The 64,598-nt window shown below is 24.2% G+C and overlaps 13 protein-coding genes across 15 annotated transcripts; 3 read left to right on the forward strand and 10 right to left on the reverse strand.

Annotated features, from left to right (window-relative positions):
* The first annotated feature begins 1,715 nt into the window (after positions 1–1,715).
* LOC105367730 (chymotrypsin-1-like) lies at positions 1,716–7,882 on the forward strand. Its single transcript, XM_011506498.1, has 6 exons — positions 1,716–1,779; positions 3,973–4,298; positions 4,411–4,662; positions 4,797–4,817; positions 7,214–7,471; positions 7,685–7,882. Exons 1-6 carry the CDS (start codon positions 1,716–1,718, stop codon positions 7,826–7,828), a joined length of 1,065 nt encoding a protein of 354 aa, XP_011504800.1. The 3' UTR covers positions 7,829–7,882.
* On the forward strand, positions 6,389–7,029 carry LOC105367578 (trypsin, alkaline C-like). Its single transcript, XM_011506339.1, has 2 exons — positions 6,389–6,454; positions 6,674–7,029. Exons 1-2 carry the CDS (start codon positions 6,409–6,411, stop codon positions 7,012–7,014), a joined length of 387 nt encoding a protein of 128 aa, XP_011504641.1. The 5' UTR covers positions 6,389–6,408; the 3' UTR covers positions 7,015–7,029.
* A 15,803-nt stretch (positions 7,883–23,685) lies between the features above and the next one.
* LOC105367580 (chymotrypsin-2-like) lies at positions 23,686–26,400 on the forward strand. 2 transcript variants are annotated; one of them, XM_011506340.1, is made up of 4 exons: positions 23,686–23,757; positions 24,065–24,390; positions 25,647–25,895; positions 26,184–26,400. In XM_011506340.1, exons 1-4 carry the CDS (start codon positions 23,715–23,717, stop codon positions 26,328–26,330), a joined length of 765 nt encoding a protein of 254 aa, XP_011504642.1. In that variant the 5' UTR covers positions 23,686–23,714; the 3' UTR covers positions 26,331–26,400. The 2 variants fall into 2 exon arrangements, with proteins under 2 accessions (XP_011504642.1, XP_011504643.1); XM_011506341.1 differs by having other exon boundaries at positions 25,647–25,890; positions 26,184–26,195.
* Positions 26,401–26,897: 497 nt separating this feature from the next.
* On the reverse strand, positions 26,898–28,093 carry LOC105367731 (chymotrypsin-1-like). The gene is made up of 3 exons (XM_011506499.1): positions 27,719–28,093; positions 27,282–27,533; positions 26,898–27,147 (listed from the first exon to the last, which is right to left on the reverse strand). Exons 1-3 carry the CDS (start codon positions 28,091–28,093, stop codon positions 27,004–27,006), a joined length of 771 nt encoding a protein of 256 aa, XP_011504801.1. The 3' UTR covers positions 26,898–27,003.
* A 1,368-nt stretch (positions 28,094–29,461) lies between these two features.
* On the reverse strand, positions 29,462–32,081 carry LOC105367581 (chymotrypsin-1-like). 2 transcript variants are annotated; one of them, XM_011506343.1, is made up of 4 exons: positions 31,814–32,081; positions 30,312–30,634; positions 29,842–30,093; positions 29,462–29,671 (listed from the first exon to the last, which is right to left on the reverse strand). In XM_011506343.1, exons 1-4 carry the CDS (start codon positions 31,827–31,829, stop codon positions 29,528–29,530), a joined length of 735 nt encoding a protein of 244 aa, XP_011504645.1. In that variant the 5' UTR covers positions 31,830–32,081; the 3' UTR covers positions 29,462–29,527. The 2 variants fall into 2 exon arrangements, with proteins under 2 accessions (XP_011504645.1, XP_011504644.1); XM_011506342.1 differs by lacking the exon at positions 31,814–32,081 and adding an exon at positions 31,106–31,213.
* A 297-nt stretch (positions 32,082–32,378) lies between these two features.
* On the reverse strand, positions 32,379–34,371 carry LOC105367732 (chymotrypsin-2-like). The gene is made up of 4 exons (XM_011506500.1): positions 34,326–34,371; positions 33,511–33,836; positions 33,052–33,303; positions 32,379–32,676 (listed from the first exon to the last, which is right to left on the reverse strand). Exons 1-4 carry the CDS (start codon positions 34,369–34,371, stop codon positions 32,533–32,535), a joined length of 768 nt encoding a protein of 255 aa, XP_011504802.1. The 3' UTR covers positions 32,379–32,532.
* Positions 34,372–36,850: 2,479 nt separating this feature from the next.
* Positions 36,851–38,923, reverse strand: LOC105367733 (chymotrypsin-1-like). The gene is made up of 4 exons (XM_011506502.1): positions 38,869–38,923; positions 37,661–38,013; positions 37,205–37,456; positions 36,851–37,007 (listed from the first exon to the last, which is right to left on the reverse strand). The coding sequence occupies exons 1-4, from the start codon at positions 38,921–38,923 to the stop codon at positions 36,864–36,866; spliced, it is 804 nt and encodes a 267-aa protein (XP_011504804.1). The 3' UTR covers positions 36,851–36,863.
* A 4,651-nt stretch (positions 38,924–43,574) lies between these two features.
* Positions 43,575–44,736, reverse strand: LOC105367734 (chymotrypsin-1-like; the record flags this gene model as incomplete). The annotated part of the gene is made up of 3 exons (XM_011506503.1): positions 43,575–43,746; positions 44,001–44,252; positions 44,407–44,736. Coding segments are annotated over 3 exons (726 nt in total), but the record flags the coding sequence as incomplete, so codon positions are not given.
* Positions 44,737–47,636: 2,900 nt separating this feature from the next.
* On the reverse strand, positions 47,637–51,098 carry LOC105367735 (chymotrypsin-1-like). Its single transcript, XM_011506504.1, has 4 exons — positions 51,053–51,098; positions 49,815–50,014; positions 47,912–48,163; positions 47,637–47,777 (listed from the first exon to the last, which is right to left on the reverse strand). Exons 1-4 carry the CDS (start codon positions 51,096–51,098, stop codon positions 47,637–47,639), a joined length of 639 nt encoding a protein of 212 aa, XP_011504806.1.
* Positions 51,099–51,699: 601 nt separating this feature from the next.
* On the reverse strand, positions 51,700–52,818 carry LOC105367736 (trypsin delta/gamma-like). The gene is made up of 4 exons (XM_011506505.1): positions 52,773–52,818; positions 52,218–52,543; positions 51,782–52,033; positions 51,700–51,720 (listed from the first exon to the last, which is right to left on the reverse strand). The coding sequence occupies exons 1-4, from the start codon at positions 52,816–52,818 to the stop codon at positions 51,700–51,702; spliced, it is 645 nt and encodes a 214-aa protein (XP_011504807.1).
* Positions 52,819–54,527: 1,709 nt separating this feature from the next.
* On the reverse strand, positions 54,528–55,959 carry LOC105367737 (chymotrypsin-2-like). Its single transcript, XM_011506506.1, has 4 exons — positions 55,914–55,959; positions 55,249–55,574; positions 54,817–55,068; positions 54,528–54,702 (listed from the first exon to the last, which is right to left on the reverse strand). Exons 1-4 carry the CDS (start codon positions 55,957–55,959, stop codon positions 54,559–54,561), a joined length of 768 nt encoding a protein of 255 aa, XP_011504808.1. The 3' UTR covers positions 54,528–54,558.
* A 1,804-nt stretch (positions 55,960–57,763) lies between these two features.
* On the reverse strand, positions 57,764–59,482 carry LOC105367582 (chymotrypsin-1-like). Its single transcript, XM_011506345.1, has 4 exons — positions 59,408–59,482; positions 58,722–59,047; positions 58,258–58,509; positions 57,764–57,914 (listed from the first exon to the last, which is right to left on the reverse strand). The coding sequence occupies exons 1-4, from the start codon at positions 59,451–59,453 to the stop codon at positions 57,771–57,773; spliced, it is 768 nt and encodes a 255-aa protein (XP_011504647.1). The 5' UTR covers positions 59,454–59,482; the 3' UTR covers positions 57,764–57,770.
* A 1,914-nt stretch (positions 59,483–61,396) lies between these two features.
* On the reverse strand, positions 61,397–63,306 carry LOC105367738 (chymotrypsin-1-like). Its single transcript, XM_011506507.1, has 4 exons — positions 63,260–63,306; positions 62,453–62,778; positions 61,952–62,203; positions 61,397–61,612 (listed from the first exon to the last, which is right to left on the reverse strand). Exons 1-4 carry the CDS (start codon positions 63,303–63,305, stop codon positions 61,469–61,471), a joined length of 768 nt encoding a protein of 255 aa, XP_011504809.1. The 5' UTR covers position 63,306; the 3' UTR covers positions 61,397–61,468.
* Between the last annotated feature and the right edge of the window lie 1,292 nt (positions 63,307–64,598).

The raw sequence follows: 64,598 nt of genomic DNA on the forward strand, positions 1-64,598 counted from the left end.
TAAACAATGATATTTACATTTTTTTGTATTCAATTTGTTCCTTTGTATATATTACTGAACTTATCAAACCTTTGAGAGTGATAACGGTCGATTGGTAATTAACAAAAAGATTGCTGATATATTTCTATTCAGTATTCCAGGTGCTAAAGGCATACTTGATTTTTATATGAATATTTACTTTTGCGACAATGTTATTAGGAACGTGCGAACTTTAAAAGTTTAGAATTTTGTAATTGTGTAATGTATAATATAATGTTTTCATGTAAATTAATTTATTAATGGTTTGAAATTTTTACGTGGTTTAACCTATAAGTGCCATAATTTCATATTATTAAACTTTCAAAAAATTTTATTATTTCTTAGATAATTAGGGTTCGTATGAAGCTTGTAAATGTGTTTTATTTCATGATAAAAGACTTTTAGGAATTTTATAGTATGTCATTAAAATATTTTCTAATGTTTCAAAGAAATTTTGTTCAGATATTATCTTATCGTTACAAAAATATTTGATTATCGGTTTATTGCCAATATAATTTTATAATATAATATTCAATGAATATGATTTATTTGAATATATTCCAGCAAAAGCTCCGTATTAGTATAATTTAATGTAATACATATATAAAGACCGGTAAAATATATATTCTTACCTATTTATTTAGAATATTCAATATGAGATATCTAATTGCAATTTGTATATTTGCACTCCAAACTATCGGTAAGTTTATTTTTTTCATTCTTTAATTGATTATGTTAATATGATTTAGCCGTTATTTTGTTGCATAAAATTATCGATAATATAAATTGTAACAAATTACCGAATCTTTATTCTGTTTTAACATTGTAATCGATTAATGGATAAATAAACAGTTTCGAGTTATAAATAATATTTTATAAGAGTTTCAGAAAAAAATCCGTATTAGAGAAAATTTTTTAATAAACTCAGATGCTATTATTTTATGGCTTTTATATTTCAACATAATATTATTTATTATATATTTAAAACTTTGAAATCGTTTGAAATATTAATAATTGAAAATCAAACATGAGCTACGAAATAATGTTCATCTAATTTATTGTCCTACGACCTTTTCATAATTAATGATTCGTATATCTTACTAATTATAAATTAATATAGGCGTCTTCGCAAAAAATGTGCGAGTTATGGGCCGCGAATTTTGCAGATGTGCGATCATATCCATTTATAGCCAATTTTAAACACAATCAATTTCCGAATATTATTGGAAGTGGTGCAATAATAAGTAATAATCACATTCTTACCACAGCTCAGGTTTTTTTTATGATTTCTCAATTCATAGTAATCCTGTTAGAGACTACGCAGGAAAAATGTCCTTTGAAACGAATGTAGGATCTGCGCATGTGCCTGAACAGATATATGTTCATTCAGGATAGGCAGCTATATCCAATTTTGACAAATTGTATCTTCATGATATTACAGTTGTAAAGGTAAATTACTTGGAACTAATAGAGTAAAATAATATATTGATAAAATTTTGTGGCAAATTTTCTCGATACGAATATTGAATCCAACCTTATTAAAGCAATGGACTATATTTTTGATATATTCCATATTTTTCAATTTGCGGCAGTCCTATCTTTCAGCTCAATCAAGCAATTGAATTTTATACATTCCAAAATGTCATAAAGATTCGAAACAGAGATGTTATTGACAATGAGATTGGATTTATTTTGGGATGGGGGTCAACAACTTATCCGACGCTCTCATACCCAACTACAATGCAAAAAGCCGCGATGCGTGTAATTCCACAAAACTATTATCCTAAAATGTTTAGATTTATTGTGCACGATACTGAATTTTGCGCATTGAATAAAAAAGGAGTTGGACCCTGTCTGGCAAGTATTTGTATTTAAATTATTATACTCAACTCGGTGGTGTTACTGATAATTTTTAATTATCCTTTTTTCACTTGATGTGTATTAGTCTGAATAATAAGTTCTTTAAATATTTGATTGAATTTCAAATAATTTCACAGAGAATTACTATATCTCCTAATATGGCTTGTCACAATTAGTATATACCGAATATTTCACTCGATATATTTGTTGACACAATATGAAAAAACTTGATTTCTTCAATATTTAGTTAAAGCGATTATGGTGAAAATCGCAGTTGTAAAATTTTTAAATATGTTTAAGACTATTGCTTATAATTTTCTAGGGCAATGGTGGCGATATATTTGTTGTGGGTGGAATACTCCCATCTTTATCATCACTTGTGTGTTCATGCGCTCATAGTACACATGATACATACACAAAAATTTACAATTATATCGATTTGTAATGCACCATTAAATAGATTCAAATCTGCCGAATACTCCACAGTATTTTACTATTATTCACTAGTATTTACTAGTCAATCTGACTCAAGATAACAATTATTACATCATTTATCGATATTTATATTAAGGAAATTATATCTCATTAGGAATAATGAAGGAGGATATTAGTTACTATTTTTAAATTGAAGTAAATTTCTTCGACTTTCGCCATGAATGATACATAAGTTTTTATCTAATGTTGCTTTCGAAAAATAATAAAGATAAAGATTTGTCTGTATGTTAAATATGTATGGAGAATGAGTCACTAACGTTTCATGGATAATTACGTAAAAAAAAACAACTGATCAAATGTCTCAGGCCAAGTCGAAAACTAGTTCCATTCGTTATTAAATTTCTGCTAAATTTAATTGTAAGTCAGGGACGCGTTCGTTCTTTGAGTCTCTTTGCATTGCTCCACGAGTTCCTTTTTCTATAGTGACTGATCCAGGGTTAGAGCAAGAAAAATTAACTTACAAATATTATAATTTTTATAAAGATAATTAATATATATATTTATATATATTATTTGTATATACATGTAATGATCAATGTTTTAAATAATACAAAGTCAATCACTGATATTGTAAAAACTTTCTTTTTCGTCAAATTCATGAATGTATTTCTCATGTACTAATTGATAAGAAATTTGTTAAAATTTAAACCGATGACGAATATTTAAAGTTTATTGAAATTTTGATTTCATATTAGAATTAAATAAATTTAGTTATTTGTATATAATTTGCATCTAATTTAATTCAATATATCTCTAATAAAAGACATAAACAAATACGTATTAATTTATTTCAAACGGAAAATGAGTTATTAGATAATTTCTTGACTTTTTATTTGTAATATACACGGTCGGTAAGTCAATATCATAATCGCAATATTATAATTAATAACTGTGTTATAGTTTATTATTATATCAAGAAATCGAATATAATATTTTAACCAGTTTTTCTTAATGCTAAATAATTATTATTTTCTATTCTCTATCTGAATGTTGGTTTTATATTAGAATAATTTGGAAAAAAATTTATATTCAACGAGCATGTTGAAAAAAAATTATATCAAATAACTATAATGCATATTAAAAATACATACATACATATATATATATATATATATATATATATATATATTTATTTAATGGCTACTAAATATTCAAGTAGTTATAAAGTATAAATATTAATAATAAAACGTATAAAGTATTTGTATCTAAATTATATTCGAATTTGCTTAAAGTATGGAAATGATGTCATTGATATTATTATTACTGCGTGAACAAGTTTAATAAAATCGGAAAAAACTTTTATCATGGCTATAAGTTGTAAAAAAAGAAAAAACAATAAAATAATAAAAAGTATGCAATTAGTTGTTTAATAAATTAAAAAAAAAATAATGTTCTCTGTAAAACTGATTGGTAGATATATAATCTCTTTTTAATTTAGCATTGTTTGGTAAAGATTTGTATTAAATATATGCATACACTTATATACACATTTGTATGTAACATAATTTATTCAAAAAATTGCAATAATAGTTTTCGTTTAATCGTCTAAATTCTGATGACGTGTTGTATCGATTTTAATGAATGTTTGCAAATTTTTAGGTTCTTTCACCAAAGATTTGCGGATCATCGGGGGTCAGAACGCTCGAATAAAAACATATCCATTTATGGCGTCATTTAGATATATCAGAAATAATGTAGTAGTGTGCGGGGGTTCAATAATCAGCAATCAGTATATTCTGACAGCCGCTCATTGTCTTTTCACTCAATCAGGAGATTACAGTAACATTAGAGTATACACGGGAATAACTTTTATGGATGCTGTTTCAAGAGGAGGACACGATATCGCTCGAGTTTTCTTTCATCCTGCATACACCGGGGAACATACAATTGAACAAATGATCCAACACGATATTGCAGTTGTCAAGGTAGCGGCAATTTCACGATTTTTTAAAAATTCTTTATGCTTATGATATCTTATGATATCCATGACTCAAAGAAATTTCTTAAATCATCTAATAAAAACGGTTTATTCTACAGATAAAACATGCGATTGTATTTAATCAGAATAAAAACATGATAGATCTTCCAGACAGAGACATAGATGACGAAGACAGTGGCTATGTGTTGGGCTGGGGTTCCATATCTCATCCAAACAATACATTTCCCATGCAATTGCAAAAAGCTTATATGTACATTTACCCGTTAAGGGACTGTTTTGAAATTTATAATTTGGAAACGGCTGTTGGACAATTTTGTGCGTATTATAAGGAAAATGTCGGACCGTGCATTGTAAGTTTTCCAACTCATATCATACTGTTTTTTTCTTTTATTCGCTGCTTATATTCGCTAAACAATGGTATTTACATTTTGTTGTATTTAATTTGTTCGTTTAGAAATATTATTGACCTTGTCAAACTTTTCAGGGTGATAGCGGTGGTCCATTGGTAATTAACAAAAAGCTTGCTGGTGTTGTTTCATTTAGTATGCCATGTGCTCAAGGCATACCTGATTTTTATACCAATGTTTACTATTATCTTGATTTTATTAGGCCAATTATTACATCTTAATATAAATAGATTCTGAATTTTTCGAATAAGTAAATAGATACTGGGCTTGTTAATATTTTTAACACTGAATATGAATTTTAAATCGTTATATAATATATTATACATCTATGAGGTCAAAGTTAATAGGAATTAACATTCCATTAACAACGAGTTATGGTGTAGAGTAAGAAAAATGTATCTTAAATACTGTACAACTTTTTGAATATATATGTCATAGAGATAATTGTAACATTTAAATAGATATATTTTCTAATTTAATATCTACAAACTAATAATGTCTTACTGTTCATTAGCTAATTAGATACTAAGGATTATTCAATTATCTTTACTCAATCTTATGATGAATGTAAATATTGTTTTAGCTATAATACGCACGCAAATTTGAAAAATCGTGGTAAGACATTTAAGTCGTAGCCTTCTCTAATCTCTATATTATACTTCTTATTTTGATAAATTTAATACCTGAGAATACCTGGAAATTTTAACAACGAAATAAATTTTTATGCGGTGAAAATATTTTTTCGGTGATAAAATTAATATAGTTTATCAACAGTATTTCCTAGAATGCTTGATATTACATTACACTTTTCTTATACTAAAAATTATAAAGATATTGTATCAAATAGAATAACGTAAATAAGCTTAAAAATGCTTTTGTAAGCCTAATAATAATAAAAAAATAAGTTTCAAATGTTGTAATAAGTAATATTAAAATATATATGTTTCATTATGCTGTACATAAAATCGAATTTCTTATTTAATAAAAAATACCTATTATATTTAATTATCATATAAATGTATATAATAGTATGAATAAAATTTTCAAGTTTCATTTCTAATAACATATGTAGTTAAGTCAAGAAATACTAAAAATTCATTGTTGTTGTACAAAAAAGATTTATGTGAATAATTACCTTTACATTTTATGTTTTAAATGTATTTTTAAATATCTTTGAAGCTGAATTAATTGCTTCAAATGTAGTCATTATTATTCCAATAATGTTAAGTAGTGTATTTTACATATTTCTATTATGTATTATTTTATATATTGTATAAAGTTAAATAAATTGGCCAAATGTATGTGGACGTGACTATAATTGCTTTGAAAACATTTGAAACTTGCCTATTAAAGTTTTGTTTTATTATCGATTTCAATTAGGTTCGCATTCAATTAAGTAAGAAATCTATAAGCCTCTAGTTGAGACTTTTTAAAATATTTCCAAAAAGCATTATTATAATTATCGTCGTTGAGTAGGTACAAATTAATATGTATCAATACAAATGGATATATTAACTTATCGTTACGAAAATATTTGATTTTCGATTAATTGCGACTATTTGTTAATATTATTTTTAAAGATACTCATTAATCTTTAGAAAAAAGTATTGGTATAAAAGGTTTAAATTCTTCTGATGTAATAAGTATATAAAGAACGTAGGTGTTACAAATTTATTTAGAATAGTCAAAATGAGGCTTCAAATTGGAATCTTTTTATTTGTATTATCCACTGCCGGTAAGCATATTTTTTTATTTGGATAGTTTTAAATGAATCGTTATGAGTATTGCTGAGCATTCAAATAATATAATCTTTTATCATTGTTTTAAAATTTCTTTATTAATAATACTTTAATATAAGGAATTAGTATTATCATTATATATAATATTGGCTCTTTCGTACCTTTTTTTTTTTTTTTAATATAAATATGTTATTAATATATATATAATGTTTTAGGGGTATTCGCGAAAATTCAACGGATCCTTAGGGGTCAAGGTACTGATGTCAGAACATATCCATTTATGGCATCGATAAGATATGCCAGTAGTAATATAATAGCCTGTGGTGGTTCAATAATCAGCAATCAACATATTCTGACAGCCGCTCATTGCCTTTTCTATGATTCAACGAATTACAATCGTTTTTTAATATATACTGGTATAACTGATACGAGTACCACTGACGGACAAGTACATAGAATTGATCAAGTTTTCTATCATCCTAGATTTACAGGGGTTAAAAGTCAGAAAGAGATGGATCGCCATGATCTCGCAATTGTTAAGGTGCAAAGCTTTTAATAAATGAAAAAATAGTATTAAAGATTTTTTTATTATAAATTTAATAATTTCAATTGACATTGTTCATTTATTATTTTTAAGATTATCATTCGAATCAGCGATAGGTATTACAAATTTGAGACAGTTTCGACATTAAATGAAGATCATTTTTAATTAATTTATTAGTCGCTTAACATTTTAAATAAAAAATTTTTCTTTGTTACAGGTGCAAGAATTAATTCAATTCAATGACTATCAAAAATCAATAGATCTTCCAGACAGAGATATTGCTGACGATGATTCTGGTGTTATTTTGGGATGGGGAGCCATAACTCATCCACAAAATACCTATCCTGAATATTTACAGAAGTCTTTTATGCGTATTTTTCCCATAAATTATTGTTATAGACTTTATGATTTTAAAATGCACGTTGGTCAAATTTGCGCGGTTAATCAGGAAGGAGTCGGTCCATGCATGGTAAATATATTAAATTATTACATAGTATTTTATTTGATTATAGAGGAATTTTAATTTTTATTCATGAATATATATTAATTTGCTGTTGCAAAATTATTTTAATCTTTAAGTAATATTCTTGTAGTAATATTCTTGCCTATTTAAATTATTTTTTGAAAAAATATTCTTAACGTATTATATTATATTATAGCTAATTTTATAAAATATTTACAGGGCGATAGCGGTGGCCCACTTGTAATTGATGGGAAAGTCGCCGGTGTGCTTTCAATTTCTCTTCCATGTGCTACAGGAATACCTGATATATATACCAAAGTTTATTATTATCTAAATTTTATTAGGCAAATTTTAAACCCTTAATCTACATTATCTTAATTATTTAAAACATTAATAAATGATTCATATATACATTAATTTTCCAATTTTATTATTATCTTCCCAATATCTTTAATGGTTTTGATATTTTACATATTATATAGTATATTATATATGAGGTAGTGCACCAACGTAATAGTGATGGCATAACGAATCACTGACCTTTTCAAAGTCTTTTCAACCTCTTTTAGTTGGCAAATTATTATATCACCGCCAAACTTTGACCAGTAAACATTTTTGTAATAACCATTAAAGTATTATTTATCAAAATTTGTGACAATGCTCTTAACAAAATAATAATCTTCATCCACCACTTCTGTAAGGAACTCCAACCTCTGTTCTCCGATTAACCGTAACACTGAAAGCGAAACTTCTTAATGTAATCACATTAATATATTATATTATAATTAATTTTCTCATAATATAAATATTATTAGTTCATATTTTTCGAATTGCTTTTAAAATATTTACTTTGAATTACATCTAAAATAATTTACAAATTTCACAAACTATTATTATCATACTTTTTTAGATTATATTTAATAATAGTATTTGAATAAATTTGGAAATATGAATCGTAATAGTAATTTAATTACATAATTACAGATAATGTATTTTTATGCTATAGTACATTCTATGAAATATTAGTATCCGATAACATTAATAACATTTTTTCAAAATACAAATTTGATGTCAAATTAAAAAAAAAAATAAATATGCTTAAATCAATTGTTTTAAACAAATAACTTCGCTATACTATACTTTTAAGTAGTATACTTGATTGATTATTTGTAACGGATTAGCTTTGTATATACATATATATATGTACACACACACACACACACATATATATATATATATATATATATATATATATATATATATGTATTTGATATTCAAATTAATAGTCTGTTGTAATTTATTATACTTATAAATTTTTTCTAAATTATTATCGCTTATTTTTACATGTAAACTCATTTTAACTTATTAATTGTAATAATGTTTTTGGATCTTTAATATACATATGTTTAAATACATGATACATATTTTTAAATAGTTGAGAAATTTAGAGGTAAAATATTATATTTTGTTTAGAATTAAACATTACTATCAATAATTTTTTTTAGTACATAATAATTAATTGTTCTAATTATCATATTATAGTACTATTAATGTTTTAAATATATTATTGTAATAGCGATTATTTGAAAATATGGTTAATTATGTTCAAACTAATAAAGATATTGCATATTTATAAAAAAATTCTACCTTTTTTTTTTTTAATATAGATTTCACATACTAGAAAGTTGAATAGTAAATCTTAAGAAATTTTCAATTACTCTTTAAAATATATTTTATAAAAGGTCATTCGCATTAAAAATTATTTCTTTTTAAATAAATAGAATTATAAATGATAATAACAAATTATAAATGCATGAAACATACGTAAGGTGAATTAAAATGTAGAAAATAAATATTTCTGTTCTTTTTTTCAATTTTTGTAAAGATATTACAGTTTCTAATACAGGAAAATAGGTATCAATCGAATTAGATCCAATGAAACTGCCATTTGATTAACGTCTTTACAGCATATAGTGCTTGCAAGTGTGTGTAGATTAACTGCTACGTAACAGATACCACTACCTTACCTTCTACGTTTACAGCTAATTAGTTCGAAGATCATTATATATGATGCATCGTTGATAGTTATGATTTTACATAACGGTTCAGTTACATATGTGGAACCAGAGAGGTATTCGTTAGTTGAAACTGTGAATGTATTATTACATCATTGTACAAGTAATGCCAGTATCAGTCTAAAAGTTATTATTCTAAAACCGTTTGTTTAATTTAAGTGCGAAGTGCTACTTTATAGTAGAGAGTAAATATTTTATTTTAAAAAATTTGTGAAATTGTATTGCTTATTATAATAGATCGATTTAGTCTTTTTAATTATTATAATGTATACTTAGAATATAGTTTGATAATATGATGTTCGTAATTCTAAAGTTTTAAAGTAATACAGTTTTCTATTTCTATTTGATATTTAGATATTGTTCAGAATAAAATGTATGTAAATTAATAATTACAAATAAAGATAAATGTATAAGATATTATTTAATATAAATTTTCATATATTGAAAATAATTTATTTTAATTATAATAATGCGATAAAATAGAGAATTATATATATAAAGCAATATATCGATGTATATAAACAAATATGTTTACATTTAAACATTGATATAATACTTTTACTTTATCAATGCACATAAAAACCCATTAAATTATTTACTGAATTGAAAGAACTCATAAAATTTGTTACTGCATCGTTATAGTACACACATTTGACATTTTGCACAAAAAAAATGTGAGGCAGAATTTTTAATTTAAATCTGAATAAAAGTATTATCTTATTGCGTAGACTACATCACAATTAGGACAATTAGTTATATAATGTTATTTGCGTAAAAATTAAAAATTTGTTATTTTTGTTTATTTAGTATTTAAAACAAAAATCTTAGACAACTTATATAAGCAAATATTTTAACGAAAATAAGATATAATTTAAATATAAAATTTATATATATTTGATTAAAATTAGTGTTTTATTACAATTTTATAAACAAAATCTAACGCTTTCGGTACTTTAAAATTTATTCATTTTACTTATTATTTTTTTTTTATATTATTTTTTTATGAAAAAGTGTTATTAATTTATCTTATACGTTGCATTAAAGCAATAATTATTAACGGATAATTTTTGAACAACCTATTGGCATATGTTTATATATTCTTTTCACATGGTACTTAGTTTAACGTAGTTATATTATTTTTTATATTTATTTTTCTCATTATCGATATAAACTTTTAATACCGAAATAACTTATATTTATAGACTTTTCTTAATACTTATTTTAAGTATTACCATGTACAAGTTTTTTATTATTCTATGTAATATTCTTATGTTAATTTAATTTTAATCATAATTAAATTTTATTATTTAATATATTCTATTTCTTTTACAGCTCTGTATTAACTTGTAAAACAAATGCTTAGTTTCTTAAAAATATAATAATCATTATATTTACATACCCATTGGCTAATAGCTATGGGTATTATAAATCCTATAATAATACTGTACGTTTGCGTACGTCTTAAGTTGAGAGTCCGAAGTTACGAGCTTCGATTGTATTCTCCATATTGATCATCGTTTGACCTAACTTCCACGAACATCAGTAAGCCTACGACAATCGTGGGCAATCGGATTTAAAAGCAATCGATGAGCAATTCATCAAATTTCTAGAGAACTTGCTTTTTTATTATTAGCACCATCACAGAATGAGGCATAGAGGTACAGAGCCCATCTATGGTCGGAGAACTCGAGCAATTTTTCTCTTATAAAATTGAGAATATGATTCTCAAACACTTTTACGTTGATGACAGTACTAATATGGTAGATTGATACTACCTGATAATTCCGATAGACACTTGGGAGAAGATTCGTGGTTAAAACGGTCTACTATTTCTAATCCCTTAGATCCCTAAGAATGACTTATTGATTAAACCATAATTCAATTACTAGAAAATTTTAAATCATGCTGTGTTGCCTTAAATCTATGAAAATATTAGGTACTGTTGGATCGTCATTATATATAAACGAATTACCAAACCACAATTTCCCTTCCATCTGGTCAGTCCATTCCCCCTACGAGCATTTTCTATATCTTCAACGATCGTTTACTCACGCTAACACTTTTTTGTGTAACCGTCTATCGATTGTCTATACTTTCATACAATTTCACGCACTGCCGTCGATGCTCTTATATTCCTTATCATTAACGTTTTGGCATCGATTATTTTTTCAGTATTCTGCTTTATCCGTTCCTTGACCTCCGTCGTTATTTTGTTGAAATAAAAACATAAGATATTTTTAAGTATAGTCCGTAAATGTGTCCTGGTGCAACGGTGTATCCAAAATATCGATCGAAATGTTAAAAAATTGGCTCGTCTTTAAAATTTGTGGCTACCAGCAACTGATCCGTAATTCAAAATACCTTTGAGTTTTCTCAGCTTCTTTCTATTGGCATAGATGAGCCAACCTCTTGCTGATGATTGATACTTAGATAAGAGCTTTTTATTAAAAAATTCTAGAATATATTTGCGAATTTTTATTAATTAACGTACATAAAAAACATTTATTGGATTACATTATTAATTCTACGTTTAAGTAGACTTAATACAATAAAAATGTGGCAAATATTATTTTAATAGATTGAGATGGATAATTATTTGTGCCATAGGTGGGATTACACAATATTATTTTCAAATTTTAGAAACATAGTATAATTAAAAATGATATTACATTACAAATATTTTAAAGTCATCCTACTTAAAGTTATACTATTAATATTGTAGAAATGTGTGTATATAAAGTAGCTAGTAATTCGTAGAAATTAAAAATTTTTTTATCTTAATTATTTGCATCGTTTTGTGATTTTTAGCTTTTAGACTATTCGTAAAAAGAAGTATAGTAAAATTACTCGATCAAAGATTTTAGAATTTATAATCAAGACTTATGCAATTATCTTATTATTTTCTACATCATATTTAAAGTAATAAATAAATTTTTATATGTTTTACTTTAAGTTATTAATTGTATTAATGTGAATTATTTTTATTAAATAAGGAATTTATTACGGAATATATTATATTAAGGAATATAATTAAGTAATATATTACATTAAGAATTATTTATATTCAAAGTAAATATATATTTCAGAAATTATATAATAATATAAAAATTAAAAGTAAACTTTGAAAATTGAATATTAGATTATAAATTCGTATTCACATAAAATTATAATATGAAATTTATTCTTTAGTAAATATAAATCGCAGTGCATAATATTATTACAACTTCTGTAAAAATGTAGGCCTGGCTATTGTTTAAAAGTAAAAAAATGAAAAAGTAGTAATCATTAAATATATTCAAGTGGGTTAAATAGTAAAATATTATTGTCCGTTTAAAAATAATAAATATTTGAAGTTAAATATATAACATATTAAATTATATTTGCAAATTCTTACAAATCGAATAAGTCCATATATCATTTGGATTATTGTAAAATATTTATGTATCTTAACAATAATTGCTTTTATTAAACGAAGATTTTAATAAGTTTGTCAAACATGTTTAATGATAATATGCATCTGTAAAATGAATATTTGTAATGATAAAATTAATTTATTTTTCGTTTAGTTTTGATATTCTAAATATAATAATATAAATTATTGAATCAATAATAAGGTATACTTATAGAAAATATTGATATTGTATAATATATTAATATATTGATTATATTGTATTATATTAATATAAGATATTGTAATACAATTATTTATATGATTATAATAATTACTATAATTATAATAATTAATAATATAGTTTATCTTACAAATGTAATATTTTATATTACAAAAAACAAAGTTTAATAATTAACATAACGCGATGATTTTTTTATAATAAAAGCAAATGAACATACCAGTGCATTTAAGAAGGAAATAGATATTTAAATTTACAATTGATTACATTGCTAAAATATAAGATAAATCAAATTTACCTCAAATATTATTTATTATCACTTTATTTCTCTAGTTTACAAATTACTATATATAGTAACACGATTTTGTTTACAAAATATAAAGTTGATGTATATATAGTTATTACCAATCATAATGTATATGGACTATAATAATTTATTTATATTATGAACACGAATTATATGAAAAACAGTGGCAGTATAATTTTTATATATATTTTATAATTGTTAGCTAAAATTGAAACACGCTTGTATCACATTTATCAATTTTTATTTTTATCATTTTTCTACTTCATAAAAGTTAATGCTTTTAAATTAATATATTTTTAATAAATTTTTTTAACAATGGAAGCACATATTATTCATACACTTGTATTTTATGTATACATTTGTATCTTTATATATTAATGTTTTATGTGATATGTTAATTATATCAAATTAATATTAATAAAATTAATTTAACTTTTTAAATGGTTTTTATAATTTTTATTATATTACAAATTATTATTATGCAATTAGCTTATGAAAAATTACAATATATAATATAACCTAAAATATATTATATTTTAATCTATTTTACGTTTTTTTTTTTTTTGATAATTTTTTAATACAAGTCAACTACTTTATTAATAACTTGTTAAATACATACTTATAAGATATAATATATAAATTATAAGAATATAATGCAAAGTTAAAAAATTTATAAAGTGATAGATTTAATGAAGCTGTCATATTTTTAATTCTAGCATTTCTCGCATTAAATGTAAATATAACCTAATATCCATTTAAATGTGTAGCTGTTTATCTTCAAATATTTACATTATATCCATAATCATAAAATCTAATAATTCATAAAATTTTCAACGAATAATAAAATCTTATCGTTGTTAATATTAAAGGGCCCAATGTCATGTAATATCAGTTAATTTACATACAAGTAAGAATGAGTATTAGTGCTATAACGTTTTTTTACTTAATATTTAATTATGGTAAGATAGATTATTAATTACGTGATTTTTCAAAAATTTATCTATTATAGTTCAAAGTGCATAGTTTATAGCAATAGATTTTTATTTATATTTTGAGAAAGTATGTTTAGATATTAAATTTAAAAATTGATTCAGTCAATTTTGTTGCTGTGAAAATTGTCACTGTCAATGTTTCTACTCGCTAATTTGTACAAAGAGCATAATTATAGGAATTATTGTAACAGTTATTTAGAAGTAATAAAATAGTCAATAAATTGATCATTTGACTACATTGATCATTTCACTTATACTTATAATTTATTATGAATTAATTTTTCGATAAAAGAAAAATAATTAATTCAAAAGACAAAATTGTTATCCCCTTTTATTTTCAGTATCTTCTCTTTTCCCCCTTTTTCTCTGTTCTTTATCTAGCTTATGTACATACACGAGATTTTATTATATCGAGAAAAAAAATTCGAAAATATTGGAGATAGGAATAATTAAAACTAATTTATGATTTATAAAGATAGAAATCAAAATTCAAACGTAAAAAATATCTACAATTATGAATTTAGAAACTTTAACTTAAATTCTATGCTTAGTATATTTAGTTCCTTTAGTCGAATAATTAGAAAAATTTTTTAGCTGTTTTTGGTAAGGAGCAAAGGATTATTGGTGGTGAAAATGCAGAAATATCAGAATTTCCTCACATGGTCTCACTACGACATTTAGTCTACAATATTCATATATGTGGCGGTTCAATTATTAGTGAAAGGCATGTCATTACTGCAGCACATTGCGTGCACAAGAGAGAAGACCATTATGATTATTTGAGAGTGCAAATGGGAAGTACTGGCTCAAGAGGTGACATGACAAAGATGTGGGAAATTGAACGTATTTTTATCCATCCACGGTATACTGGAAAAATGTATCGAGGAATTATGAATGTTCACGATATTGCGATTCTTAAGGTACAATATAAATTAATTTTTGTTAATTAATTTTTCGGCGACTAATCATGCACTTCCAATAATTTTACCATCATTACATATTGAATGGAAATATCGAAATTAAGTTTTCACTAAGAAAAATGAAGAAATTCATTTTTTTACTTATATAATGTTATATAATTATATAATTATATATATTAATCGTCTATGATCTTTTTGAATACCGATTTAATATTATAATTATAATAAAACTTAAACTCAATTTTTTGTTTACGAATTGTTGAAATATATATGTTTAATGTTTATAAGGATTTTGTTATTTATATGGATATATTGAAGGAAAAACGTTATGTTTTTTTTTATAAATTTTACTACATAGATATTTTGTTTACAGAAAATTAAATAAATTTTATTATAAATTTTATGTCAGGATTCCTTATTTTTATTTATAACTATCATAATACTAGAAATTATACCACATACAACGAATTTATAATATAATTCAGTATTTCCGATATATATCCTATAATTAGGAAGAAGTAGCATATTTAAATTAGGTATATGTAATCCTAAGTAATAATCAAAATAAGTTTGTCTTATAATGAAATTGTAAATTGAAATTTAAATTTAAAAATAATTAAATTAATATTTTATTAACAATTTAGAAATCTTAATGATTCTTAATCTAATTAATTATAATTATTACTATTATATATAGTAAAATAAAAATTTAAAAGAGCATATAATTCAATAGAGAATTACTTTTCTTCACAATTCATATCATACTTGATTATATTTTATTTTATTGATTATATTAGTAATTAGCAAAATTTATACAATATATATGGAACTTAATTAGATAGATTAACTAATAATTGTTATTTCTAATTTGGTTTGTAATAAAAAAATAAAATATTTAAAAATTTAAAGTTTTTTCAATTTATACGACCATTTATTAGCAAAGGCCTATTTTAAAGTTATAAACCAAAATATTAAATTGTATTTGTTTCTTTTTAATGAAGCCTATAAAAAAGAACAAAAAAAAATTACTATCAATACCTGTGCTCAGAGTTTTATTCTAAATTTCTAATAAAATACAATAATAGTAGAGATGGAATGTAGAAATTCACGCAAACTTATAAAAGGATACATATGAGAGTTATAAACATTTTTTTTTTTATTATTTATACATTTAAAGTATATATTAGTTTTTTTTATTATTCAATATGATGAAATCGAAGAATTTCTATACGTAAAGATCTTTTTTTTCTATCAATTGCCTTCTTATTAGGCTTTGAAATTAGGTATTACGTTTTAGGCAAAAATGTAGTCATTGTTTATCCGAATTCTCAACTGTCTGTTCACTAATTATGCCAATTAGCTCCTAATTGTTCTGTATTGACTGGTTTCTCTTTTTTGGCGATAATAAAGTCACTTACTAAACGTACGTGATAGTAAGTGATATATATATATATATATATATATCACTTACTTACTATACGTCTTTTCATTTTTATGTTGCATACATCTTTCCTTAATCCTCCAATAACCTATAGAAAAATTGGTATATTATATTTGTTGGATTACGTTAGAATAATTAACAGCTTGAAAACAATACGCTTTAGTTTAAAAGGCCGGTATAGTGCAAGAGGCGAGATGAAGATTTAGTAAATTCATAATTCTCTCATTCTGTGAAAGATGTAAACAGTAATGAGTATATATTGAAATAATCTAATAGTGAAATTAAGTTTGATGTCGATGAGCCTTTGTAAGAATTTGCCATTTTATGCTTTTCTATTATAGTTTTTGACCAATATTTCTATTCTTTAACAGTTCAAAATTATTTGTCGGACTTTGCTCCAAACGATTAATTTTGTGTAAAGTATTATATATACAATTAATAAAAAAACATCCAAAGTTTATTAGGCGAATGAGTCATTTAATTAATGGATGTATGAAATAATATCTAAAACAAAATTAAAAATGAATTACTCTTAGATACATTAAATATTGAATAAAGAAATTCTGAACTTGACATTCAGCAATTTTGTTTGAAAATACTGATAAATTTTATAAATTTAATCAATAATTATTATAACTCATTAAAAATATTCTTTATAATATATTGCTTTACATTTCTATTATATAAATAACATAAAATTAAAAAAGTGCCTTTCATAAAATGACTTTCATATAACACTTCAAAACCTTAGTTAATTCAATGCTATTTTCTTTAATACATATTTTCTAAAACAACAATAATTAAAAATAAAACTATCGTTTTTTAATTTGTAATAACAAATGTATTACTATATGAATAAATATTGAGATGTATAAGAATCCAGTTTATATAGGAATAATTTAAAGTGAAGTTAATTAAAATAATTTTGTATATTATAATGTTATCTTTCCTAGTTGTTTAAGAAGAATAAGTAGTTCAATTATTAAAGGGTATTGAAATAATGAAAGATATTTGTTTTATGGTGACTATCTATAAAGTAAAAATGTTAATAAAATTTGTAATGACTTTATTTATTATAAATTCATTTAAATATGTTTAAATTAAATTTAAAATATTTCTATATAATTTAATATTATCTGAAATGAAAATAGCATTTATATTTATTTAGATGACTGAGGAATATTAAAATTCTAAGAAAATTATTTTTGTATAATTACTGCTTAAAATATTTAAAATATTTCTAAAAAGTGTGAAAAAATCTTTAATACAAAATATTTCATTTTCTTTTTGTTTTAAATTAAAAATTATAAATTATTCTAATTTAATCTTAATAATTATATTTTATTTGATTGATATTTTTTTATTTATATAAATAACGTATAAGAAAAGATCAATTTGAGATTCATTTTGATATAAAATATGATATTGAATTCATTTGCAGTTTCGGATATGGGCAATCTTCTTTAAATTTCTTTAATATCTTTAATTATGTATAATGTACATACAATTTTGATTCAGTAAAAATTCAAACACTTTTATTGATTTAATGTATATCATTACATTTATATTTTTAGTTTATTATATAATAATGTAATGCTATAAGATATAGAATAACTTGGAAAAAATAATTTTTAAACTATTTTTTTTATCATTCTATTAAACCAAATTTTTATGTAGTAACAATCAAATTGTATAAGTATTATCATTTTTGTTCATTAATTATTTCAGTATTTAACTGTGTATGATATTATTTAATGTTATAAAATGCCAATGGTTTAAAATTGTTTGCATTCGTGAATTTCCTCAAAAATCCATCTCTAATATACTATATCTTTAGTATGTTATATCGTAGAGAAGATAAAAAAAGACTTTCATCGCTTATACAACAGCAAATGGATCTTCAAGTCGATCGCTGTGTCAATTTAATAAGAATGGTGTTGAGGTGCAATGAACGGACAGAGAAAAAGCATCCGTAAACATATACAAACGAATTTCTCATAAAAGTCTAAAGTACTATTTCTAAGTTTGTGGACATGTTTGACTGGAGGGCATATCTCTGCTACGTTGTAGGTGAAAGCATTGTGGTTCCGCAGACTTATGTTGACAGGCTAACATTTATTGCTGGTTAGAGGCAAAGTATTCCTAGAAACTCATATACGACTTTTTCTATCTTTGAACAATGTGACAACGAATTCCCTTAGCCTTAGTTGGAGACTGAAGTATCACTTTCATCACGTTCCTCATGCTGTGCTGATATCTTTTCCTTTCTTTAAAATCATCTTCAACTTTATCAAGTTTTAGTTGTTTAATAAATAAAGAAGAATTGAACCCAATAATCAATATAAAAAATATTTTTTTAATTCGTTGGAATACTGCATTCAGTAAGAAAGTACAAAAATTTAACTCTAATATACTTAATTCAAAAGAAGATTAAGTTAAAATTAACAAAAACTAGACGGAATTAACTTATTTCGATGACAAAAATTAAAAATATAATTAAATTTTCTACTTAACACTATAAACAATTAACTTAAACGCATTAAAGTATAAAATTATGTAATTAATTTTATATATTAATTAATAAATTTACACATTTTATAAAAATTATGATATATATATATATATATATATATATATATATATACACATATACTAATTCAATGTCGCTATGTATAATATTTCATGTTGGATAATAGAATTTTTTTAAGAAAAGAAAGCTACTTTTGCAAAATAATTGTATTTGATAAAGTAATAGATATATTTTATTAATATATTTATTATGTTTTAATTAAGATATGATGTACATTATGATGAAGATTAAATTACAATTATTGAATTACATGAATAGAAAATCTGATAGTTTATTTTTTAAAAGTATAAATCAATATAAATAAAGAAGGTGACGAATCAACATTACAAACAATGCAGTTATTATTACTAGAGTTGTAAATATGAATCGGGACTGCTTATCAACTTGAACATTAATAAAATTGTATCGGATTAAGTTTCGTATAAAAATATATTTTCAAATTGAAAATTTTATTTTCTAGCTTAAATATGGAATTACGTTCAATGAATTTCAACAGAAACTAGATCTTCCAATAAGAAACGTAAATCCAGGCGATAGTGGTACGATTAGTGGTTGGGGTGTTCTAAGTTATCCAGCGGATATGTTTTCAGAACGATTAAAACAAGCATCCATGACTATTATAAATCCAAATGAATGCAAAGATCGCATTTCAATGCATATTCATGATAGTCAATTCTGCGCATATAATTCAGAGGGGATTGGTCCCTGTTCTGTAAGTTTTATTTTTATATTTTTTGTACTGCATTTTATCTCCATTTTTTTTAAAGAAAGATGTATTACTCTCAAATCAGTACATAAATAATAAATTTTCGAGATAGTTTCAATCGAGATAGTTAGATTATTATTTTGCTTTCTACTTTGAACATTTTCAGGGTGATAGCGGTGGTCCCATGTCACGGAATGGACGAATTATTGGTATTATTTCACTCAGTATTCCATGTGCTCTAGGTTTACCCGACGTGTACACAAATGTTTTTTCTTATTTGGATTTCATAACAAATGTAATGCAGCTTTGATGCAATATTTTATCATTGTTCGTAATACAAAAATTAGGACTTCTTAAATTATAATTATAATAAATATTTAAATAAATATATTTAGATTTATTTGTGTAATTATATTTATAAATAAATATAATATATATATATATATATATATATGTGTGTGTGTGTGTGTGTGTGTGCGTGTGCCCAAATGATAATAAACAAATTTTTAATAAAAATTTAAATAAATTTTCTTTTAAAATTCGGTATATTAAATATATTAAAATTAGACTAAAATATGCTTTTTACATGTATGAATATCAATAAATATTTTTCACAGTTTTATATATCCCGTGCATTATTAATAACTATAACGTTTTGCTAAAACAATATAAATTATTTTTATTCTTTCTTTCCGCACAGTTTTATGATTTATCGTTCACAAAATTATAAATTTTTTTTTTTCAATTTATTAGCGAGAGCAGTTAGATTACATAAAATGTTACAGTTAATATAATATATTTACATTACAATATTTAAATATAACTGAATAAATTTTTAACAATTTATTTCACATGTTATGAAAGTATACATATCATTACGTAAAAAAAAAAAAATATTTAAAAAATTTAACATTTTCAATGCATAATCGTTTACAAGTACTTATTTTTTTTTCTTCTATGCGTGATTTCAGTAAAAATATTTAAGTATTAAGAATGAATGTATTAAGAAAATTTTATTATTCGATTGAAGAATGTATGGATTAAAATTAGCTATGTAAACTAAAATATTTTTCTTACTAAAGATTTAAATGAAGTGAACAAATTATTTCTCTATGAGCTCTATAAATATTTTGGAAATAAGTATAAAATGTGTGCGATACTAAAGCAAGTATTGTGATAAAATTATAAAGTAATCTATCGAGTTTGTAAGCATTACCGAATATAGGCCAGCATGGCTACATACATAATACATACATAATATATACATAACTTAAACAAGTAAAAATATTACTTACTTACAAATAGTATCTATTTTCATGTGTTTGTTGGCGATCTTAAAAATTATTTTGATATACAGCGGTTGAATATTAAATGAAAATTAAAATTCAAACTTACTCGAAAGCAGGACACCGTTTTTTTGCATTAGTTTTTCAAGTTATTTTACATGAATTATTAAATTACGAAAACTTTTTGCCTCAATATACTGTCAATAACTATTACGGAGAATAGGAATTCGTAATGAAGGATGGAATTGAAAGAAAATAATAATTATTAATAATTCCTTCACCATTGATATACATTAAACTTTTCCAAACAATTTTTCATATACATATTACATTTAAGAATAATAAACATTTTTTATATTTGCATCATTATAGTTATTATTATATTTTATATCATTATATTTTATTCCAGCTGTAAATCAATAATATTAATGACTTGAGTTTTTCATAATTCCAAGTATGCAATCATTCTTAACAAGTATTTAAATGCTATAAATTATTTCTAAATTCTATAGTTTATCAAATAGTTCGGATAAATGTTTCATGAGTATTATACAGAATCCAATAGCTTAAAAAAAAAAAATAGAATAAGCAAATAAGAAATCAGTGAGAATATGATTCAATAAAATTTCCTGTTCTTACACGAATAAGTGGGATCTTGAACACAGATCATACAAAGATATAAGAAAGAAGCGCTTAGTTGGCAACTGAATTCGAAAAAATTCAAGGGGGAACAAAACGTGTGAAACAAATTGAAGAAGCTCGCAAGGACTCCGAAAACGAACGCTTGACCAATTAATAATTATATTTAGTAGAAATTCAATAACGAAAGATACTAGTTCCATGGATTTGGTGGATCGCAGTAGATAGGCAAGGTTATCCCATCATTCGACTCATGGAAAGGATGTGATATCCGACGATGTGAATTCTTTCGCAATGTGCATTGCGTCTCTGTTTTAAATGCCTCCAACATTTGTTCAGTTGTTTAATACATAATTACCCATGAAAGGTTAGTGGCTAATTCTCCTTACACATTTAACACAACAGACAAATCTTTATCTTTATTATTTTTCTAAATAAATATTTCATAAATATTTATTTACTATTCAGGGCCAAAGTTGTAGAAACTCACTTTTACTTATTTCATTCCTCCCATAATACTTATGCCATTTTTATTCTCAAATACGGATATAACAAAATTAGAATAAAATTTGCATTTGTTATATTAGAAATAATGTTGCAATGATATTTATCAGTTTATCAATATCGAATTTATTATATATTAACTTACACTTAGAAAAGTATAAATATGTAATATTAAATATTAAATAAAATGAAGTAACCTCGAGTAACAACTATACTTTCTGCAAGTTAAGTTAAATTAATATTGAATTATAACGATCGTATAAATAAATTAGATAAGATTTTATCTTTGAACTTACATATTTTTAAATATTGGAAGAAATATAGATAAAAAGTGAAAAGGAATAATAAAGAATTCGGATGGTTAATACAGATTTTTTAATTATATAGCAGTTTATTATAGCAGTTTATCTATAACTTTAAAATAATATTCTGATAATTCTAAATGTGTGTATACAATTATTAAATAATTTTTTTTTTTTTTTACTAATTTCTGATATTGAATAATATTTTAAGATATTAATAATAATTTCATTACAATTTTCTATAATAACCTTTGCTATTAAAATATACATAAATAAAATGTTATTAAATGAATATTAATCTGTTTTATAATTTAAAGTACAATATATTAACTTATTATGCAACTTATTAAATATTGATTTGCCATGTTTTAAATATTAGTTAATTCAATTTTCGCGAACGCTATTCGCGATTGAATACGAATATATAAATATTATAATACAATATATCTATCGATTACATTTATACCAATTTAAATCAAATTTGATAAATGTATTTATTTTATATATAAATTATTTTTGAATTTTTAATAAAAAGCCTAATATATTTTAGAAATATACATATTTAAAAAGTATATTTCAAATATCGTTTTTCATTTTGAAATTAAAATGTTAATATTAACACACGTTATTCTTTGAACCTCATTAGATTTATAAAAGAATTTGAATATTTTATAAGTCTGGATAGTGCAAGATTTCCATGTAAATATCTATCGAGAAAAATATAAAAAAAATGCTTTATTATTAGTTTTAGTGAAAATGTAAGCGATCTATAATAAATATAAAGTACTCGCTTATATTTTTTGCTTACATTTGATTTTAATAATACATTTTGATACATATGTGTCGATAGTGAATCAGATGAAGTGGCAGATACTAGTTTGCTTGTGCACTATATTAATTAGTAAGTAAAATCGATAATTTTTCATTTTGAGTATAGTTTTTAAAGAACGAATTATTAAGATTATATGAGAATATGATATATTTATTTTATTTTAATGAAGAATATAATATAAGAATGTTGCATTACGTTTTTAAATTGTAATTTAGACAAAATCTGATCATTATCAATAAAATGTTATCAAATGAAATATTATAACAATGTAATATGTTTTATAAGATGAAAATTAGTAATATCTATTAAAACAATTGAATATACTTGATTATGTACCTGAAAATTTATTATAACACTAACCATAATATTATTTTAGGGGCTTCTGGAAAGAGTATAAAAATAATTGGCGGACAAAATGCAGATATAGCAGAATTTCCATTTATGGTTGCGTTCAGATATGCGAGTAATAATAAAATCTTTTGTGGTGGTACTATCGTTAGTAGATGGAATATTCTTACAGCAGCACATTGTCTTTTCGACGAGCGACTACCCTACGATCATATTAACATATACACAGGAATAACTTGTACAATAAGCACTTCCGGACTGATACATGAAGTTAATCGAGTCGACTTTCATCCCTTATTTACCAATAAAAAAAATAAGCAGGAGATGTATATTTACGATATTGCTGTTGTTACGGTAAAACATTCTTTTACAATAAGAAAACAATTCCAATACATCCCATGCGTTTATACAGAACTTCTTTAATTTAATAACAGAAAAAATTTAAATAAGAATTTATATTTATTGGAATGCTTACAATAGGTGATATTTTAATACAATTACGTTTATTCATTGAAACCTAAATAAAGCTTTTAATACTGAATTATTAATTTTCTACTAAAATTAAAATATTAATTTTACTATTTATTAAAAACTACGTTTATTTATATTAACAAAATTATTTATATACATATTAATGATTATGTAAATACAAATCTCAATACTGTTTATTAGATGGTATCGACTTTTTAAGTTTCAGATTAATCAATTTCATATAAAATTATTAAATTATTTCAATAATTCTTTTTCTTTTGATTATCAGATTATATCTACATTAAATCTATTATAACTCATCGAAGTTATTGTCTAATTGTACATGAAATGGTTTTATATGAATATTAGAATTGGAATGATAGTATAAAATTGTCTATAACAGAGATTATTGAATTGTTCAGAAGAATTTTTTCCATATTTTAGCAAGTTATAATTCTCATTAAAAAAGTATCATAGATTTAATATTTTAAAAATAAGTTAAATTTTTTTAAATTTTACAACATAATTTAGAAAATCTGTTGTTAAACGTAATTATTATGCATATTTATAAAAACCTATAAATGTTTCCATAAAAAATATTTACATAAAAATTGGATAATAAAATAGTATAAAGTCTGCTTATAAAGTCTTATGGGATCGGACAAGTTTTATACTTAATTTATGACTGGTAACAAATAATTACCATCTTTATATACTTATTTATAGAATTATGTACAATATGTCAATTTATTTTACAAAATGACAGGTTAAAAAAAATATATTTTATAATACATTTATGGAAAAGTTTTAAAAAACTAAATAGTATTTAAATAATGTGAATTTGCTTATATACCATGAATATTAAAGGCTTTACGTGATGATTTTTATATAGCTTCTGAATAAAGTTATTTTAGTCGAATAGTTTGAGTTCAATAACTGTGTTAGCTATTTAGTTCGCAAAGAATGAAATTTAGTATATTTACAACAGCATTTCAAGCATAATTTTGACTATGATTAACCTTAAATTTTCTCACAATAAATGATTGATTTTTATTTATCTAATACACACATCAACAAAGCCGTATTAATTTTATATTTAAAAACTATTTCAAATTGTAACGCATGTTGTATTTTTATAGATTAAAGAACGCTTTGAATTCAACAGATATCAAAATAAAGCAATGCTGCCAGAAAATAATCTTGAGTACGATGCTGGTATAATTGTTGGTTGGGGTATGACTAACTATCCATTGGGTTGTATTTCAAATCAATTACAGCAAGCTACGATGCAAATTTCTCACAATGATTATTGTTCGCAATGGTTTCCTTTTAAACTTCATCCCGAACAATTTTGTGCCTATCAAGGGGTAGGAATTGGCGCCTGTAAGGTTAGTATTCATTTAATATATTTCTATGAAAGAAAGTTTTTATTTTAAAATATTTTGCATATTTGAAATTATAGTTATCAAAATCTTAATAAAAAATATTTTAGAAGTGCTTATATTATTATTAATCATATTTGAATTTAACGCGCAACAATAATGGAAACTTTTTATTATTTATTTCTATTAATTATTGATATAATTAATTATTATTTTAATTTATTAATATTACTTTTATTATTTAATTAAATAGAAATTATTAATTTTAATGAATATATTTTCTATATTTTTTAGGGTGATAGCGGTGGTCCACTGATCGTTCAAAATAAAATAATTGGTATTATTTCATTTACTCGTCCATGTGCAACAGGATTCCCAGATGTCTTAACAAGAGTTTATTCTGTCTTAGATTTTATAAAATTGGTTTTAATAACAACATAGCATGCATAATAGAATCATTAAAACAATCATTAAACTCTCAAATATGAAAATATTAATTTAATACAAAATATAAAATATCGACCTGAATGAAAAAGAATAAATGTTCTAATAAGTTGATTTTTGATAGAATTATTGTAATTAAAATAAAATTAATATTTACATATTTACCATTTCAATTTGTAGCATTACCATTTTTTTTTTCAATTCTTAAGTGAATATGAATTACAATTCTTAATTAAAATTTTCTTAATTAGAACAATTACAAACAAAAAATAGAGATATCCATTTGAAATCTGTCACCAAAGGTCAGAAGTACAGAAATACATAATTTTTTGAGTACCACAAAACAAATTACCTCAACAAATTTTTCAGAAACATAATAATATATGTCAAAGACATAATTATCAATTTTTTACAATTATATAACTCAACCATACATTATTAACAAATACAAAAAATATTTATTATTACATGCTTTTAACTTCAACATTGTTCAATAAAAATAATATTAAAATATTTAATTAAAATATTTATTTTTGTTATTATTTATTTTATAAATTTTAACGTTCAATAAAATAATTGAATACATTGGAACAATAAGAGTTAGGGTATACAAGTTTTCAATGTGTGAGAATAATCTGTGGAATATTAAAAAATTAATAGATAATGTGAATTATATATTCATCATATCTCTTATGAAACCGATGTAATTATAAACTCTGACATATATATCCGGTGCACCTTGGGCACAGGGAACTGAAACCGAAATGATTCCGGCAATTTTTCCATCAATCACTAACGGACCTCCGCTATCACCCTACAAAATATTAAAAAATTTGTAATATTACAAATTAATTTACAAAGAATATAAAATTGCAAAAAGCAGCAAATATAGTTTAGGATTGATTTGTATTACAGCACAAAGTAACAATTTAAATGAATTATATTTACCAAACATGGACCAATTCCTAACTGGTTATATGTGCAAAATTGACAATGAAATAAATGAAATCCTACAAGACTGGCGCAAAATGTTTGTGAAACAACATGCATTCTGGCTTTTTGCATTTGTATAGGATATGAAGGCGTAGGATGCGACATTGATCCCCAGCCGAAAATAAAGCCGCTGTCATTGTCAGTAACATCTCTGTCTAGAAGGTCTATGGCATTTTGTATTTCATTAAATACAATAAAATGTTTCAACTATAAAATGAAATCGTTAGAATTTTTTTTTGTAAGTATGATAACTATGCTTAAAATAATAATTGCCCAATTCTTTAGTGTCTATCGATATTCAAAATTACATTTACAAGTTATCAATGTAAACAATCTGCGATGACGATAAATTTTTGGACATAATTATTTCTAAATAATTACAAGCAATTCACCTTGACGACTGCGATATCATGTAGAAACATTTCATCGCCGTTATGTTTAGCTGTGAATCCAGGATGAATGTAAGCATTTTCAATTTCATTCTCATTTCCTGCAATTCCCTCCAATGGTGCGATTCCTGAGTAGACTCGTACATATCTTACGTCACCATATATAGTTCTCACGCACTGAGCCGAGGTAAGGATGTGTTTATTACTGATTATTGAACCTCCACAAATAATTTTATAATCGCCAACATATTTGAATGATACCATAAACGGATGCGTCTGTATATTTCCATCGTGACCGCCAACAATTCTCACATTCTTGGCTAAAGTGCCTAAACATTTCTTTATAATTATAAAATCCTCAAATTCGAAATTGTCCATTGGTGTATTAGATATTGCATAACAACAGTGTATAACAAGTTAAATTAAATTTTCATATTTCACAGTTTCCGTACAATATCATAACAAACCAAGCTTAACAGCATATTTTAAGGGATATATTATTTAAAAATTATTTTCAATAAATTATAACTTTTACGTTATGGATAATCAAGTATGTGCTAAATTACTAACGTACATTTAAAATAAAATAATAACATTTTTATATAAATAGAATAATTCAATAAATGAAAATTATGAAGTTACCTGTCGTTACTATTGTAAATAAAATGACTGCAACTTGATACTTCATTTTGATTATGAAAAATACTTTTGGTAGGAATATATGTATTTCTAGTCTTTATATAGTAATTATATTGTATATAAAGACTACCAAATTTTTATAAGAATGATTGTGATATGAATATTTCGATCATTAGAAATTGTACAATTATATTTATAGATAATTATTTGATTAATAGGTAATTTGAGCAAAAATCAAATATTATCATAACGAGAAATTAACATATTCATATATTCGATCGATACATATTAATTCATACCTAAACAAAGCTTACAATAAATATATTAAAATTTTATATATTGAATCAATGCTTCAGTAATAAAGTTGTTAATTTAAATGAAAAACGTCTTACATTAACAGATAATGAAATTGATAAAAAATTATAATTTATATGAAAGTGTCATAAAATGTACTTTTTTTTTATTATAATTCTAATTAGTTCAGTTACGTGTAAAAATTAACATTTTTTAATTTGTAGAGTAGAATAAAATAGAGTAGAATAAGTTTATTATTAGATTTTATTAAAATTATAATTATCGAATATTTAAAAGTCGATTTACAATTAATTTTATTTAAAATTCAGTTTAAAGAACAGTCTATGCCAAAATCAAAATAACGTATTTGGTTTATTACATTTTTCTGTATATACATACAACAAATAATTTAACAATGATATATAAGGAAATAATTTTATTAATAATAATATTGTTGAATAGGGATTGGATATTTATCAAAATAGAACGAAATAAGTTAAACTTGAAACTTAAAATAATTTAATGAATATCGAACAATATATTTTACTATTGCGAAATAACAAAATTTCAAAATATCCTCTGTAATTATTGTTGTTTTATCGATTTTATCATAAAGTGAATTATAGTTTTATATTATTATTTTTTATTATATTATATTACTAATTATAATTTTAATTGTTAATTTTATAAATTTTGATATAAAATAGTCAAATACGTAAAAAGAATAGTAATTCAACATTAAAGTATTTAAGTAAAATTTAAAAATGCATAAGAAAATATATTTTATTAGAATATATAAGCAAACTTTGGAATATATTTTTTTATTAATGGTTCTATAAATTTTAATATACAATAGAATATTATAATTAAAGAAGAGAATTAATGATTCATCATGTGTCTTATAAAATCGATGTAATAATGAGTTCTGATAAATATATCCGGTTCACCTAGGGCACAGGGAACTGAAACCGAAATGATTCCGGCAATTTTTCCATCAATCACTAACGGACCTCCGCTATCACCCTGCAACATTTTTACAGGTTAGAAATACATTCCAAATAACTTTAGAAAAAATATATAATTGCAAGAAAACGGGCAGAGGTAACTTACAATTGTTCTTTCATGTAATTTGTCAAATCCAAAATTTATTTGTATTAACATATTAAGTAATTACTTAAATTAATCATATTTACCATACATGGACCAATTCCTTGTCGATTATCTGCGCAAAATTGAGCATCGTGCAGTTTAAATTTTAAAAAACTAGCACATTCCTCTTGTGCAATTACAGTCATTTTGGCTTTTTGCATTTGGGTAGGAAACGAATGAAATGGATGTGATATAGTTCCCCAGCCCAAAATAAAACCTTTATCATTGTCGGCAACGTCTCGTGCTGGAAGCTCTATGACGTTTTGAATTTCATTTAATTCAATAAGTCCTTTCAGCTATAAAATAAATTTCATTAATGTCCCCAATTTCTAAGAATGAATCAATTTATCAAGCAGTACATTTGTATTACTAAAAATTACCCAAACAGCTTAATTTTAATCAGATAATATATTTAGATTTAAATTTGCATTATAAGCGATTAATGAAATTGGCTCAATATTAGCGGCTTGGCATTCTAAATAAAACTTCATTCTATTAATCATAAGTTATTTACCTTGACAACAGCAATATCATGTGTAAAAACTTTATCAGGAGTGCGCTCAGCCGTGAATCCGGGATGTGTGAAAACATGGTCGATATCATGAACATTTCCTGGGAACAACTCCGATACCATTCCTGTATAAACTTTAATCTGGCTATAATAATCCATTCCAACATTAACACATTGGGCAGCTGTAAGGATGTGCTTGTTACTGATTATCGATCCACCACAAAAGATTTTATCATCGTTAATACATTTGAAGAAGGCCATAAATGGATATGTGCGCACACTTGCAGAATGACCGCCAATAATTCGCACATTTCTTGCTAAAGCGCCTAAAAATTTCCGTACAATTATAATGGATGCAAATTAAAAAGTATGAATAGATTGTACAGAGGTATTAAATGGTCATTATTTTATAAATAATATATTAATTGGCTATTTTATTTTGAAAATTATGTGACAATTTAAGTTAGCAGGTATATTTAAAATTTAACAATAATTTCATAATCTTGTTTACATTCTGGCAATTTATAATCAAATGTTAAGGTCATAATTTAAGATAATATTAATTCATTACGTTACAAGTTTTTTTTATTTATATATAGAGTTTTTTCTGATACAGAAATTATACAATACAACTCAAACATTTTATATCTATACATTAATAAATTTGAATAATAAAACTAAAAATAATCTTGAATAATTATTTCTTTTATAATACGAAGAATCATATGTGAAAAAATTATATTGTCATTTTAATTATATTAACACAATTATTCAAAACATATAAATCGTAAACTTACCAATAATAAATATTGCAAATGAAAGGACTGCAATTTGATACCTCGTTTTGATCATTATAAATATTATAAATATTAGAAGAATAAATTTTATCGCTCTATGTATAGTTATTACATTGAATGGGAAGAAAATTGAATTTTTATATCAATATATATCTTATAAAATTTGTATCATTGAAAAATTACATTGTATTAAAGACGTACGTGAGAGAAGATTAAATATTTTCGTAGTGATAAGTTAATATATTCATACACGATATCGATACACATTATTTGCTACCTAAATAAAGTCTACAATGAATAAAAAAAATAGTGAGATATTAAATTCAACAATATGTTTATAGATTATTAAAAGAATTTCGGAATACATCACGACTTAATTCGAATTTATAATTAATAATAATTGAACAAGGAAGGTTCATAACATTTTGATATTAAAAATAAGTCATATATTATCTAATCAGTTTATTTATGTAAAAATATTCAAAAATCTACATACCTAAAATAGCTGTATGCATAAGAATATTAATTTTATTATTTAAATAAATTCGAATAATAAATATTCACTATTCCACGAGACATAAATTTTGAAAAATTATGCCATAATTGTTATGTTAATTATAAGATTATTACTATAAAGTGAAATTCTTTTTTTTTTAATAATGCATTGTTTATTTAATCGGAAAATAAAAGAAATATTCAATATCTTACCTGATGTATTAAACATTGTGTCTGTACGATTAAATAATTAATGTAATATTAGCTATCTCAATTATTAGCTCTAATATTGGCTGTAATCTAATTTACAGTTGTATTATTAGATTGAATATAGATATTCGAATAAATTTTAATAGCAGAAATGATAGTTGACTGCGAATATATTGGGTTAATCGTGTATTATTGGTATTAATCGAAATGGTTTTATCACGAAATTAGAAAAACCTTGCCTATGTTTTTAAAGAATTTGACTAAGTGCTGCATAAGTAATCATTTAGTAATTTAAAAATAATTTGTTCATTTGAAATTTATATTCGGTTTAAAAATAAAGATACAATATTTTTTAAATTTTAAGTAAAAGAGGAGAGATTAAAAAAAAAAGAAATTATTAATATTATAAATATACAATTATATTCATTGTAATGCAATTCTAAATATAATAAAATTACGTAATAACCTAACGTTATTTTTTAGCGATAATTACTTAAAAGATACTAGACGATTATGTAATAAAAGTTCAAATATTATCTATGTAATTTCATGATGAAATTTTTGTTAACACCAAATTAAAAAAATTAATTTTTATAAAAGAACATTAGTTTACAATGACACAGAATTCGTCTTGGAAAATGTAGTTGCCATTATCAATGTAATAGTTAGATTGTGAATGTGAATACAAGTAATCAAACATTACAAGATCAAGATACTATAGTTTAATAATTCATCATATCTCTTATGAAATCGACGTAGTAGTGAATTTTTGTGTGTATTTCTGGAATTCCCTCAGCGCACTCATCAATAACTGATGCTAAACCGGCGAGTTTTCCATCGATTACAAATGGAGCTCCGTTATCCCCCTGGAAAATTTTGAAAACTATGTAACACTCAAAATTACTTTATAATTATATATATATATATATATATATATATGTAATATGACTAAAAATTAAAACTCTAGGAATCACTACTTTAACTTTTAATAGAAAAGATAAAATCCTTTCATATTATGTTTATATACATCAGAGATATTTTTAATTGAGAAATATCGAATCAATTAATCAAACCGTTTTTTAATAAGAAAATATAATAAATAATCAGATATACTTGATTTAAACTTAATAGTCTACAAGAGTCATTAATTTGATCAATTCATTGCAAGTTAAAGAGTAATAATAAAAATTCTTATATAATGAAACTGAGTAGAATATAATAATTAAAATAAAAATACTTACTTTGCATGCACCAACTCCGGCTTTACGTAATGCCATGAATTGAGTGTCGTGTATAAGAAAAGTAAAATGTTTATAATAAAATCTTTGTGGAACAATTTTCATTGCGGCCTTGCGTAATTTTACCGGATATGAATATTCTGGATAAGTCATTGCTCCCCAACCCAAAAGAACGCCTCTGTCACTAGCAGTAACGTCTCTGTCTAAAAGCTCTATCTTATTTTGGAATTCATCAAAATGAATTTCTCCTTTGACCTAAAAAAAAATAACGTATTTATCTAAATGATAATGAATTTCTGAATAAATAAATTTCTTAAAATAAAATTTAGCCTGTTAAATCGTTAATACTTATCGATAATCTCATTTAAATTTAAACTATAATTAAATTCCATAATAGAATAAAAATGATAAGGCTTAATATTCTCAAATAATAATGCACTATATTAATTACAAGTATTTTACCTTCACAACTGCAATATCATGTAGATACGCCTCATCACTATCCTTTTTACCTGTATATCTACGATTTATAGCAGCCCGAGCAACTTGATATGTATTTAGTTCATTCGATTCTAAAGAAACTATACCAGTGTATATTGTAACATTGGTTAAATCACGAAAAAATTTGCGCATGCACTGCGCCGTTGTAACAATATGCTTGTGACTAAGTATTGCACCACTACAAAAAAAATTTGGATCGCTAACATGTTTGAATGCTGCTACAAATGGATATTTTCTGGGATTTGTTTCCTGGCCGCCAACAATTCGGACATTTTTTGCCGAACTGCCTAGAAATTAATTTATAATTATACCTTATAGTTTTATTACAACTTAATTATAATAATTTATGCATTTCAAATAGATTACCCGTTCATTTATTAAATTGCATTTAATTTCTAAATTCGATAATTACATCAGTGATAATGTATATATCAAATATAAAATTGAAATTTAATTTTTATTTTTCTGAGCCACCGTACCTTTTAACATTTTATAATTAATTATATATATATATAGCAAATTAACTGCTGCACCATAATATGAATTTATTTCATGAAACATTTTTTTACATACAGATCTTCGAAACTCCTATAATGATTATACAATCGAATTCGAAATTTTTATATTTATAAATACATAAATTAGAATAATAAAATTGGAAAGAATTTTAAATAATTCTCATATACTATATTATAAATAATCGTAAATGCAAAAATTATTTTATCTTTTAAATTATATTAACACAATAAATTAAAGGATGTAAATCATAAACTTACCGATCGTTAGTAGTGCAAATACAAAGACTGTAATTAGATTTCTCATCTTTAATATTTTAAATGTGTTAATAAAATATATATATTGTCGTTCTTTATATACGTATTGTATTGTATTTGTACAATATATAACTTTTACGTGAATATTTGTTGTAGAAATTAAAATTATTGAAAATTACAAATTTATCATAAATAACAGACAATCAAATATTTTGGTAATGATAAGTTAATATATACATTTATTGTATCGATAAGATAATATAAACTATTATTTTCTAGAATAATAAAAAATATTTCAACGACATGCTTATAATATTTCTATTAAATTGTTATCATTAATCGAACCAATGAAATTTATAATTAATATTAATTTAAGAAGTATTGTAAAATAAAAAATTGAACATGTATTATATATTATAAGTTCACTAGTTAGTGACTAAGTTATTCACTTATGTATAAATATGAATAATTTTTTATTTTAAAAATAGCCTTTTATTTAAATATATTATGTGCATTATTACAGCTATTATATTCATTATGTGCATTATTACAGCTATTAAAACAATATATTATGTGTATATAGCAAGTAAAACAATTATATATTATAGCAAGTAAAACAATATTAAAAAAATATATTATGTGCATTATTACAGCTATTAAAACAATAAATATCGCTTATTTTCCAAGTAACTATAAGTTTCGACAGAATATGTCGCAATTGTGAGACTTTACTTCATTGTAATGTAAAAATTTGCAGAATTCTTTTGTTTACAACCAATCTTTTAATCGACAAAGAAAACGAATATTTATCAAAGATTATAGAAGACTGCGACCTACATATCGTAGTCGGCGTCTTGAAGGCAACATTTGTGCGATCTTTACAATAATCGGTAGAATAATATTTATATATTTACAATATTGATTATATATAATATTAGTCATATAACTGATAATTGAACACTGCCGTTTTGTATAATTATTGGCATTTAATTAGAAAGCATTCCGAACTGAAGGTACGTAATCGTTGTTCACGAGTTTTTCACGTGTTAACGTTGTTCACGTGTTTTCGATTTAAATTCGAGCGATCCTGGGTATCGGAAGACATTAATATGTTTTATAGTGGATCATTTTTTCTTTTTGTAATCTTTATGATTTGTCTTGTAGTAACGATTTGTCCTTTGCTAATGTACTCGAGACTCGTTACCACTACATAGTGACATTACCCACGATACCATAAGATTTCCTCTATCATTTGCTACATAACTAATTGAGCTAAATAAAGTGATATGATGATTTCCGTTCTGTCCATTCTTGCGTATTGCCATTGTTTTGAAATATCTGGAGACGGATTTCGATGTGCTAAGATTCGAGCTTGAGGAAGCTTAAAATACTTGTGTGTGCGCATCGTTGGACCACTTCTTTCTCCCATAAAGGTTGTGACAATTTGTTGGCGCACCGACTGCGACCGAAACTCGGTTGAACCGTGTTTATTCTAGGACCCAATGGGCTTGTCCAGGGAGTAGTACTTAACATTAATCCTTGCATTTAAGTTTTCTGCTTTTTAATGCAAAGCACCGGAAATAGATTAGAGAGGACGCAAAAGAGAGACTGCCTCTCTCTCTCTCTCTCTCTCTCTCTCTCTGCCGTTCTATACAACGACAGTCAATGCTGTGATAATCTAGAACTACGATTGCACAGAAGAAAATGAGATTGAACGTGTGAAGAAGCTACATATGAGAATGTATCACTACAAAAACAAATTATATTGGGGCTGTAAGCTTTAGTACACATTGGAATATAAAATGATGTTCATCCAATATGGATGTTGCTGGGTCTTACTTGTATAATACTTTGATCGATGGTAGTCGAAGTGATGCATACCAAATATGTAATGAATAATGCAATTTTGTTTTACAAGTTTCCAAATCGTAAGAGCCAGATTATTAAATCGATTTTCACGGTTAACATATAGTCCTGTATTTGGTGGTTCGATAATCTTTATCTATATTTTCTGCTCCAATTGTGCCATCACAGATACATACAATTATAAGCATTAATAATATTTGTAGATTTGTAATTCATTTTAAATTAATAATAGACAATTAAAATCTATTTTAAATACAGGTGGTGTAAGAAGGATAGATAAAGAAATATTGAAAACCTTAATTTCAGGCTCAATTACATTATGATATAATAATACTTAATTGATTGAAATATTTAATAATGGATTGCTATTTCTGAATATTTATTATTCTACACAATCTAATTCTGCGTTTTAATATATATCTTAGATTATTCATTATGTAAATTATTATAAGGTGCGTTTACTTAATTATTATAGTATGGTTCTTTTATTTTACAATAATGACTCCATGCTAATGGAATGCCATTTCAAACGAAATTTGCACTCATAATTTATATTATATTATATAAGATCTTACAATTTATATAATATAATATAAATTAGCTTTAAAAAGCTCAAAAATTGTACCAAGTAATGTATTCGAATCTTATGAATTCGAAGCTTTATGAATTTGTGGATTACGAATTTAAAATATTCCTAATAAAATCGATGTAAAAATAAACATTGGTGTAAAAATCAGGTACGCCATGCGCACAAGGATAATTAAATGAAACTATTCCGGCGATTTTTCCATCGATAACAAATGGACCACCGCTATCTCCCTGTAAATAGATTGTAGTGAATTAGGCGGGGCTTACTTTTTCTGAGGATAGTAAAAATGTTTTTAAATTAAATAACTAAACACTTAATATAAATTTTGCCAAAATATTATATTCAAATTGTACTATAATTATCGTCATGAAAATATAAATTTTCGGTAATCATATAAATGATTAATATAATGATCGTAAATACTTACCATACATGGGCCGATTCCTACATCGTTATAAGCACAAAATTGTCCAATATGTAATCGAAAGTCATACATTTCTGAACAATTCGCTAATGGATAAATATACATATAAGCTTTTTGCAATATAACGGGAAATGTATCGTTCGGATGAGTTGTTGAACCCCAGCCCAACACATAACCACTGTCATCATCATAGATCTCTCTGTTTGGCAGATTTATCACATTTTGCAAAAAATTCAATCTAATTTCTTCATTCACCTGCATAATAAATAATTTCATTTTTCAAACATCCACGAGCCATTATTTCAATTATTCTTTAAAATATTTTTCTTTGTAATGTAAGACTATATATTAAATAGATAATATTTATTATACGATTAATATGAATTCATTAAAATTTGCTATATTAAGATAAATATGTGAATGTATGATATTTCATTATGTTTATTATAAGAATTGTACCGTAATAATTGCTAGATCATGGACATATATTTCATCATTTGAATCTTCGTCGTCATCTGAATCTTCTCCAGTAAACTCAGGATGACAGACAATTGTATCAATTGTGTGAGACCAGCCACTAGTACTACGAGTCAAAGCTATTCCTGTGTACACTACTATAGAATTTACATTGTCTAATTCACGAAAAACACAGTGAGCCGCTGTCAGAATGTGTTTATTACTGATAATTGAACCTCCACAAAATATTATATTAGATTCTATATATCTGAGTGATGCCATAAACGGATTTTTATATATACGAGTGTTATTACCGCCAATAATCCGCATATCTTTGGCAAAAATTCCCAAAGCGCCTAAAAATTGATTTATTATTATGACATTATAATATGAGAATTCCAATAGAACTATTTGTGAATTTATTTAATTAAACATAACATGTAGTTGATACCAATTTATATGTAAAGTATCTTTATATATGTAAGGCATAATTCAATAATATTTTTTTCTATTAATTTTTTAAAGAATTTATAAAAATCCGATTTACAAAATAAGAAGAATACTAATTTACAAGTATTTCTACGAAATTACCAAAATTCATTTATATATTTATTATTACTAATAAAATAATATCATAAAATTGGTATGTATTTAGTAAAATAAAAAAATTTATAAAAATATTATATTGATGTAATATTTACTTCATTTGATAAATATAAATTATATCATTTTTTCACCAATAATTAATAATTAAAATGACAAATTACTCATTTTGTTCATTTTAAATAAATTTTTAGATCATTTTAAATTGCCCTATAAAATAAAGACAAATATTTTCGTAAAGATAAGTTTATATTCATAATACAATAAGTTAATTTAAATTTATACGTACCCACTTTCTTACTTGTTGAAAAATTTACAATGAATAGAGTATTTAATTTAAAATAAAATTAGTTTAAACTAATTGCGTATGCAGTATTAAAAGAAATTTTTCATGAATTATTATAACATTATTGATGTGGATTGGAAAAAATAAATTAATAATGCATTATTAACTAACTAATAAACATTTATGAAAATTAATGTTTTGTTAGCTGATGTATAAATTCTCTCACCAAAACTAATTCACATTTAGTTTAAACAAAAGATTGAATATTCAAAATTTCATTCATGAAATTATGAAATAAAAATTAAATAAAAAAGTTACTTACCAATAGTAAATATTGCAAATAAATTGACCATACTTTGATAATTTAGTTTGTCCATTTTCAATAAGTCAGTGGGGTTATATTTTCTTTACTGTGCATTATATATATATATATATATATATATATAATATCTTTTAGATCGTTGAAAATTTTAGTATGAAATAACCACAATTAATAAAAAATTAAATATTTTCATTATGATAAGTGAATATTTACATTTATATTGATACATATTAATTATTGTTTGAAAAAAAATTAGAATATGTTCAATAGTTCTATTGACTATAAAAAAAGTTTTTTTCAAATGCTTATGAATATTGAAAAAAAAAGTTATTATTTATAATAAAATTATCCAATTCAATTGAAGAAAGACATATATTCCTTTTTAAAAATAGAAAGAAACATTAAGCCTTATATTTATTTAATCATATATAAATCTTTTTAATGTATTAAATATTCCTAACATTTAAAAATATCTAATATATTACGAGAGTATGATAATTTTTTCTACTATTTTCTAGGTTATTTGTAATTTACTCATTTATTCTAGAATCTTGTTTAAGAGTTAATGTTAATTGAATAATTAATTACTGCATTAACTTTCTTAACTAAATCACTTTATATATTTGTGTCAGATGAGGGCACAGATAGAGATAATTATCATTAATATATCAGCATCTGTTTCTGTACGTATATATAAATTATTGCTTAATTGAAATAATTTATTGCTCGAAAAATAATAAAATAGTGTATATATATAATGAAAACAAAATAAAATAATTAAAAAATTTGAAATTAAAAATGTTTTAAAATCAAGAAAGTTTTAAATATAATTCTTTATTATATTTTAAACTTATATTTACAATTATTTAAATATATATTCTTTATTGTTAAATGTAAAATTAATTATGTACTGAATAAGACTAATTATTAATCGCTTGTCCATATATTTTTAATATATTGCATTAAAAAATATTTTAGCATTTATCAATTTATTCGAAATGGAATAAAGGAAATTTGACTTATGAAATATTAAACAGTAAAACTATTGATTCAATAATTACAAATCATATATAAACTACGTGGCAATAGATTTCATATTTTTCAAATTATTTCTTGTCCGTTCTAAATTATAATGTTAATCTATTTGCATAACATTTGAATTAATTACCTTAACTAAAGAATTAAATTCTATCCAACATATTTAATGCAACTATTAAAATATATTGAAATTAATTGAAATAAAATTGAAAAATTAGTTGTATTATAAATAGTATGAGAAATAACAGTATAACAAATGTATTTTCATTAATCATTTATCCCAATTAAACTGAAATATTTTATCTTAAAAATCCAGAATCGCAGTATCTTTTTTAAGAATATACATATGTGAAAAAATTTAAATAAATATTTTAATATTTTTAATAATTAAATAATTGACTTTCCTAAATTTATAAGGTATAAATATTTTATGCTAATAATTTATCAAAGGTTTATTATAAGTATATATTTGGGAGAAGATAATATTTTTGGAGAAGATGGCTTTTTTCTCGATTACAATCCGCTAACCTTTGGATAATTAAATAGGTTTTCCATTAAAAGCTCATAGTAAATTTATATTGTGATATACGATATTCGTTAATAGTAGTCATCGAATGACGAAAAAGAAAAATAATTTGAAATTTAATGCTTTGAAGTAGCAGTAAATAAATAAATAAACCTAAATGCTTTATATATATATATATATATATATATATATATATATATATAATAAATAAATAACTTTAAATGATACCATAATTAATAATAAACGATTCGAAATCTTGATCTCATTCACTGTATACACGAATCAACCAGTTTGCCACTCCAATCATAAAATATTTATGCTCGATTAAATAATTAAAATTGTTTAAGAAAAATTGTCCACTAATTCGTATTGTGTCCTTCATTCTAAGCTGATATCCAATATATCTATTCTTCCAATATATCTTTAATATATCTTCCAATTTATTTATTGATAAGAAAAAAATTACACTATACTAAAGTTGCTGTCCAATATATTTATCCTTAATCGGAGGAGTGGTGTGACGTTTCAAATAATAATTTATTTCACTTTTAAAGCACTCAAAATTCATCTGAGGAAGAAATATATATTTATTAAAGATCACGAATTTGATATAAAAATATATATATATTTTATATATAAAACTTCACATTAAAAAAATAGTATACTTGACACTTTATCTTCCTCGAACGATTTAAGAAGACAAAGTTGCACTTGGCCAGTGATAAGGGGCATCGATCCTTTCGATTTTCAATTGATTATCACCCAGCTCATGACACTTAATCCACTATTTTCTTAATTAGCCTTCCTCGGGATGATTTTGGCAAACGGATCTCGTGGAGCAATGCAATGTGACTCAAAGAACGAACCCGTCGCTGACTTACAATTAAATTTAAAGAAATTTAATAACGAATGGAACTAGTTTTCGACTTGGCCTGAGACATTTGATCAGTTGTTTTTTTTTACGTAATTATCCATGAAACGTTAGTGACTCATTCTCCATACATATTTAACATCACAAACAAATCTTTATATTTATTATTTTTAAAAACATCAAATATTCACTAACTTTTACGAAAAAAGAAAAATTCATTTCTATTTATTTGATGTATAAAATATTTTTGTTAATTTAATTTTCAAAGCATACCTTTAATAAGATTACAACAATATTCGGATTTATTAAAAATCAAATTATTTTTTATTAAATTTTATCAATTTATCAATATACAGCACCTATAAATAATTAAATAATTTTTGTTTAAAGATGAAATAATAATAAAAATATTATTTTTAGAATAGTAAACTGAATAATTTTTTCAAATGAATTATTATTTGAATATACTAATTTTTATATATAATATTATGTCTTCTTTTAAATTTGATATTTAAATTAAATAATTCGATATCTTATATACTAATATAAACATCTTATAATATTATTCTGATGTTTATAAATTTTGTAATTCAAACATAAATTTTTATAGTTTTTTATGATGAATTTATAAAAAAGTAAATAAAAATGATAAACAATTTAAAAATTTATTTTTATTTTAATCGGAAATTATTAAAGCTGTCCCTGTTGTTAAAGAAAAATAATTTTATTTATATATCGTGTTTAATATAATACCCAAATTAATTTATTTAAAGCATATATATATATATATATATATATATATATATATTTATACGATTGAATAAAGAATGTCAAAATGAATAAGATATAGAATTTTGAATAAGCTCGACATATTTTTATTAAAAATGAATGTAAATGTCATAAATTAGTAATAATATAAAAGAGTAATTGTCATTACTGACCTGCCATAATCTACAATAATCCTGTCTTTTAATACGTTGCGATTTAATATGTATATGATTGTAGGGCTCCAATTTCAAATAATAATAATAATATATCAGCTTGTAACATGTATATATATTTTGTTTAATAGTTTTAATTAATATATAATATTATGTAATATAAATAGATATGTTAATTGAATAAAACATAAAAAGTTATTAATAAATAGTTTGGTAGCATAATCATATTATGCCCACGAAGATACTAAAGTTATAATATAATATAAATTTAAGATATTGATATACTAAAATATTAATTCATTTATAAAGTTAATAAAAAGATTTTTATATATCGATATAAAAGGCAATAGAGGAATGAAATAATTATATATAATAAATTATGGATGATATGTAAATTATCATCAAATAAATTTTCGATAAATTTTAGATTTATCGAAAATCTCTCACAAAGTACTGTTAAATACTATGTAAAGCATTAATTATATTTCTAGAACAAAACTTACTAAATAGTTTCTTGATACATCGAAGCAACAGCGCACACACACACACACACACACACACACACACACACACACACAAACACAATTTTTATTAAAATTTTATATAATTATTTATTAAATATATAACTTTATAAAAGAATTGTATTTAATTATATAGACATAAATTGATGAAAATTATTTATAATATTTTATTTTATATTTTTTTACGATACTTTATCCTTTATAATACAAATATAGTAGTACGCAATTACGGATTATATTTAAAATTGATTAGATTAAAAAAACATTTTTATCTGAACCAAATATATAAAATAGATAAAATATATCGAATGTAGTTTATAATAAGAGTTAGATATCATATGAAAATTATATATTTATATCATTTCAAGTAGTAAAAGAATAATGTGAGAATATTTCTTAATTTACAAGTGATAAATTTACAAATAAAGAATATTATTATCATATATTTAAAACATTCGCATATTTCAACGGTGTTTAAATGTAATAATAAATATATTATGTTGATTATTATTAGCTATTGATAAAATTTGATCTAAGCTTGCAACAAATTATGTGAAACCATATTTTATAAATTTCAAGATTTTTTTAAGATAAAATTAATTTTGAAATATGTATTAATAAAACTATTTAATATGAATAATTTTTTAGATATTTAAATATTTTTTAAACATATAATCTAAGTTATTAATGGTTCCATTTCTATGTTTAAATATATGAATATTGTATTAAGAGCATATTCTATTGAATTAGATTCTTATATTTATTTTTGCTGTTAAAAAAATAAAAATTTACTTAAGGAAAACGTTTATTCAATATTAAAATATTAAAATTCGTGGATTAAGCAGCTAAAGCCTCATAGATGAAACCAAGGTATTGGTAAATGCTGGTATAAACGATAGGTAAATTGTCACGATAAGGCAAAATAATTGAAGCTACGCCAACGATTTTACCATTCATTACTAATGGACCACCGCTGTCACCCTGAAAAGTTTCATAAGGATAGTTATATTTAAAATATCTTGAAAATCAAAAAAATTTATAATAGAAAAATTAATTGTGCTATTTTTATTTTATTTTTTAAAAAAAGAGAATAAATTTTGAAAATGTAATTCAGAAACCGTCTTAGTACGATTAATTCAAGTGGTATACTGTTCAACGGATGCATTTTTTTTTTTTTTTATATAAATAATGTAATTAATAGAATAAATTATTATTATTTGTTACAGTAAACTTACAACACTTGGACCTTCGTTCGCTTCTTTACGTATACAGAATTGACCAATATAAAGTTTAATTTGGTAAGCATTGGCACAATTCTCTTTCGAATAAATGATTACATTGACTTTTCGTAGTGATTGCTCAGAAGATAAATCGGTTATTTGTGTTCTCGATGACCAGCCCACGATATAACCAGCAGCATCATAAATATTTGTGTTTGGAAGCTCTATCATGTTTTGAAATTCATTTAGTACAATTGCTACTTTCACCTATCAAAGAAATATTTTAATGGTGTATGTTGAACCGCTAACATTTCAAATTCATAATAATTAATTTTTGAAATCCGTAGATATTAATAAAATGTTAAAAAAAAACAATTATTGCTATACCGCTAGTAATTATATTTACTAAAAAATTTTTTACCTTAACTACTGCTAGATCATATGGTTTTATTCTTTCTCTATATTTTAATATATCGTATTTAGGGTGAAAGACAACTTTAGCAATTTCATGCAGTACTCTACCATTACTATTTGTACTATTTATTCCTGTTTTTATTTTTATACGTCTAAAAGTTCTTGGTTCGTTAAAAAGACAATGGGCTGCTGTAAGAATGTGCTTATTAGTAATTATTCCACCAATACAAAATACTTGATTTGATTGGGAGTATGTAAACGATGCTAAAAAAGGATAAGAATTTGTATTTGTAATTTCTCCACCAACGATCCGCGCATTTTTTGCCAAAGTTCCTAAAAATTTATTAAGAATTATAACATATTCAAATTGAAAATTGTAGATAGATAGTTAATAGGTATATTAATTGTAATGTAAGATATTAATGAATGTACGAAGAAAAAATTAAGATACTTTACTATGTCATAAATTATGTTTAATATATATATATATATATATATGTGTGTATGTATGCAGTTTATAAATAGTTAGTTGTATTATATAATTTTTTTTTTTAATTTATAGACTAGAAATATTAATTTTGGGTTTATATTTGATCATATGTATCTGATTTACGAAGACACTTGAACGTAACTTCTTACGCTTATTTAAAATTGTAAAATTTAAATTTCAAATATATACCAATAAAAATATTTCATAATATTAATTGCCTTAATTACAAAATTTATTTATAAACAGAGACGTTATATTATAATATTTCATTGTAATATATAGACCACTACTCGTACTCATTAATATTTTCCATATATTGAAGTAGAATCGGTAATTAACAAAGTAATTTTAAAATAATTATTTAACATTATATTATTATGCTTACCAGCAATGGATAATATCAATAAAAAGATTCCAATTTGAAGCTTCATTTTGACTATTCTAAATATATTCATAAAGTCTACGTTCTTTATATACTTATTACATTACAAGAATATCAAGCTTTTATACCAATTATTTTTCTAAAGATTAATTAGGATCTTTAAAAATTATATTAAAAGTTTCAATTAATCGAAAATCAAATATTTTCGTAACGATAAGTTAATATATCCATTTGTATTGATACATATTAATTTTTGGTTTAAATATCTAATGAATATAATAATCGTTTTAGGGAATATTTAAAGACGTCTCAAATGAAGCTTATAGATTTCTAAAATAATTCTTCGTATATCTCAACTTAACTAAAATCGATAATAAAAGATAATAATTTAGTGGGCAAGTTTCAAATTTTTTCAAAGTAATCATAAAAATTTGCATATACGTACAAAAATTTATCTACAAAAATCGTAAGATTTTACATATCTAAAATAGTTGTATATTTATATTTAAATATATAATTTATATTTAAAAATGTAAATATATACTGCTACAGTTTATTAGAATAATAATTACTATATTTCGAATAATTAATGAAGCTTCAAAGATAGTTAATTTAAAATGTAAAATATAAAAGTAATTATTCATTTAAATCTTTTTAGTACGAAAATTTGTAGAAAAAGTTAATTTTTAGTATTTCTTGAGTTAACTACACATGTTATTACAAATTAATCTTTAAATTTCATTCATAGCATTTTGTAGATTTATCTGATAATTAAATCTAATAGATATTTTTTTATATTATCAAATAAGAAATATGGTTTTTGTCTACAGCATAATAAAACTTATAAAACCATGTAATTAAGGAGACATTCAAAGGCATTGATTCATAGATTCAACATTACTTATTACTGTAAATGAACATTAGATATGAATTAAAATTTTTTTTATTATTATTAGATTTTTCAAGATATTTTTAAAACTTATTTACGTTATTCTATTTGATTAATATCTTTATAATTTTTATTATAAGAAAGATGTAATGTAATATCAAGCATTCCAAGAAATACTGTTGATAAATTGTTTTAATTTTATCTATAGAAAACATTTTTACCATATAAATATATAATTTCGATTTCAAAATTTCCAGATATTTTCAGGCATTAATTATAGCAAAATAATAAGTGTACTTTAGAGATTAGAGAAGCCTACGACTTGTCTTACCTCGATTTTTCAAGTTTGCGTATGTGCTATAGCTAAAACAATATTTACATACATCATAAGATTGAGTAAAGATAATTGAATAAACTTTAGTATCTAATTAGCTAATGAACAGTAAGACATTATTAGTTTGTAGATATTAAATTAGAATATCTTCATCGAGCATTTCAGAAACACTACAAATACTATTAATGACGATCAGAAATGAAAATATAAGCATTAAAAACGAATTGGCTTGTTTAAGTAAAATTAGCATTTCTTCTATTCTCGTATGTTATTTTCTAAATTATTTTACTAGTAATTACAGAGTAGATTTAAAATTTATTGTAACTACGTTACTGCATACAACACTATATGCTTTTATACTTTCTATCACTATCCCATATAACAATCGTAAGAAATAATTACTTTACCTTTTGTATAACTATGAAATTTAAATACTAGCAAAGGTTATTTTCCGATCGTAAGTCAATCGATTGATTTTTCCTTTCGATTATATGAATATTGTACGACTAAACGACTAATTATATGCCAGAGTGTTCGGAAAGGAAAAGTCACACGCCAGGTTAGATCACATAAAGAAGTAAACAATAAATTCGTCGAATTAATTAAAAACTTGGGAATACTTTATTATTTATAGTTCGAAGAAATTTAGAATTTCTTCTTCAACAAATTTTATCATTCTAGGTCGGACACTCTGAGAATTGTATAAAAACAAAACAAAAACAAAATAAAATTAAGTTCGAATTAGTAACGGGAGGAGAACTCATTTAATTCAAAAAGTTTTTATGCGAGGACAATGAAAAAGGGAGGTTACATAATTGATAATAACAATTAATAACAAAATCTTATTTAATATTAAATCGAGAAAACTACTAAGTGAGTTAACACATACCCAATATATGACAATTTATGTTTTATAATTTTGTTAATGGCAGTAATAAGAGTAGAACAGATTACAGATACGCTTTGTTTTTTATATGATAATACCTTATCATTAATGACAATCCTATTCCAAAGAAAAGGTTCGCTCTAATTTATATTATATCACATACGCATCTCCAATTTACATTTTGCATTAAAAAAATCATATATTTAAACAAGTAATGTATTTATTAGATTATTCGAAATATTAACAAAATCCACAATTATTTTAAAAAAAACCTAATAAAATCAAGATAATAGTAAACATTGGTATAAAAATCAGGTATGCCTTGAGCACATGGCATACTAAATGAAACAACACCAGCAAGCTTTTTGTTAATTACCAATGGACCACCGCTATCACCCTGAAAAGTTTGACAAGGTCAATAATATTTCTAAACGAACAAATTAAATACAACAAAATGTAAATACCATTGTTTAGCGAATATAAGCAGCGAATAAAAGAAAAAAACAGTATGATATGAGTTGGAAAACTTACAATGCACGGTCCGACATTTTCCTTATAATACGCACAAAATTGTCCAACAGCCGTTTCCAAACTATAAATTTCAAAACAGTCCCTTAACGGGTAAATGTACATATAAGCTTTTTGCAATTGCATGGGAAATGTATTGTTTGGATGAGATATGGAACCCCAGCCCAAAACATAGCCACTGTCTTCGTCATCTATGTCTCTGTCTGGAAGATCTATCATGTTTTGATAATTATTAAATACAATCACATGTTTTACCTGTAGAATAAACCGTTTTTATTAGATGATTTAAGAAATTTCTTTGAGTCATGGATATTATAAGATATCATAAGCATAAAGAATTTTTAAAAAATCGTGAAATTGCCGCTACCTTGACAACTGCAATATCGTGTCGATTTATTTGTTCATTTGTATGTTCCCCGGTGTATGCAGGATGAAAGAAAACTCGAGCGATATCGTGTCCTCCTCTTGAAACAGCATCCATAAAAGTTATTCCCGTGTATACTCTAATGTTACTGTAATCTCCTGATTGAGTGAAAAGACAATGAGCGGCTGTCAGAATATACTGATTGCTGATTATTAATCCATCACAACATATTTGGGTTTTTATTTATATAGATCTTTGTTTATTTCGTTTATTAAAGAAGTAGTCAATTATGTTAGATACTAATTATATTGAAATATCTAATTTTATTCTAAAATTGCATTGCCAATAAAGCGTTCATCATTCAATGTTCGAAATATGAAATATATTAAGAAGATCCAAAATAGTGAAACAATGGCGGAGCTCTTCGATCGCGCAGAGCCTTACTTTTGCCATCCCCGAGTGACATTAAGAACTCAAAATTGCACTTGGCCAGTGATAAGGGGCATCGATCCTTTCAATTTTCAATTGATTATCTCCCAGCTCATTGACACTTAATCCACTATTTTCTTAATTAGCCTTCCTCGGGATGATTTTGGCAAACGGATCTCGTGGAGCAATGCAATGTGACTCATAGAACGAACCCGTCGCTGACTTACAATTAAATTTAACAAAAATTTAATAACGAATGAAACTAGTTTTCGATTTGGCCTGAGACATTTGATCAGTTGTTTTTTTTTACGTAATTATCCATGAAACGTTAGTGACTCATTCTCCATACACATTTAACATCACAAACAAATCTTTATCTTTATTGTTTTCAAAATAAACATTTGATAAATACTTATTAACCGTTAGAGGAAATAGTTGAAGAATTTCAATTTTATTTATAAACTAAATTTATTATCATATGTAACATCGCCCTACTTAGATACGATTATCTTGACGCTAATGGCGGTGAAGGGGTGGGGATGACGTGGATTGGCTGGTAAAATACTGTAGGCGGTAGGTCGGCAGATTTAAATATATTTAATGGTGCATTACAGGATCAATTTACAATGTATCATCTATTCATCATCTCTCTTATAAAATCAACATAATAATAAATTTTTGTATAAATATCAGGTGTACCAAGAGCGCATGGATGAGTAAGTGATACGAAACCGGCGAGTTTTCCATCCACTACAAACGGATCTCCACCCTCGCCCTAGAAAATTCCAAATTGTAAAAGTTTAAATATATTTTCGAATATAAGAAAATCTCATAAAGGAAATTTTCAGTGTTTTCTCTTTTTCTGAATATTGTAGAAAGCTTCACATTATGTCAACAAATACATCGAGGATAATATGAAGTATACATTGTCTGCGTCAAGGCATAGGTCTTATTAGGAATATATAATAATTTTCTATGATATTCGTTGAAAATTAATAAAATTTCTACTGAATTTAATATGTAAAGTAACTCATATCAAGTGAAACAATGATAATATAAATAGACGTAGACCGTGATGGTCAGAGAGAGGAGGGTATAAAGGAAAATATTTACCGTCCACGTTCCTACTCCCTTTTTATCCAATACGCAAAATTGAGTATCGTGTACAAGAAATTTAAAATATGTAGAATAAAATCTTTCTGGAATAATTCTCATGTCGGCCTTTTGCATTTGTAAAGGATATGAATTTTCTGGGAAAGTCGTTGATCCCCATCCCAAAACAAATCCGTTATCATTCTCAGCAACGTCTCTGTCTAATAGTTCGATAGCGCTTTGGAATTCATTAAATTCAATTGCTTTTTTCAGCTAAATAGTATATAAATAGGTATAGGGTAAATAATAATCAATGTATGAAAACATTATTATTCTTATTTGAAAATAGCTAATTAAAACGTTTATATTTATAGATACCATTATGTAAATTTAAGCTATAAAGTCCAAAATTAAGTAGAAATTATAATATTTTGCAATTCCAAATAATAATGTAAAACCTATAAGAATTATATATATTTTACGTTGATAACTGCGATATCACGTAGATATATTTCATCACGATTTTGTTTAGCTGTAAATTTCGGATGATTAAGTATCCTAGTTATTTCGTGCTCATTTTCTGCATTTGACTCCATAGTATTCCCAGTGTAAACTCTAATTTGTTCCAAATTATTTGATTCATATAAAAGGCATTGAGCCGTTGTAATGATATGCTCAGTACTGATTATTGAACCGCCACAGAAAATATTAGGTTTTGTAATATATTTAAACGTGGCAGTAAATGGATATCTTCGAACATATGTGTCTTCACCGCCAAGAATTCTCAAATTTTTTGTTAAAGCGCCTAAATATTTATTTATAATTATAAAGTATTTTAATTATAAATTATAAATATGTTGTGAGTCGATTTATCAAACTAATTTTTTTTCTTAATTGTGGAAGTATTATAATGATTAGGTCTATAACAAATTGCGCTCTTTTTTCAAATTTTTGAGTTACTTTAAGTTCTCTAACATTATATTTGAATTTATGGTATAAAATTTAAATATTTGAATTTAGTATTAATTTATTATATTACAAGTTTTATATATTCAATTATTTCCTCAAAAACTTATGATAATTATACAATTTTATTGTAACATGTATTGTTTATTCTTTAATGAATTTAAATATTAGAACTGAAATAAATTTCAATCAATTATTACCATTAGATTATGTATAATAATTTAATTGTACAATAACTATATTTAATTCGAAATTATATTAGCAAAAGTATTCAAAAGATGTTTTAAACTTACCGGTAGCCAATAGTACAAATACAAATACTGCAATTCGATATCTCATTTTAACTACTCTAAAGAAGTTAGCAAGACAATATTTGTTACGGTTCGCTATGCGCTTTACGCTTTTATTTATAAGCTAAATTTATTATCATATTTAACATCGCCCTACTTAGATACGATTATCTTGACGCTAATGGCGGTGAAGGGGTGGGGATGACGTGGATCGGCTGGTAAAATACTGTAGACGACAGGTCGGCAGATTTGAATATATTTTATGGTTTATTACAATATTAATGAGCAATGGATTATAAAGTCATCATATCTTCTATAAAGTCGATATAATAGTAAATTTTTGTATATATATCAGGTTTACCAGTGGCGCATGGATTCAATACTGAAGTTAAACCGGCGAGTTTTCCATCAATGATAAACGGACCTCCGACATCACCCTGGTAAATTTACAATTCCAACATGTATTAAATAAGTTTACAAATAATCCAATTAATATATCAATATGTTTGAGCTTAAATATGTTTAAATTGTCTGTAATCGTTAGGCATATATTACAGTCTGGATAACAATTAATTTATGAAAGAATGAAATAATATTTACATTAAAATTACATAGATAACCTAATATTGAACAGGAGCTACTAATAGTATTTAGGAGTTAGCACTTGAAGACTAAAAATTATATTGTATTAATAATGAAAGCATGCAGAATATAAAAAATGAAATAAAATACCACGCATGGTCCAACTCCTGCTTTGTCGAAGGCCACAAACTGAGTGTCGTGTATTAGAAAGGTGATATATTGAGAATAAACATTTTCTGAAATGACACTCATGTTGGCCTTTTGCATTTGCGTTGGATATGAAAGAGTCGGATAAGTCGTCGATCCCCATCCCAAAACATATCCATGGTCATTCTCAATAACATCTCTGTCTAAAAGCTCTATGGCGTTTTGGAAAGCATTAAATGGAATTGATTTTTTGAGCTGAAAAATGGAGGTTATGGTCTTTGAACTCTATTGAATATACTAAAAATGTATGTGCTTACATTTAGAATTTTCTATTGAATATTTAATTGTTATCAACATTCAGATTAAAATTTTCTTTATAATTCTATCCTGAAATATTTTCATACTGTATATTATCTCCTATTATCTCCAATCCATTTACCTTAACAACAGCAATATCATGTAGATGCATTTCATCATAATTACGTACATCTGTATATTTAGGATGTAAAAAAATATCATCAATTTTATACGGAGTTCCTCGACTTAACTCCGTGGATACAGTGCCTGTAAAGACCCTAAGATGAGCCCAACGATCTAAAAAATCTACAACCACTTGCGCGGTTGTAAGGATGTGTTTGTTACTTATTATTACACCGCTTCCAATCATATGCAAAAATTGGTTGTGTTTAAAATTGGCTATAAATGGATATAATCGCACATCTCCAACTTCGCCACCAATAATTCGCACATTTTTTGAGAGAGCACCTGTAATTTACAATTAGAAACATATTCGAATCATTCATAATGAGAAGGTCGTAGGAAGGTAAATTTTATAATTTTATATTGTTTTTTAATTTTTTAATTGTTAATATTTCAACAAAATTTCAAATAGACATTAACAGCGTTATTAAATACACGCTATTAAATAACATTTATATTAATCTTAACACAATCAGTTAAAAGATGTAAAAAAAAAAATAAATCACGCACTTACCAATAGATAATAGTCCAAATACAATGACAGCAATTAGAGATTTCATGTTCATAATTCTAAATATGTTGGTAACGAATCATTTGTTACATTTGCTTATATACAGGTTACATTCTGTTGGAAAAATATTGAGAGTTTTTATGAATATTTTGATAAAAATAATTACTATTGAATATTATATTATAAAATATACGTAAAGAACAGATAATCAAATATTTTCGTAACGATAAGTTAATAAATATACTTTTGATATCGATAAGGTAATATATAAAAATAATTTCCAAATAAATATTTAACAATATATTAATGTTGTATTTATAGATTTGTAAAAAAATTCCAACATCTATTGTAACTTGTATAATTACAAAATAACAATAATTTAATAAAAAAAAGGTAGTAATCTTGCCTTTACTATAATCCAAATTATTGAAATCCAAATTTCTATTATATTTCTAAACAGTTTATGAATATAAAAATATTCAAATTTTTACATTTTTAAGGCAAATGACCTACTTCAGTCTAATACCTTTATTATTGGATTTAATTCTAATGGTAATTATCCATTATTTGGCAATAAATATAAGTGTATTTAAAGTGTAAAGAATTACAGATATTCTATGGTTAATTAGAAAACCATGTCACATGTTTTCAAAGATTAATTTTGACAATGAATATTTTTCACTGCATGAGCAATACTGGATATGCACATAAAATTAATATTAATTATAGTACAGAACATCAATTACGCGAATTAATATTTCATTTTTAATTGTGTATTACATAATAAGATTTGAAAATTAACACTACATATAAGAAAATTACAATTGGAAAAGTTATTTTAACTATTATGAAAAGAATATTCCATTTGCCATTATCCACAACGATATTATATTATATTTGAAGAAAATCATCGTTATATATCAATATATTTCCAATTACTTTTATATCACAATAAGTTGTACTATCATAATGTAATGTAATAACGTAAATACTTGTTATTATTGATTATGTTAAAAATGAAAATACAATAAAAACTGATGCTTGAGACCCGAAAACTTTTTTATGAATGATATAATTTTACATTTTATAAATCTAAACTTACAAAATAAATTATTAACATTAGCAAAAAGATTATTATATTTCCGACAACCAAACGATTTAAAAGCAAATTATATAATAATCAAAGCCAAGCATCTTGCAGTATTATTTCGAAATATAACTAATATATTTCTTATCTACATTAAACAAACATAAGTTTAGAAACAACATAGCTTCGAAAGAAAAAAACAAAATGTCATCTTGTAATGTATCTATGTAATTACATAAGACATATTACGAGAGTTAATAAACAATTTCATTATCAACTGTGTATTATACTATAAGTTTTTAATTAGTCGATATCGCTTGCTTAAATTAATTCGTTTTATGATAAATATTATCAAAAATAATGGCATAATTAAAAATAATGAATATATATGTATGTTTGTAGCATTAATTATTATCGTAATTAAACGCAAGAAAGAGTATTTTCGGCAATTCAAACGAAAATCTGATCGTGTTACATAATCACAGGTTTTGATTAAAAAACATATTATTGAAAGGTGTTTGGACCCCACCTACAACTTACGGAAATATGATTAGTATAACATTAACGACTGAATAATACAGTTAATAACTAATTGGAAAATATGCATTTTTATTATTACATCCTACAACAATTGTAGGACTACAATTCTCAATATGTAAGAATAATCTGGGCGACTATTAAAAAATGACAAGATAACGTGAATTATAAAATCATCATGTGTCTTATGAAATCGATGTAATAATGTGTTCTGACATATATATCTGGTACACCTTGGGCACACGGAATCGAAACTGAAATGATTCCGGCAATTTTTCCATCAATCACTAACGGACCTCCGCTATCACCCTACAAAATATTAAAAAATTTGTAATATTACAAATTTCTTTTCAAAGAATATAAAATAGCAGAAAGCAGCAAATATTACAACACAAAGTAATAATTTAATTGCATTATATTTACCAAACATGGACCAATTCCTAACTGGTTATATGCGCAAATTTGGCAATCGTATAGATGAAATGCTAAAAGACTCATACATAATCTTAGCGAAATAATACGCACTTCGGCCTTTTGCATTTGTATAGGATACGTAGGCGTGGGATGCGACATTGATCCCCAGCCGAAAATAAAACCGCTGTCATTGTCAGTAACATCTCTGTCTAGAAGCTCTATGGCACTTTGCAATTCATTAAATTCAAAAACATCTTTCACCTATAAAATGGGATCGTTAATATTTGCGAAGTCTCATAATTACGCTTAAAATAATAATTGCCAAATTCTTTAGTGTCTATCGATATTCAAAATTACATTTGCAAATTATTTATGTAAACAATCTGCGATGACGATAAATTTGTTGACAAAATTATTTCTAAATAATTGCAAGCATTTTACCTTGATGACTGCGATATCATGCAGATACATTTCATCGCGATTATGTTCAGCTGTGAATGCAGGATGTATGAAAACAGTATCAATTTCATTCGCGTTTCCTGCATTTCCCTCCAATAGTGCTATTCCTGAGTAGACTCGTATATATTGTGCATCAGTATTTACATTTCTGGCGCACTGAGCCGAGGTAAGGATGTGTTTATTACTGATTATTGAACCTCCACAAATGGCTTTAAAATCATCAAGGTATTTGAATGATACCAGAAACGGATGTGTACGCACATTTCCATCTTCGCCTCCAATAATTCTCACATCCTTGGCTAAAGTGCCTAAACATTTCTTTATAATTATAAAATCCTCAAATTCGAAATTGTCCACTGGTGTATTAAATATTTGGTTAATTACAAATGACAAAGGAATTCAAGTTTTATATGCATAACAAGTTAAATTAAATTTTCATATTTCACAGTTTCCGTACAATATCATAACAAACCAAGCTTAACAGCATATTTTAAGGGATATATTATTTAAAAATTATTTTCAATAAATTATAACTTTTACGTTATGGATAATCAAGTGTGTGCTAAATTACTAACGTACATTTAAAATAAAATAATAACATTTTTATATAAATAGAATAATTCAATAAATGAAAATTATGAAGTTACCTGTCGTTACTATTGTAAATAAAATGACTGCAACTTGATACTTCATTTTGATTATGAAAAATACTTTTGGTAGGAATATATGTATTTCTAGTCTTTATATAGTAATTATATTGTATATAAAGACTACCAAATTTTTATAAGAATGATTGTGATATGAATATTTCGATCATTAGAAATTGTACAATTATATTTATAGATAATTATTTGATTAATAGGTAATTTGAGCAAAAATCAAATATTATCATAACGAGAAATTAACATATTCATATATTCGATCGATACATATTAATTCATACCTAAACAAAGCTTACAATAAATATATTAAAATTTTATATATTGAATCAATACTTCAGTAATAAAGTTGTTATTTTAAATGAAAAACGTCTTACATTAACAGATAATGAAATTGATAAAAAATTATAATTTATATGAAAGTGTCATAAAATGTACTTTTTTTTTATTATAATTCTAATTAGTTCAGTTACGTGTAAAAATTAACATTTTTTAATTTGTAGAGTAGAATAAAATAGAGTAGAATAAGTTTATTATTAGATTTTATTAAAATTATAATTATCGAATATTTAAAAGTCGATTTACAATTAATTTTATTTAAAATTCAGTTTAAAGAACAGTCTATGCCAAAATCAAAATAACGTATTTGGTTTATTACATTTTTCTGTATATACATACAACAAATAATTTAACAATGATATATAAGGAAATAATTTTATTAATAATAATATTGTTGAATAGGGATTGGATATTTATCAAAATAGAACGAAATAAGTTAAACTTGAAACTTAAAATAATTTAATGAATATCGAACAATATATTTTACTATTGCGAAATAACCAAATTTCAAAACATCCTCTGTAATTATTGTTGTTTTATCGATTTTATCATAAAATAAAATATATTATAATATTATATATAACCAAAATGAAAATTTTGGTCTATAATATTTGTCTCTTTTCATTCCCGCCTTTTAGTACATTTCAGCTCGTATATACTCTTTTCTGAATTTGCGACTAACATGCACATGTTTACAGAAAATAATGCAAATTAGGAATTACACTCAGGCATAATAATATTCCTCCATTAAATAAATTAGCTACTATATAGAATTTCCAATATTTGTTTGTTGATATATTTCATGAATACTTTATTCCTATTATTTCAGAAATGAGTAATCGACAAAATTACGTCAATTCCTTGCCATTTTTTATACATACGCACCAACAAATGAATCAGATCGTAACTTCAAAGTACTTGTCCCTTTAAAATTTATGTTTAATTTGAAAATAAATACACGAAATTCTTCAAATTTTTAATTAATGCGTAATTTTAAGAAAAAATACTATATTCCATATATTAGTATATACAGATATTAATGGAATTACAGTACAATACTAAATATAATAAATTATGCAATAAGATAATCTTATTATTTTATAAAAATTACTTAGAAGATACTGTTTGATGTATAGTAATAGTCAAATTAACATATATAAATTTGTATGACTTATTATCAATTTGAATCTATTTACGAAAAATAATGTTTTTGAATGAGGTAATGAATTTTCAATATCATATAATTTATTTTGGAAATATTTGGTTTTATTAAAAATTAAAACTTTCATTTGCTTGTATTATAGTTTCTAAATGAACTTTTGTATTAATGACTCATATTATTTGAAGCCACGTATAAATTTTTTTTTATGTTGCCAAAGTCAGGTATAACATACAATGAATTATCCAAATTGATGATGGTTTTAATACGTTAATAAATAATGTAAAATTTTTTGTTACATTTTTTTGAAATCGATATAATATTATAGAATAAATTGCTGATATGTATTATATTTTCATGATATCTTTTATAAAATCAATGTAGTAATAAATTTTTGTATATATATCCGGAACACCTTTGGCACATCGATAGACAACTGATGTTAAACCAGCGAGTTTTCCATCAATGACAAATGGATCTCCACCATCACCCTAAAAATGTTAAAAACCAATTAATAATTATAACATCGTGAAAATGAATAAAAAATAGGAGCTAATTATATCGTAATTATTATTTATAATATGATTTAATGAAGATTACATATTTTAATATTGCGATAACAAAAAATAAGATAATACGTTAAATTAGTTAAACAATGTATTTTGTAAAGAAAATAAATTAAATATAAAATTTAACTTAATTAAATTATAATTAAATATTCATTGGTTACTATTCAGATCTATTGATATATTTATAACAATAGTAGGGAAAAAATAAGAATAAAGAATAGAATAAAAACTGGGGGAGTGCATTAGTGTAATTTGAAATACTTACTTTGCATGCTCCAACTTCTGCTTTATCCAATGCGCAAAATTGAGTGTCGTGTATAAGAAATTTAAAATATGTAGAATACAATCTTTCTGGAATAATTCTCATGTTGGCTTTTTGCATTTTCGTTGGATATGAAAGAGTCGGATAAGTCGTTGATCCCCATCCCAAAACAAATCCGTTATCATTCTCAGCAACGTCTCTGTCTAATAGTTGGATAGCGCTTTGGAATTCATTAAATTTCATTTTTCGTTTAAGCTAAAAAAACAAATTTTTTATTAGAAGTATCTACTAAATATGAAGGAATGTATCAAAAAATTAATATCTTAATTTAAATGAAGCTTATCAAGTAATTAATAATGAACGATATCTTTGTTTATATTTAAACTATAAATTCTAAAATAAAAATTGTAATAAAAATTGGAATTTCCAAATAGCATACTCAGCTTTATTAATTATATGGTTTTTACCTTGACAACAGAAATATCATGCAGATACATTTCTTCAATAGTATCCTCAGCCGTGAATCTCGGATGATTGAAAACACGAGCAATTTCATGAGCATTTCCTGGATTTGACTCCGATGGTACCATTCCTGTATAAACCAGAACGCGTGCAAAATCATCTGGCTCATCATAAAGGCACTTTATGGTTGTAAGAACATGGTTATTGCTGATAATTGCACCACCGCAAATGGGAAAATTATAGTCTCTATGTTTAAATAATGCTACGAACGGATATGTTCTTGTATCTACATCTTCGCCACCAATAATTCGAACATTTCTTGTAAAGGCACCTGCAAAATTATTTAGAATATAATCAATTATAATATATTTGACTTAGAATTTATGAATAGATATATTGATTAAGCATTACGTAGAAAAGTGTATATGAATATAAATGATTACATGTTTATAATTAATGAAAATAAAATTTTAATTATCTATTCTACAGTCACTACAAGATTTGTACTTTTTATAATATAAAATTACGATCAAATAAATAAAAACTCGGACATTAGAATAGAAATTATCAGTCATTCGTTATGCTTACATTATCTATAATTTCGAGACAATAAAAACATATAGTAATATTTAAATGATACTAAAATCATCATTCTAAACATATAATTAAAAGGAGTAAATTATAAACTTACCGTTAGTTAGTAGTGCAAATACAAAGACTGCAATTAGATATGTCATTTTTATTATTCTAAATATTTTGATAAGGAAATATATGTTGGCCTCTTTATATACGCATTACATGATGTAAAATAAAGATTTACGTGAATATGTCCTTAACAATTAAAATCATAGAAAATTATATTTTAAAATAAACGCGAAGAACAGATAATCAAATATTTTCGTAATGATAAGTAAATACGTTCATTTAACGTAACGATAAGATAATATAGGAAAACTGTTTTTCTTGTATAAGTTTTTATATATGTGCTTTCACCTCCAAATACATGAACGTTCTTTTCAAAAGCGCCTAAAAATTTGTTTATTATTATGACCTTATTAAACTATTAATTATGCTTGCTTATACGTATTTTTATTCAACTGCATTTACTTTGTATGATATGCAAGAATTAACATAATCAAATGGAGTTAAAATTTGGTAACATTAAAAGTCATTATATACGTATATTATCATTAAATATGAAATTTCTGTTTCGTGTTTACGAATGAAATTCAAATTTAGTTGTGCGTTGATACCATTACATACAATTTATAATTTTGATAAAATGATAAATATTTTAATAGTAAACTTCTATATTATATTACAAAAAATCTTTTTTGGAATTGTTTATAATAATTTTAGAACTTGTAATAAAAAATCAAATTCAAATTTTAGAATTTTACTTTATCCATTGTAATTGTCTTTGTTTTCGTTACAAATTTCTTTAGCAAATCTTTGTTTTAATATCCAAATTTGATTTAAATAATCCAATATAAATTTTGCAAATTTATATTGTTCTTTATAATTAATTTTCCTTTACTGAATTTACGTATATATAGAGGAATACTTGTACAAATAAATTCTTAAATACTCAATTTAATTCCAGTACTTGTTTATTTTGTTATAATTTTATTAAAGTATTAAATATTTAAAGAAATTTATTTAGAAAAATTTATTAAGAATTTATTTATATGATCCATGATTTTAACATATGCTTTATTTTAAAAATGTAAATTATAGAATTTTCTCACCAACTTTAACACTACATATAAGAAAATTACAATTGGAAAAGTTATTTTAACTATTATGAAAAGAATATTCCATTTGCCATTATCCACAACGATATTATATTATATTTGAAGAAAATCATCGTTATATATCAATATATTTCCAATTACTTTTATATCACAATAAGTTGTACTATCATAATGTAATGTAATAACGTAAATACTTGTTATTATTAACGATAAGATAATATAGGAAAACTGTTTTTCTTGTATAAGTTTTTATATATGTGCTTTCACCTCCAAATACATGAACGTTCTTTTCAAAAGCGCCTAAAAATTTGTTTATTATTATGACCTTATTAAACTATTAATTATGCTTGCTTATACGTATTTTTATTCAACTGCATTTACTTTGTATGATATGCAAGAATTAACATAATCAAATGGAGTTAAAATTTGGTAACATTAAAAGTCATTATATACGTATATTATCATTAAATATGAAATTTCTGTTTCGTGTTTACGAATGAAATTCAAATTTAGTTGTGCGTTGATACCATTACATACAATTTATAATTTTGATAAAATGATAAATATTTTAATAGTAAACTTCTATATTATATTACAAAAAATCTTTTTTGGAATTGTTTATAATAATTTTAGAACTTGTAATAAAAAATCAAATTCAAATTTTAGAATTTTACTTTATCCATTGTAATTGTCTTTGTTTTCGTTACAAATTTCTTTAGCAAATCTTTGTTTTAATATCCAAATTTGATTTAAATAATCCAATATAAATTTTGCAAATTTATATTGTTCTTTATAATTAATTTTCCTTTACTGAATTTACGTATATATAGAGGAATACTTCTACAAATAAATTCTTGAATACACAATGTAATTTGAGTATATGTTTAATTTGTTATAATTGTATTACAATCATAGCCAGTGTATTGATAGGATAATAACCAAGGCAAATGTTCGAAAAATATAATTAAACAAATAGTGTAATATCAAGATAACATATATTATCTATTTATCATGTCTCTTATAAAATCGATGTAATAATAAATTTTTACATATACATCAGGTACACCAAGGGCACATGGCCGCGAAAATGATGCTAAACCGGCGAGTTTTCCATCAATAATAAGCGGGTCTCCGATATCACCCTAGAAATTGTTTAAGACTAAATTATATAGAAAATAACTTTATGAAGGCCAAAAATACAGAAAAAACAGTGATTGAGACTGTTATTATTTCAACATAAAAAAATATTGACTCAAGATTATGTTAATTTTTATTGTTAATAATTAGTAGATATATGTTAAATTATAAATGCCATATAATTTACGTAAGAATTACAATAAATATTAATGTAAAATTCCTTATAATTGAGTCTACAATTCTTGAAAATGAACAATTATAAAATTGTATAGAATGTTGAAGAATAATGATCGATAATGATCTACAAGCAAAACGAGTATAATAATTACAATACAAATACTTACTATACATAAGCCTATGCCTTTTTTGTTTAATCCGCCAAATTGAGTATCATGCAAAACAAAATTGAAATAATTGTTATAAAGTCTTTCGGGCACAATATTCATGTTGACTTTTTGCATTTTAGTTGGGTACGAAAGTGTTGGAAAAGACGTTGATCCCCATCCCAAAACAAATCCTCTATCATTCTCAGTAATATCTCTTTGTAAAATCTCAATGGTATTTTGAACTTCATTTAATTGAATTGCTTCTTTCAACTAAAAAGGTAAGATTATATATATATATATATATATATATATATATATATATATATATATATGCGATGGATAAAAACAACTCTGTTTAACAATATATATATGCGATGGCTAAAAACTAATCTGTTTAACAATAATGTATTAGCTTCTATTAAAAATTGTCTATTCAGGCTTAATATTTTTCAGTCGTCAGATATATGTATCAAATTACTTCTCAATAGTGTTTCAATATATTAGTTTTAATTAATTTACCTTAACAATAGCAATATCATGTAGAAACATTTCATCCTGATTGTGTTCACCTGTATATCTAGGATGAATGAAAATTTGTTGAATTTTATGGGCAATTCCAATATTTATATCAGTGGAAATTGTGGCCGTATAGACTCGAGCTAAACTTATATCCATTGATCTAAATGCAAGCGCTTGAGCCGTTGTAACAATATGTTTATTACTAATTATTACACCGGTGCAAAAAGTACTGGCATAGCCCAAATACCTAAATGAGGCCATAAAAGGATACGCTCTCACATCTACATCTTCGCCACCCATAATTCGCACATGCTTTGCGAGGACACCTACAATTAATTTAGAATTAGTAACATATACGAAACCTTAATTATGAAAGGATATGAAATTATGAATTTTATCAAGGTCATATATCATCATTTATCAATCATATATCAAGATTAATTACATGGCCATTATTTTGTAGCTCATGTATGACTTCTAAGTTCTAACTCTAAGTTCTAACTTGATAATACATTGTATAATTAGATAATATTCTAAAGAAATACAAGTCCACAGTCCCAACATTTCAACATAACAATAATTAAGTTTTAATACAATTATATGAGATAAAACATATTTTCTGAAGCTTTTATCTAACACATAAATTACAACTATCAATTCTATTCATTTATCAATTAGGTTATAGATTCGGAAACAAGTTTAGCAAATATCTTACATTTAGAAATATATTGTAGATAATTATATGCATAAAAATAACGACTAAATCATATTAACACAATCAATTAAAGAGTGTAAAAATAAACTTACCAATAGTTAGAAGTGAAAATGTACAGAATGCAATTATATATCTCATATTGATTATTATGAATATATTAATATGAATATAATTATTATCGGTTTTTATATATCTATTGCATTAAATTAATATAATTATATGGAGCTTTCAAGGAAATATTTTCATAGCAATTAAAATAATTGAAAATGTAATAATGTGAAAAAAAAACTAAAATATTAATACTCAAATATTTTTATAATGATGAATCAGTAGGTACATTTATAGTAACGATAAGATAATATATAAAAAGGTTTTTTTGGAGGATTAGACCATATTTCTATGACATACTTATAGATTTCATAAAGTATTTTATCATTTAATGTATTGAATTTGCAAGCTTTTTATTTACTATAATTATATAAGAAATAGTAGTAATGTTTTAGATTATTTACAGTTTGAAGATAAATATACTAAATCATTAATGAGATCATGATTGGGTAAATATCAAAGAATATGCGATTATGAAATTATAAAGGATTCAGTCTCAGAAATACCACATTCTTAATAAAATTGTCGCAAAAGTAAATATTCATATAAAAATCAAGTATGCCTTTAGCACCTGGAATACTGAATAGAAATATATCAGCAATCTTTTTGTTAATTACCAATCGACCGTTATCACTCTCAAAGGTTTGATAAGTTCAGTAATATATACAAAGGAACAAATTGAATACAAAAAAATGTAAATATCATTGTTTAGCGAATAAAAGCAGCGAATAAAAGAAAAAAACAGTATGATATGAGTTGGAAAACTTACAATGCACGGTCCGACATTTTCCTTATAATACGCACAAAATTGTCCAACAGCCGTTTCCAAATTTATGTGTGTATTACATAAAATTTCTTACCGAATGGTTGAAAAATTATTAACAGAAGGAATATTGTAGAACATTTTTCTAGTATATACATTTGCTTGACTGATTGCTTATCTCACAATCCGCTCGACAGATAATTTTTTACTTTTTTTTATACTTTGATTTAACTCTTGAAAGGTTGGTGCCACGATCCCTAGGCGTCGTTCCACACCGAATGACTCGAACCTTTTTCTTTTAGAACAATATGAAATTTATTTAATAAAAAATCGAAGATTAAAGAGTATACTACATTAAAATCTTATTATTATCTCCTTAAGTCTTAGGCAAATTATAATCACAATATTTTACCAAATATTTTCCTGAAATTCCTCATTAACGAATTTCGACAATTATGAATTTTGCCACATTTAATATCGTAGATAATTAAAAAAAAAAAAAATATATATATATATATATATATATATATATGTAGGCTTGCAAACACTTTTTTTAAATA

Source organism: Ceratosolen solmsi, unplaced genomic scaffold (genome assembly GCF_000503995.2).
Source record: "Ceratosolen solmsi marchali unplaced genomic scaffold, CerSol_1.0 scaffold7, whole genome shotgun sequence".
NCBI classification, from domain to species: Eukaryota; Metazoa; Arthropoda; class Insecta; order Hymenoptera; family Agaonidae; genus Ceratosolen; species Ceratosolen solmsi.

Bases quoted from the DNA above. Each gene is read 5' to 3' on its own strand.
- LOC105367580 (XM_011506340.1), top strand. From the start codon at position 23,715: ATGAAGTGGCAGATACTAGTTTGCTTGTGCACTATATTAATTA. The intron at 23,758-24,064 runs GTAAGTAAAATC...ATATTATTTTAG, and splicing joins CTTGTGCACTATATTAATTA to GGGCTTCTGGAAAGAGTATA. The intron at 24,391-25,646 runs GTAAAACATTCT...GTATTTTTATAG, and splicing joins ACGATATTGCTGTTGTTACG to ATTAAAGAACGCTTTGAATT.
- LOC105367736 (XM_011506505.1), bottom strand. From the start codon at position 52,818: ATGAAATCTCTAATTGCTGTCATTGTATTTGGACTATTATCTATTG. The intron at 52,544-52,772 runs GTAAGTGCGTGA...TGTAAATTACAG, and splicing joins ATTTGGACTATTATCTATTG to GTGCTCTCTCAAAAAATGTG. The intron at 51,721-51,781 runs GTATTTTATTTC...TATAATTTTTAG, and splicing joins CAGGAGTTGGACCATGCGTG to TCTTCAAGTGCTAACTCCTA.
- LOC105367732 (XM_011506500.1), bottom strand. From the start codon at position 34,371: ATGAGAAATCTAATTACAGTCTTTGTATTTGCACTACTAACGATCG. The intron at 33,304-33,510 runs GTAAAATACTTG...ATTTTTTTTTAG, and splicing joins ATGATATTGCAGTTGTGAAG to GTCAAAGGAGAAATTCATTT. The intron at 32,677-33,051 runs GTAAGTATTTTT...AAAATTTTCCAG, and splicing joins CCGGAGTTGGTGCATGCAAA to GGGGATAACGGAGCTCCATT.
- LOC105367578 (XM_011506339.1), top strand. From the start codon at position 6,409: ATGAGGCTTCAAATTGGAATCTTTTTATTTGTATTATCCACTGCCG. The intron at 6,455-6,673 runs GTAAGCATATTT...ATAATGTTTTAG, and splicing joins ATTTGTATTATCCACTGCCG to GGGTATTCGCGAAAATTCAA.
- LOC105367737 (XM_011506506.1), bottom strand. From the start codon at position 55,959: ATGAAGTATCAAGTTGCAGTCATTTTATTTACAATAGTAACGACAG. The intron at 55,069-55,248 runs GTAAAATGCTTG...CCCATTTTATAG, and splicing joins ATGATATCGCAGTCATCAAG to GTGAAAGATGTTTTTGAATT. The intron at 54,703-54,816 runs GTAAATATAATG...AATATTTTGTAG, and splicing joins TAGGAATTGGTCCATGTTTG to GGTGATAGCGGAGGTCCGTT.
- LOC105367735 (XM_011506504.1), bottom strand. From the start codon at position 51,098: ATGAGATATCGAATTGCAGTATTTGTATTTGTACTATTGGCTACCG. The intron at 50,015-51,052 runs GTAAGTTTAAAA...TCGAACTATTAG, and splicing joins ATTTGTACTATTGGCTACCG to ACAGAGACGTTGCTGAGAAT. The intron at 48,164-49,814 runs GTAAATATTTTC...TTTATTCTACAG, and splicing joins AGGGAGTAGGAACGTGGACG to GTAAAACATGTGATTGTATT.
- LOC105367582 (XM_011506345.1), bottom strand. From the start codon at position 59,453: ATGACATATCTAATTGCAGTCTTTGTATTTGCACTACTAACTAACG. The intron at 59,048-59,407 runs GTAAGTTTATAA...ATAATTTTGCAG, and splicing joins ATTTGCACTACTAACTAACG to GTGCCTTTACAAGAAATGTT. The intron at 58,510-58,721 runs GTAAAAACCATA...TTGTTTTTTTAG, and splicing joins ATGATATTTCTGTTGTCAAG to CTTAAACGAAAAATGAAATT.
- LOC105367730 (XM_011506498.1), top strand. From the start codon at position 1,716: ATGGGGGTCAACAACTTATCCGACGCTCTCATACCCAACTACAATGCA. The intron at 4,818-7,213 runs GTAATTAACAAA...AATTTTTCTTTG, and splicing joins GTGATAGCGGTGGTCCATTG to TTACAGGTGCAAGAATTAAT. The intron at 7,472-7,684 runs GTAAATATATTA...AAATATTTACAG, and splicing joins AAGGAGTCGGTCCATGCATG to GGCGATAGCGGTGGCCCACT.
- LOC105367581 (XM_011506342.1), bottom strand. From the start codon at position 31,160: ATGATCAAAACGAGGTATCAAATTGCAGTCCTTTCATTTGCAATATTT. The intron at 30,635-31,105 runs GTAAGTTTACGA...GGAAATTTTTAG, and splicing joins ATTTGCAATATTTATTATTG to GCGCTTTAGCAAGAAATGTG. The intron at 29,672-29,841 runs GTAAATATGATT...AAAATGTTGCAG, and splicing joins AAGGAATTGGTCCATGTATG to GGTGATAGCGGAGGTCCGTT.
- LOC105367733 (XM_011506502.1), bottom strand. From the start codon at position 38,923: ATGGACAAACTAAATTATCAAAGTATGGTCAATTTATTTGCAATATTT. The intron at 38,014-38,868 runs GTAAGTAACTTT...ATCAATTTTTAG, and splicing joins ATTTGCAATATTTACTATTG to GCGCTTTGGGAATTTTTGCC. The intron at 37,008-37,204 runs GTAAGTATTTAC...ATCTATTTACAG, and splicing joins TAGGAATCGGCCCATGTATG to GGAGATAGCGGTGGTCCATT.
- LOC105367731 (XM_011506499.1), bottom strand. From the start codon at position 28,093: ATGGACAATTTCGAATTTGAGGATTTTATAATTATAAAGAAATGTTTA. The intron at 27,534-27,718 runs GTGAATTGCTTG...TTCATTTTATAG, and splicing joins ATGATATCGCAGTCGTCAAG to TTGAAACATTTTATTGTATT. The intron at 27,148-27,281 runs GTAAATATAATT...AATATTTTGTAG, and splicing joins TAGGAATTGGTCCATGTTTG to GGTGATAGCGGAGGTCCGTT.
- LOC105367738 (XM_011506507.1), bottom strand. From the start codon at position 63,305: ATGAGATATATAATTGCATTCTGTACATTTTCACTTCTAACTATTG. The intron at 62,204-62,452 runs GTAAATTAATTA...TTACCTTTTTAG, and splicing joins ATGATATTGCTATTGTTAAG to TTGAAAGAAGCAATTCAATT. The intron at 61,613-61,951 runs GTAAGTATTTGT...AACAATTTCTAG, and splicing joins AAGGCATAGGCTTATGTATA to GGTGATATCGGAGACCCGCT.